Source organism: Mustelus asterias, chromosome 4 (assembly GCF_964213995.1).
Source record: "Mustelus asterias chromosome 4, sMusAst1.hap1.1, whole genome shotgun sequence".
Taxonomy (NCBI): domain Eukaryota; kingdom Metazoa; phylum Chordata; class Chondrichthyes; order Carcharhiniformes; family Triakidae; genus Mustelus; species Mustelus asterias.
In genome coordinates, this window is record NC_135804.1 from 40842570 (window position 1) to 40914658 (window position 72089).

Consider the following 72089-nt stretch of genomic DNA (forward strand, 5'->3'; position numbering starts at 1 on the left):
TTAGTCCATCACACAAACCAGCCTCTCATCCATTGACTCTGTCCACACTTCCTGCTGCCTCAAAAGCAGTAAGAAGTTTAACAACACCAGGTTAAAGTCCAACAGGTTTATTTGGTAGCAAAAGCCACACAAGCTTTCGGAGCTCTTAGCCCCTTCTTCAGACGAGTGGGAATTCTGTTCACAAACAGAGCTTATAAAGACACAGACTCAAATTACATGAATAATGGTTGGAATGCGAATACTTACAACTAATCAAGTCTTTAAGAAACGAAACAATGTGAGTGGAGAGAGCATCAAGACAGGCTAAAAAGATGTGTATTGTCTCCAGACAAGACAGCCAGTGAAACTCTGCAGGTCCACGCAGTCCACGTGGACCTGCAGAGTTTCACTGGCTGTCTTGTCTGGAGACAATACACATCTTTTTAGCCTGTCTTGATGCTCTCTCCACTCACATTGTTTCGTTTCTTAAAGACTTGATTAGTTGTAAGTATTCGCATTCCAACCATTATTCATGTAATTTGAGTCTGTGTCTTTATAAGCTCTGTTTGTGAACAGAATTCCCACTCGCCTGAAGAAGGGGCTAAGAGCTCCGAAAGCTTGTGTGGCTTGTGCTACCAAATAAACCCGTTGGACTTTAACCTGGTGTTGTTAAACTTCTTACTGTGTTTACCCCAGTCCAATGCCGGCATCTCCGCCTCAAAAGCAGACAGCATAATCAAGGACCCCAGACACTCTCCACCTTCTTTTGTCAGGAAAAAGATACAAAAATCTGAGATCACATACCAACTGACGAAAGAACAGCTTCTTCCCTGTTGCCAGACTTTTGAATAGGCCTACTTCATATTGGGCTGATCTTTCTCTATACCCTAGCTACGACTGTGACACTACATTCTGCACTCTCTCCTTTCCTTCTCCCCTATGTACTCTATGAATGGTACACTCTGTCTGTACAGTGCACAAGAAACAATATTTTTCACCATATCCCAATACATGTGACAACAATAAATCAAGATTATTCTCAGACCAGCTCAACATACTACCCCCTGCAACTCTTCCAGCTGTGTCCATTTACACTCTTTTAAAGGTTGAGTCAATGATAATCACCTGTCTTTAGCAATGCAATTGACTTAACAATGTAATTGTCAAAGGAGATAATTGCTGATAGATTGACAAACAGAAACAAAGTTGTGCGCTTTAGCATTATATATCCTACATTTCCTTTATCCCATTTATAAAAGCACATCATTAGAAAGCAAAAAATGTAGTTTTCCATTATAACAAAAAATGTCCCCCTTCCAACATGTTTAGCAATTTCTTGGAGCAGGTATTTCTTTTCATAAAATACAGTCTGATAATTGATGACTTGTGTCAACCCATTGTAGGATCTCCATTCTTGCCAACATTTCTTTTAGTCTAGCCACGCCTAATATTAGTCTTTTTTCAGCAACCCTTTTTGTTGAGTAGACATTGTCTCATAGGGAGTTATCAACACACCATCTATGGGCTGGCTTTTCTCACTTTGCCCCTTACATGATATTTCTGTCAGTATAGTGGATAAGTAGACCCCCAACTATTGCTTCTACTAATGCCAGTGTTTCAGCAGCTAAGGCGCTTTTCTTTTCCTTGGCTTCCCAAGCCAATGAGCTATGTTAAACATTCTTTCCCACCAAGAATATAATCAATGCTGCTGTGCTAGGATATTCACCTGGAAGAGTGGCATACAAAGCATTGCTAAAAATGACCAACCTCATCTCATCTGGTTCACCCAAGGCTGGAAACTTGAGTTTGTATTTCTCTGTACTTATATTTATATTATATTTCTTTGTTTTGTCTGCTCTCAGAACTTCCTCCAATGAAGCCCATTCCTTCCAAATAACGGAGCTGCTTCTCCATGTGATCTGTGGTAATTTTCCAACTCTATTTGGGAGATCATGGTTAGAGAAGATAAAGTTTAATTGAGTACTGTCAATAAATTGGTCAGTGTCAAACCTAGAGCACCTTCTGGATAAATACAAGAGTTAATTCAATGAGACACTGGGCTCAATGAAGGCAGTTGAACTGAAACTCAAGATAAAGCTTAATAGTCAACCAAAGGGCGGCATGGTAGCACAGTGGTTAGCACTGCTGCTTCACAGCTCCAGGGACCTGGGTTCGATTCCCGGCTTGGGTCACTGTCTGTGTGGAGTTTGCACATTCTCCTTGTGTCTGCGTGGGTTTCCTCCGGGTGCTCCAGTTTCCTCCCACAGTCCAAAGATGTGCGGGTTAGGTTGATTGGCCATGCTAAAATTGCCCCTTAGTGTCCTGGGATGCGTAGATTAGAGGGATTAGCGGGTAAAACATGTAGGGATATGGGGGTAGGGCCTGGGTGGGATTGTGGTCGGTGCAGACTCGATGGGCCGAATGGCCTCTTTCTGTACTGTAGGGTTTCTATGATTTCTATGAAACCAAAGCAAGAGCGGTGCCATATGCCATTCATCCCAAGGTTCAAGAAGAATTAGTATGACTTGTTAACACTGGTATGTTAGAGCCGGTTACAATGAATGACTGTCATGAAATCAGATAGTTCAGATCCAGGCGGGGATCCTGGATTCAGGATTCAATCCTGGACCGGGGAGCGGCGCGGGCTTGGAGGGCCGAAGGGCCTGTTCCTGTGCTGTATTGTTCTTTGTTCTTTGTTCAGGGATTTTAAAACAACCATAAATCCAGTGGTGTGCACTGATCAATATCCATTTCCTTTAATTGAAGATTTGTTTGCTGAGTTATCAGGTGGTAAGAAATTCAGCAAGATTGATCTTTTACAAGTATATTTTCAGATGAATGTAGCAGCTGCATCATAACCATTTCTTACCGTTGTTACTCAAAGATCTTTTTCTTCATAAAAAAGATTGCCTTTTGGAATAACATCCATACCAGCCCTATTTCAAAGATCAGTGGATCAGATTTAAGTGGTCTCACTGGTGTACAATGTTACCTGGACAATATTCCAATTACAGGGTCTAGTGAAGAAGAGCACTTGAATAATTTAAAAGCAACATTCGAACATCTACAAGCACATGGTCAGCATATCGAGGAAAAAAATGTGACTTTTTCCAGACATCAGTCCAGTATTTGGATCACGTTATTGATAGTAAAGGTCTACACAAAGCACCTAAAGAAGGTGGACGCTATTTTAGAAGCATCATGTCAAATGAATGTGACACACTTGAGATCCTTTCTAGGCATTTAGTATGGCACATTTGTTCCTAACTTAGTAAATTACACAATGGTTTCAATAATATTGCTCTGTGTGAGTAAGGACAACTGGACAACAAGCTGTGAGAAAGCATACAAGGACGTCAAAGATGCTTTGCAAAAGTCTGAAGTATTGGTTCATTTTAATTCAAAGCTATGATTACCTCTTGCTTGTGATGCTTCACCTTATGGAATAGGGGCAGTAGTTTCACATATTATGCCTTTGAGAGAACAACCAAGAATTTTTGCTTTGCATACTCTGATTAATGCTAAATCTAACTATGCTCAGCTAGAAAAAGAAGCATTGAGCATAACTTTTGGCATACAAAGGTTTCATCGTTATTCATATGGTTGTCATTTCACATTATTTACTGATCATAGCCCCTTTACTAGTTTTTGGCTGTATCCAGGCACACCGTTGTTAGCTGTTCATCAATTATGAAGATGGTCACTGATCCTATCTGCACACTCATATGGTATAAATTATTGTCAGAATGTCATGCATTACCTATCAGCAAAAACGTAAGGTGAAAAGGATTGAGAGCCATTCAGATTACAATGCTCTCATTCACTTCTGTATGTTTACATTTGTTAAGCATTTCCGCCATATCATCAGTGATTACTGGTAAGAAAATGGTTCTGTGTAAATGCTTGGTATCATGTACATTGTAGCTGTGATTCCAAGGTAGAATGCTGTACTCCATGACCACTGGTTTCCTTTCTCTGAGTCACACTGTTATGCTGTGACAGCTTACAACTGTAAAGGACCTGGTTATGGGTCAGTGTGGGCACATCCTGATAGGTGGGTGGCATGAGGGCAAGTGGATGGGATAATGAGCATGGCATCTTTCATCCATCCACTGAAATTGGCATCTAACTACATGGCTGCATAACATCTGCCCAAGGCAGTGGTGGAAAGACAATGTCATCTCCCTGACGGTGCTGTGAAAATCCACTCCATGCTTTCCATGGCTCTTGTAGATCAGGGCACTGGAGAAGAGACCATAGGGTCATGTAGGTACAATCCCTGTCAGGGGAGAGCATTTTCCAATGCCTAAACAGGGTTCCCTTCAGTAGTTGGGCCAGATTCCACGTGGGAGGGAATGCATAGTCCTCAAGCGGGAGCTTGAGGACCATGAAACACGGCCACTGTTAAGCCTGGAAAGGAAGTTTCTAATCTCATTAACATATTTAAAGTATCCACTCAGCTCCTGGCAGCAGGTCAGCTGTCATCACTTATCCTGACTGAATAAAAGCCTAAATTGGCAGGTTGGATCTGGGTTCCTGATAGATTTGCATTTTTTGCCATTTAAACTCACATTCACACCCATTTGAATCTCCATCACCCAATCAATCATGTTAAAATTGCCCCAGCATACCACATCCTCCTGTTATTTCAATGGTCTTGCAGAGGATTCAGTCTCGAGATTGTTCTGGAAACTTGGCCTTAAGGCTAATAACCCCATACCCATGTTTCAGCCAAATTTCCAGCTATTCCAACAAAGTTACACCAAATGTACCATCAAATTCTGCTGGAACCAGTGTTCGCTACAGTCCAAATCAAATCAAATGTCTAATAAAGACCCAACTTAGCTCGCGTATAAAAATTTGAGTGTTCAGAACTCAACATCTGGAAAGATTCAATTCATTTCTCCAGCCCTAGTCACTCGAGTTGTGTAAAACAGACAAAAGCAAGCAATAATCAGTTTTGCTTTAATTAGACAGGTCCTGGGAAACCTGACTGTTCACATCCAGAAAGTTTATTCCTGCTTTAGTCAGATATGACGAATAACAGGCAGACCATGGATCGAGAACCTGAAGCAATAAAAAATACTTTCTAACAGGTGTGAACAGCCTCTTCTATTTTTCACTTTATTATCCTTTCATCTTTGCGAGATCTTACATTTATATTTAAAGCCCACCGCTGGGGCCTCAGTGGGCAGGAGGGCAAAAGGTCAAATCCAGCACAGCCTACGCAATGCTGGTTGTAAATCAATGCCATTATTTAAGAGTGCTGACATGACATCTACACATGACAACTTGCTAGGAAACTGGTACTTGCCTCTGAATTTCATACTAATCTTATAGAGCAGTACTGTAGTAGCTTGAGAAGTAAACAAAATAGAGAATCAAAAATCATATTTCTGTCACAGCTACCTGATCTAACCCATCCAGCACTACCACAAACATACAAACACCAACTACTGGATTGATTCACATTTGTAATATTGGAGCGCGATAACAAATCATCTTTTTAAATATTCCCATTATCAAATATATTTAATCCATAGAAACGATACAGTGCAGAAAAAGGCCATTCAGGCCATCGAGTCTGTACCAACTCACTGATAGAGCATCTTACCCAGGCCCACCCTACCCTATCCCCATAACCCCACATATTTAGTCCCGAACCTACACTTGGGACACTAAGGGGAAACTTAGCATGGCCAATCCACCTAACCTGCACATCTCGGGAGTGTGGGAGGAAACTCACACAGACACGGGGAGAACATGCAAACTCCACACAAACTAACAGTCACCGAAGGCTGGGTTTAACCCTGGGTCCCTGGCGCTGTGAGGCAGCAGTGCTAACCACTATGTCACTGTGCCGCCCTTAAACCAAACGATTTTCAAGAAAAAGCATGTTCCATGTTTTTGATACAAATGGCATAATGTATGATATGTATAGATACATCTGCTTTGAAAATCTTCGACAAAAGGTTTATATAAATTGGTATTTTACATAAATCAGTTTATTTTTAAATGCTGGAGGTAAAGGCCCATCAAGTTTCCCTTTTTTAAAAAGCAAATTTGAGTAATTTTTACATCTAAAATCTTTACCAGAAACAATATGAATGGCTGCATCACTTACTTAATTTAAATAGTTCCCTATGCTGCTCTAAGTGCATTACCCACAGTAGTTTTATGTTGCATGCAAATTAGAAATGAGCATCAGTAATCACTGCCAGCAAATTCATGTAACTAAAAATTGGATCATTTGTCTGTTTGAAGGTTTATGTTATTTTATTTAAAGTTTTAGGCTGTAAGCATTTAATTAGTGTCGAGGAAAAAGAGGAAAAAAGCTGGTAATTAATGCATGAAAAACATTTTATCATCCATGTACGGGAAGCATTGCAAATCTTTGCAATGAAAGATTATCATGAATAATCATGAAATGTCTTCATATCGTCTCATTAATAATTGACGTTTTCTGGACAGCTCAGTAGAACTGTTAAAACGTACAATTTTTTTTTCAGTAAGCTCTGTACGGTCAAGTTGCTTGTTCTGTGTAACACGTCAATCAAATTCATGGTTCGAGTCCAATGCCAGGACTTGCTGGCCACAGAAGGAGCGTCCAACACAGTTCAACAGGCTGATAATCAGCTTGGAAGACCTTCCCTCACTATTCTCCAAAGGGTAAAAAAAAAATTATGGATGTGAAGGCATGTTGACAACAACAACATTTGAATTATAACATATAGAATATACAAGGTAATATTTCAACTAAATTGCCCTGTAATACCGGCCCTGTGTTACACTCTACTTCATTAGTTTTTGGTACATTTCTGTTCAAGCAGAAATCACTTGTGTATTTACCAGCACTTCTACAAGCTTGTCACATTCCTGGTAACCCCTGAACACTGGAGAGAATTGCAGATTTTAAAAAATGGGGTTCTGTGGCCGTGAAAAATAATAGTCTAGCAAAAGGCGTTTTAGCATGGAAGGGACTCCATGATGCTCCCTTACCTGTTTATGTTACAGAACAGTCATGACGAAGAGGTTTCATTGGTCAAGCACTTCTCCACAATGAAAGGAGGGGGCGGCGGGGAAATCAGTGAGTGAAGCATGTTAGGCCTCTGTTGCAGAGCTGCTGAAAGTTGGTTCAGCACTGGCATAAGATTTAACCCATGAAGCAAAGCATGGCCGGGATTTTACTGCCCCTCCCACCCAATGGAACATTACAATCCTGCCAGGTAAACAGCAACTTAAATGGCCCGCCACATTCACTGGGGAGGGGGGGCGGGGGGTAGGCTTGGGCTGTAAAATCCTGGCTATGTGTCTTTTGCCAAGGAATGGGCATAGTTCTGGGAGAGGATGTGTGATAACTTCAAATGTTGTTTTGAGATAAAGGGTTAAAAAAGGTCATAAATATATATACTGGAGAACAGTCTCTAGTTTGGGCTCAATCGGCAAACTGGCCACAAACCGTGCTGCTTTTCCGAAGTGAAGTTAGAGTTTATGTTTCCATGGGGCCATTCAAGTTGGTCAGTGGGGTGGGGCGGGAGGGGGGGGGGGGGGGGGGGGGGGGGGGGGGTGGGTGGGGGTGGGTGGGAGGGTGCAGGTCGGAGGGTGGGGGGGTGGCAAGGAAAGGTGTGGAGGAAGAAGGAATGTAGTTGGACTAGGGGATAGTATAGTTAGGGAGATAGATGCTGTTCTCTGCAGTTAAGACCACGAGTCCCAGAGACTATGGTGTCTGCCTGCTACTAGGGGTCACTTCCTCAGGGCTGAGAGCATAGAAATATAACAGTATACAAACAAATAAAGTTAAAAATGGTAAAAAGACAAAATTAAATGCTATTTGTTAAGAATGCTGGGGGATTCAGATAATGTGAATAATCTAATAGCAGAATACATGGAGTATGATATTGGAGCCATTACGGAGCTGTTATTGCAGGGATTTGAATATTCAAGGGTGTTTGTTATTTCAGAAGGAAAGTTTTTAAAGTTTATTTATTAGTGTCACAAGTAGGCTTACATTAACACTGCAATAAAGTTAGTGTGAAAATCCCCTAGTCGCAACACTCCGGCGCCTGTTCGGGTAATTGAGGAAGAATTTAGCATGGCTAAGACATCTAACCAGCACATCCATCAGACTGTGGGAGGAAACCGGAGCACCCGGAGGAAACCCACGCCAACACGAGGAGAACATGCAGATTCTGCACAGACAGTGACCCAAGCCAGGAATCAAACCCTGTCCCTGGCGCTGTGAGGCAGCAGTGCCAACCTCTGTGCCACCGCGCTGCATAGGAAGAGGCAGTGAGGTAGGTCTGTATATAAAAAGATGAGATTAGTACAGTCGTGAGAAATGATCGTGGTCTGGAAGATCAAGGTGTGAAACCAGTTTGAGTGGAGGCCTGAAACAGCAAATGAAAGAAATCACTGATGGGAGTAGTTTCCAGACTCCCTGTAAATAGCTGCACTGAAGGACAGAGCATAAAGCAAGAAATAGTGGCAACTTATAAGAAAGGTAGAAGAACCATGACCAATTTTAATCTTCATATAGATTGGACAAACTAAATTGGCAAAAGATGGCCTGGATTTAGGATACTTTCTTAAAAACGTATGCTCTTGAATCAACTAGGCTATTTTAGATTTTGTTAGGTGTAATGAGACAGGAAAAAATAATGGATGCATAGTAAATGGTCATCCAGGCAAGAGTGAGCATAACACAATAGTATTGTGGTGAGAGTTACAGGTCCACTCTTAAAAGACAATTACAATGATGTGGAAACAGTTGAGTAAAATGTGTTAATATATTTTCCATGTGTAGGCACAGAAGCAATGGCAGACATTTATGGAGAGATTTCATAACTCCCAATAAAGATATAGTTCATGTAGAAAGAAAGACTCTGCGAGAGGGATGTACTATCCATGGCAAACTTAAATTTAAAATCAAATTTAAAGTATATAAACAATTCTGCAAAGTCCAGAAGGTTGGGAAATCTTTAGAAACCAGCTAAGACAACTAAAAAATAAATAGGCAGAAATTAGAATATTTGATAAAACTAGCAAGAAATATAAAAAGTCAGTAAAAACTTCTACAAGAAAAAAAAGTAGCTAATGTAAGTGTTGATTCCTCATGAAACTGGGGAATTAATAATGAGACACACAGAAATGACATAGACTTTAAACAAGTATTTTGTATCTGTTTTCAATTTGAAGGCAGAAGAAGCATCCCAAGAATAGTAGAAAATTAAGTGGAGAAAGGAAGGGAGGAACTTAAAACAATGATGATCTCCAGAGAAAAAGTACTGGGAAAACTAATGGACCAAAAGTTCACCAGTTCCTTGGACATCATGGCTTGCACCTAGGGTCTTGAAGGAATTGATCTCAAGAGATAAAGGTTAAGCATTGGTGTTAATTCCAATAATTGTGTGTTGAGGAGGAATGAGGCTGAAACTAGCTTGTCAGTGGGCACAGCATGGTGCACTGAGTATGGATACAATGCTGCAGAACGTTCAACGGTCTTCTGCATTTGACATGGGTGAGTATAAAGATGGTATGGAACTGCATGGAGTTATGTACTTGAGTGGCCATTCTTCATTACCCTCAGGCATGTAAGAGTGAAGCCTGCATCAACCAAGACCGGGAGGTCTGACTGCTTGGCCTGAGTGTGTTGAAGGGCGCGGTGTGCCACTCTGCCATACCCAGCAACCTGGTTCTTGGTGGTCCAGGCTGGAATGGTGTTGCAGGGATGAAATCTCTTCTTCCTTTTCAGAGGAGAAGCCATAATATGGCAGGGCGCTGAAAAATGGGCATTGGGGAGCTCAATCTCCTGATAATCAGTTACTACGAGTTGGATGGCCTAGTCCTTGAATGCCACCCTGGAGCTCATCCAGCAGATATGATGAGGATGGGGTCTCTGAGGAAGGGAGGAGTGCACAGATGCAAGAATGGCAGGGAGAGCAAAAATCAGAGTCTGCTCAACTCAAATGGAAAGGTCAAAGCACCAGTGCCTCTTGACCCTCCAATCAAGAAAGCATCATGCTGCAGTGCTCCATTATCTCATCAGCATGCACATTGAGTATGTGATGATTGAATGTACAGATATATTCTCTTCCTCCCACAGATGCTCCAACTGCAACAGGCTCCTAAGGATGCCCCCTTAACCTCAGGAGGGCAACGCACTTACACATGTATCCATGTCACATCCTCTCTCTGAACCAGACATCAGTGCAGAAATTAACACATTGGTGGGCTCAATTCAATGGTTCCCATGGTAGTGCACAGTGTGGAAGGCATTGCGCACTTGCATGAGGAACTGGCAGAGGCAGAGTACACCCCTGGCACCAACAGTGGACTGCTGGAGACCAGGAACATGCCGGGCCTGATGGAGATGATAAGTCTCTGGAGTTGTCAATCAGGCGGGGCAGATGCTGGTTGTCCACTGGGATATGTGGAGAGGTGCAGCAGAGATCCATGAGAGTCTGCATGCCATGGCCTCTGTTGAAGATCCATACGGAACATGAGTGCTGCATTGATCCCGAACACCGAGTACACAGCCTGCTCCAGAGAGAATGGAGACTCTCGCAGAGAAGCAGCTCCAAGACAATCAGTCTCCTGGGGTTGCACTTGGACCCGCAAACCCTCACACGGACAATGACCTCAGGAGCTCACTGTCAATATCACGCTGGTAGATAAGCTGAATACTGTCTCGGAGGGTCCCTCTCGGTGCACTCCAGAGAGAAGCAGCTTCTCTGCCCCTCTCTGTCAGTGACTGTTGCATCTGATGATACCACGATGACTGAATAATATCCAGTTATGGTGCACACTCCCAAGTAGAGCCCACACCGGCTCCACAACAACCACTTACGTCATCAGGGCTGAGACTTCAGTAGAGTTGGCAGGCTGCCTCCAATGTCACTGCCAGCGAGGGAAGGGGTGGGTGGCGAGGCACATTACTGTAAGTTTAATACACGTGGGGAAGAACCGGGGCTTTTCACAGGTGACTTTATGTGCAGTCATATTCCAAAACTCTCTTGATGGTGTGATCATTAGCACCAGAAAAATGTTACTTTTTAGCTTGTGTTTTTGAATATAACATAAACAATGATTTTTGTAATGGTCTGAGGAGAAGTGATGGTTTTTATAGGTATGGGGAAAGGTAGGGGTGTCTTGGGTTTGTGCATCACAAGTGCCTTAGATAGAGGCAGCTCCCTTGGCATGAACTGGAATCAATGCCATGACAGCCGAGCTGAAGGTGCACATTATCAGGGCCTTCCTGGTGTGCTGAAGTTTCCTGATATCTGCCTCTGTGTCCTCACCCTGTGCCTCCCCGGGATCCTCATCAGATGCCTCAGTAATTTCTTCCTCTGTGACATCTGGAGCTGCCTTGCCATCCTCAGTCTCCAGTGGGTCGGGCCTTGCCAGAGCCAGACTGCCTGCTGGCAATGATTTTAAGCAACATGCTCTCTGAAGGATATTGTAATGCTTAAACCACATCTTCAGAGCCCAATTGTCCTCGCTCCCACTGCCCTTGTGGAGTCAGAACTCCTGTTGTACCTCTCCTCTGTCTCTGTTCTTAGGTAGTAAGAAGTTTAACTTCTTCACGTGAGTGACTCACCTGAAGAAGGGGCTTGGAGCTCTGAAAGCTTGTGTGGCTTTTGCTACCAAATAAACCTGTTGGACTTTAACCTGGTGTTGTTAAAATTCTTACTGTGTTTACCCCAGTCCAACGCTGGCATCTCCACATCTGTTCTTAGGTGCCAGAATAGGGTAAGGAGCCACCTTTTCAGAGGATATCCCTCATCACCAGGAGCTGTCCTTCCAAATGAGTAAGGCCAATGAACAACCTTGGCACCTGTGTCGCAGAGTCAGAGAATCCCTACAGGGCAGAAGGAGGCCATTTGGCCCATCGAGTCTGCACTGACAACAGTCCCACTCAGGCCCTATCCCAGTAACCCCAAGTATTTACCCTGATGCTAAGGGGCAATATTAGACTGACCAATCCACCTGACCTGCACATCTTTGGAGTGTGGGAGGAAACCGGAGCACCCAGAGGAAATCCAGCAATCACGGGGAGAACGTGCAAACTCTACACAGATAGTTACCCAAGGCCTGAATTGAACCCTGGTCCCTGGTGCTGTGAGGCAGCATTGCTAACCACTGTGCCACTGTGCCACCCAGCATCGTGTGAGTTGCCAGGGTAATGGGGATCTTGTGGTCACAGCCAAATCTGAATGTTCATTGAGTGGAACACCTTCCTGTTCACAAAGGTCCCCGGCTCACATGCAGGTGCCTAGATGGCCGTGAGTGCAGTCGATGGCACCCTGGATGCGGAGGAAGGCTGCGATTATTGCAAAGTGTCTGGCTCGTCTAACCTGGCTGGTTTCATCCATCCTATAATAGATTAATGTCATCACCCATCTGAAGAGAGCACCAGTAATGAGCTTGACACAAATGTGGGAGCAGATTGGGATGCACAACACAGATCCCTCACTCACCCCTGCAAAGAAGCAGTCAAGTAGAAGTTGAGGGGCACTGTGACATTCACTGGCATAGTGTGGCCACCAGTGGAGTTGCGGGCAATTGCTGGCCCAATCAGCGGGCATATGGTAGTGACGTGATCCTAGAGAGGACATGTTGAGGTAGTTGGAGCGTTGCCTGTACATTCTGACTGCAGAGTAGTGGTGTCTCCTTTGAACTCTTCCATCTTGCACTCCTTGCTGGCCCTGCCCCCCTTGTGCCTAAGCCTCTCCTTCCACACTTCAGCCTTCAACACCATTATTCCTACAAAACTCATCTCCAAACTCCATGGCCTGGGCCTTGGCTCCTCCCTCTGTGACTGGATCCTGAACTTCCTAACCCACAGACCACAATCAGTAAGGATAGGCAACAACACCTCCTCCACGATCATCCTCAACATCGGTGCCCCATAAAGCTGTGTTCTCAGCCCCCTACTATACTCCTTATACACCTATGACTGTGTGGCCAAATTCCCCTCCAATTCGATTTTCAGGTTTGCTGATGACACCACCGTAGTGGGTCGGATCTCAAACAATGACGAGACAGAGTTCAGGAATGAGAGAGAAAATCTGGTGAACTGGTGCGGCAACAATAATCTCTCCCTCAATGTCAACAAAACGAAGGAAACTGTCATCGACTTCAGGAAGCGTAGAGAAGAACATGCCCCTGTCTACATCAACAGAGACGAAGTAGAAAGGGTCGGGAGCTTCAAGTTTTTAGGTGTCCAGATCACCAACAACCTGTCCTGGTCCCCCCATGCCGACACTATAGTTAGGAAAGCCCACCAATGGGCCCGATTTTGCCAAAACCTCGCGCCCGAATCGGGCGGCCCGACGATTTAAATGCATTTGCATGTATTTAAATAGACTTAATGAACCGCACACCCAACTCTACCGCCAAATCCCACTTTACCGTCTTCTGGTCCGATGCGGATCCGCGCTCTAATCGACCTGCCGAATAAAAATCCGAAGTCACCGCTGCAGCCTCCGAAGAGCGGGGTCAGAGACTGCAACGGCTCTCTGACCCAGCTCCTCCTCTGCGGGGGGGGGGGAGGAGGAGAGGGGGTGTAACGTATCATCTTCTGGGGGGGGGGGGGGAGGGAGGGGGCGCTGCCACTCTGCGGCCGATCGGTGGGGAGGGAGGGGGCAGGGGGTTCCGCTGAGGTGAATAATGACAGTCGTGGTGTTTGAAGTATGCAGCCACTCCGGAGAGGAGGGTTTCGTTCCTCCGGTGGGGAGGATGGATCAGCCGCAGAGTGGCAGCGGAACCCCCTGCCCTCTCCCTCCCCACCGATCGGCTGCAGAGTGGCAGCGGCCCCCCCCAGAGGATGATACGTCACACCCCCTCTCTTCCCACCCCTCCACCCTCCCCCCCATTCCAGGGGATGATCGGTCACACCCCCCCCCCCCCACCCCGGGGATGATCAGTCACACCCCCTCCCCTCCCACCTCCCCTCCCCCCAAGGGATGATCGGTCACACCCCCTCCCCTTCCACCCCAGGGGTTGATACGTCACACCCCCGCCCGCCCCCTCCCCGCCCCCGCTCCCCTTCCCCCAGATGGTCTGTGTCAGAGAGCCGCTCTCTCTGCTTTTTTCTTTCGCGCCCAGGAGCGCTGCTGCAGATTTTTTTTCGAACTGCGCATGCGCAGTTCAGAGCTCCGATCATTCCGGCAGTGCTAAGCCCCGCCCACCGCGCGAATCGGACTGGAGCCGGCAAAATGTGTATGGGCGCGCTGGAAAGAGGATTCCGGGCTCGGATCTGTATTACGCCCGGATTACGCCCTTAGGCTCCGATTGGTAAAATCGGGCCCAACACCTCTACTTTCTCAGAAGACTAAGGATATTTGGCATGTCAGCTACGACTCTCACCAACTTTTACAGATGCACCATAGAAAGCATTCTTTCTGGTTGTATCACAGCTTGGTATGGCTCCTGCTCTGCCCAAGACCTCAAGGAACTCCAAAAGGTCATGAATGTAACCAAATCTATCACACAAACCAGCCTCCCATCCATTGACTCTGTCTATACTTCCCGCTGCCTTGGCAAAGCAGCCAGCATAATTAAGGACCCCACACACCCCGGACATTCTCTCTTCCACCTTCTTCCATCAGGAAAAAGATACAAAAGTCTGAGGTCACGTACCAACCGACTCAAGAACAGCTTCTTCCCTGCTGCCGTCAGACTTTTGAATGGACCTACCTTGCATTAAGTTGATCTTTCTTTACACCCTAGATATGATTGTAACACTACATTCTGCACTCTCTTCTTTCCTTCTCTATGAACGGTATGCTTTGTCTGTATAGTGCGCAAGAAACAATGCATTTCACTGTATGCTATTACATGTGACAATAATAAATCAAATCAAATCAAATCCCTGCAGTTATCAGGCCTCCACTCCCTCCAGGTCCGCTCTTCCTCCTCAGAGGAGGCCTCACCAGCTGAGTGTACAATCCCTGTGAGCAGAAATGCACAAGGAACTCTCTCATGTGCTTATGACTGCATTCTGCTGACATCCTCAGACAAAGATGGCAGGAAAAAGTATCTATGCATGGAATGCACCGGAAAGGACGGACAAAGCTCTCAAGGCACATAAATTTCACAGCAAAAAGAGACAAGAGCCTTTGCTTTGGGAGCCTTTTATCCCACCATTGAATGTTAACTGCTCATGTAACAACCACAAAATTGCACAGACAACATAAAATTCCTTTTAGTTCGTAAATTGATGTCCTTAATTGGTCTTTTACGGGAGTCAGAAGTGTGCCCGCCAACCGCAATACCACTTGCACGTGCGATGATGTTGGGAGGCTCGCACAATTTCCTTTAGTTCGGATGGGGCACGTGCTCATTTTCTTCATGTAACAATCTAGCCAGAGAGTCTAATTTGTAAACTCTGCTGGATAAAATAGAACACAAGTGAAACAGACTGATGGTTGTCACTGACAGAAGTGTTCAAAATGCCACTTGTGCCATCTGGAGAAAACGAGTGTGTGCTAGACATGCCAAGCAAACCAATATTCAATCAAAGATGGGGACTCTCCAAAATTTACTGTTATTTTGCTTCTGTTATGAGGAAAGTAATCAAGAAAATAATGCACTAATGAGTGGCAGAAGAGCAGAGAGTTTCCATCCCAGTAGTTTGAAGCAAGTATAGAGGAGAACATTGTCCTAACTATAAATCGTTCTCTAAGTTCAGGAAAGATCTCGTTTCGATTCGAAAATTCATGTCACTTGCTTTTTCGGAAAGATGAGAGCGTGAATTCACGGCAATCATAGGCCAGTTAGCTAACATCTGCTGTCAGGAAATTGCTAGAATAACGTGGCCGAACACCTCAGAGTATTTCAGCTGATCAGAGAGAGCCAGCGTCTCAGTATCTTCACTCTCCTAAAATAGCATCCATTTCAAGTACATTCACTGCCTTCTCTACTCACTTGCCAGACAGATTATTCCAAATGCTTATCACCCTTTGGCTAAGGAAGCTTTTTTTAAAAAAACACAGCTGCCAATTTGTGCACAGCAAGCTCACACAGGCAGTGTGATAACAATCAGATAGTCAGTTTTTGTGATTATGGAATGAGAGATAAATATTGGCCTGGACAGCAGTGATAACTCCCCCGCTCTTCTTCAAAATAGTGTAACCCAAGAGGGCATGAACAGCTCATCAGAATGACAGCACCTCAGCACTGGAGCGTCAGCGGTGATTTTTATGTTCTGTCCTGGAATAGGATTGAAATCCAAAACCTTCAGTCACGGAGGTGGGAAAGTGAAGTAAAGTTTATTTATTAGTCACAGGTAGGCTTACATTAACACTGCAATGAAGTTACTGTGAAAATCCCCCAGTCACTCCGGCACCTGTTCAGATACACTGAGGGAGAATTTAGCATGGCCAATTCATCTAACCAGCATGTCTTTGGACTGTGGGAGGAAACCTGAGCACCCGGAGGAAACCCACGGAGACACGGGGAGAATGTGCAAACTCTACACAGACAGTGACCCAAGCCAGGAATTGAAACTGGGTCCCGGGTGCTGTGAGGCAGCAGTGTTAACCACTGTGCCACCGTGCCACCATTTGAGCCAGGCCGGATGTCCCGGTGAAGCCTCACACAGCTACAAGCTTCCAACTACTTCTCTATCTTTTTAATTCCGAGGGGATAAGTTCACTCATTCTTATTGTATCCTCCTTTTTCAGGAGGAGATCTAAACCAGCAAGGGCAAGAACAGGAGAAAAAGTGTAAAAGCTGATAAGGGCTGATAAGGGCGGTACAGTGGCACAGTGATTAGCACTGCTGCCTCATAGCGCCAGGGACCCGGGTTCGATTCCTGGCTTGCGTCACTATCTATGTGGAGATTGTATGTTCTCCCAATGTCTGCGTGGGCTTCCTCTGGGTGCTCCAGTTTCCTCCCATAGTCGAAAGATGTGTGGGTCAGATTGATTTGCCATGCTAAATTAGCACTTAGTGTCAGGGGGACTAACAGGGTAAATACGTGGGGCTACGGGGATACAGACTGGGTGGGATTGTGCTCGCTGCAGGCTCGAGGGGCTGAATAGCCTCCTTCTGCGCTGTAAGGATTCTATGATTGTGATGATATCAGGAAGAACAGATCATCACCACTTCTTTATTATCCTTCATTATTATCATCCATTTGGAAGGTAACTGAGACTTAAGCCTAATCTGAGTTTCTGCTTTTGCTACAAACTCCTCCCCAACCCCAAAACACATCCATCTCACTTGATCGTCCTATGGGCGCCAGCTTCGATACTTTCACCTCAAGGAGATGGTCTTAATAACAAAGTGATAACAATGTCACAACAAAAGGGATTTGAGGAAGTGATATGATATTGGTGTCAAAACGAAGTTCATAAATGGAAGGCCTCTGTGCTCTATGGCCTTTGACAAGAGTCACTGAGGATCTCCTGGGTCGAAGACATTGGGTGGGATTTTACAGCTGCACTCGCCCCAAAACCGAACAATCCCATATGAGGTCAACGGACCTTTCCATGGTCCGGCCCTCACCCACTACGATTCCTGTGGTGGGTGGGACGGGAAAAATCCCCCCATTGTGATCCTTCGTATTCGTCTGCCTCCAAAGCAGCCTCTGCAATAATGTCCAAATCCAGAACTCGTCACATGATGAAGTTGTGTCCAGTGCTGCTTAATGCAACCACGTAGGAGGTTATTGCAGAACCCATCCTGATCTGCTCAGGCATCAAGAGTGTAATAGCCCTCGCGATGATCAGTCTTTTCCTTGCTGTGGGCATAAGCCAATGGAAACAGGGCAGGCAGTTAAAATTGCCCAGAAAACCTACCCACTGACAGCCTGCTCCATTCTCATTGTCTTCTATTTTAATTTGCTCTTTGAGTAGGCACCAAAGCTGCCCACCTAAAACCAATGGGTCCTTCCTTCGAGTAGTGGATAAGTTGAATAATGGGCAAGTTGATTGGGCCTTTCTCACCAATTAAAAATAAAAGACCCAAGCAGTGACTTTTCTACTTTATTTCCTCCCAGTTTTCCTTGTGGGACTGGGAGAGTGGTCTGCAGCAATTTTAATCCCTTTTCTTAAAAAGCAAATTGTGCGCATATATTAGGTGGGTGACACGGTGGCACAGTGGTTAGCACTGCTGCCTCACAGCACCAAGGACCCGGATTCGATTCTGGCTTGAGTCACTGTCTGTGTGGAGTCTACACATTCTCCCGTGCCTGTGTGGGTTTCCTCTGGGTGCTCCGGTTTCCTCCCACAGTCTGAAAGACGTGCTGGTTAGGTGCATTGGCCATGCTAAATTCTCCCTCAGTGTACCTGAACCAGTGCTGGAGCGCGGTGACTGTGGTGGACCTCAGTTGTGCCTTTGTCCTATATGGACAACCGTTGTGTGTTTGTCATGCCTGGACACATCCCCTCCCAGTTCGGTTCCTCCCCTCGGCACCTAGTATAAAGGTGGCTGTCTCCTCCCCCTTGTTCAGTCCAGGTTGGTTATTTGTTGGGATGTGCTCCTGATTCTGTTGTGAATAAAAGCCTACAGTTGTATTGGCACACAGGTAGCCTTTCGCCTTATTGATAGCGCATCAATTTTATTCACAGCAGTTGACCAACATGGAGCAGTTTCTAAAACCCGACAAGTTAACATTAGACCCTCAAGAGGTCGGAGTCTCTGATAAATTTGACCATTGGCTGGACTGCTTTGAAGCATTCATCGAAGCCGCTGCGGCCGTCGACTCCAACGGAGCTAAGCTCCACGTGCTCCGCGCCCGGGTAAGCGATGCAGTCTCCAGTATCTTCCGGGACGCCTACGTTGCGGGTGTTGAGTCTATTTACATCCAGCAGCGCATGCTTGAACAGGATGGCCTGGATCTCCGGAAAACGGCCACGATGGCTGAATCGCTAGAAGCGGCCTCTCGCAATCTCGGGGCCTACCCCGCATCCCGTTCCATTGACGGTTCCACCGCGACGGCTGTTCCAGTGGGGCCCAAATGCTACTTTTGCGGCCTATCCAAGCCTACTCAGCGTCGCTGCCCAGCGAAGGATGCGATCTGCTCCGGATGGGGTAAGCTAGGCCACTTCGTTAAAGCCTGCTGGGCGAAGCCGATCCCGAAGTCTCGTGGCGCCACGTGTGTTCTGCGGGCGCAGCCATCTTTGATGCAGTCGGCGGCTGCGCGTGAATCGCCATCTTTAATGCGGTCACCGGAAGTGCGGGAGTCGCCATCTTTGATGCGGTCACCGGAAGTGCGGGAGTCGCCATCTTTGATGCGGTCACCAGAAGTGCGGGAGTCGCTATCTTTGAGGCAGTCACCGGATGTGCGGGAGTCGCCATCTTTGATGCAGTCATCAAGATGCACCGAGCAGGAAGCTTTATCCGTGACGTCATCAGACGCGGACGAAGATGGATTCCTCCTGGATTCAACGGTGGCATCGATTTGCCTGGACCAGTCGCAGCCTCACCAACTCTCCAAGTCAATAATTGAGATCAAGGTAAATGACTATGCAGAAAACTGCCTGTTCGACTGTGGGAGCACAGAGAGTTTTATACACCCTCGCACAGTGCGTCAATATGCCCTTCCCGTGCGGCCCTGGAGCCAGACTATCTCCATGGCTTCGAATTCCCACTCAGTGGAGGTCCTCGGGTGCTGTTTGGTGACGCTGACGGTACAGGGCACAGTCTATGAGCGTTTTTGGCTCCTCGTGCTGCCGCGACTCTGCGCAGCTGTACTGCTGGGGTTAGATTTCCTCACCCATCATAGGAGCGTCACCCTGCAGTATGATGGCCCTTATCCCCCGCTCTCTGTCTGCAAGGCGCCGTCACTTCAGCGCCCCCCGCGCACCAGCTGCAGTCTCTCGACCCTCAAGATTACCCCCCCTTTATTCGATAATGTCACCCCGGATTGCAGGCCTATAGCCACCAAAGGTAGGCGCTATAGTGCGGAAGACCGGGCCTTCATTCGGTCCGAAGTACAACGTTTGCTCAAGGAAGGGATTATCCAGGCCAGCACCAGCCCCTGGAGGGCGCAAGTGGTCATAGTTAAATCGGGGGAAAAACACCGCATGGTGATTGACTACAGCCAGACCATAAACAGGTATACGCAACTAGGTGCGTACCCTCTTCCCCGCATCGCGGACATAGTCAACCACATCGCGCACTATAGGGTTTTCTCTACGATTGATTTAAAATCGGCTTACCACCAGCTCCCTATCCGCTCGGAGGATCGCCCATTTACAGCCTTTGAGGCGGACGGTCACTTCTACCAGTTCATCCGAGTCCCCTTTGGTGTCACCAATGGAGTCTCAGTCTTCCAGCGGGCCATGAATCAAATGGTGGACCAGCACGGGCTACGGGCCACTTTCCTGTAGCTGGATAATGTCACCATCTGCGGCCATGACCTGCAGGACCATGATGCCAACCTACAAAATTCCTCCGTACGGCCACTCTCCTGAACCTGACATATAATGAGGCAAAGTGTGTTTTTCGGACACGCCGCCTCGCTATCCTTGATAGAAAATGGTGTCCTTGGCCCAGACCCAGCCCGTATGCGTCCCCTTATGCAGCTCCCCCTCCCTACTACCCTCAAAGCACTGAGGAGATGCCTGGGCTTCTTCTCGTACTATGCCCAGTGGGTTCCCCTTTACGTGGATAAAGCCCGTCCGCTTCTAAAATCGACCTCTTTTCCCCTGGCGGAGGAGGCCCGTCGGGCCTTCGACGACATCAAAGCGGACATCACGAAGATCGCGATGCATGCTGTGGACGAATCCATCCCATTCCAAGTGGAAAGTGATGCGTCTGACTTTGCCCTAGCCGCCACTCTTAACCAGAGGGGCCGTCCGGTGGCCTTCTTTTCCCGGACCCTACAAGGCCCTGAGATTCGACACTCCTCGGTCGAGAAGGAGGCCCAGGCCATCGTGGAAGCCGCCTGGCACTGGCGCCATTATCTTGCGGGCCAACGGTTCACCTTAATTACGGACCAGCGGTCAGTTGCCTTCCTGTTTAACACCAGGCAAAAGGGCAAGATTAAGAATGACAAGATCTTGCGGTGGAGGATTGAGCTCTCCACCTACAGATATGAGATCATGTACCAGCCTGGGAAGCTCAATGAGCCCCCAGATGCCCTGTCCCGTGGATCATGTGCCAGCACCCAACTGGACCAGCTACAGTCCCTCCATAACGATCTCTGTCACCCGGGTGTCACCAGATTTTTCCACTTTGTCAAAGCCCGTAACCTGCCCTACTCCCTTGAGGAAGTCCGGACGATTACCAGGCAATGCAGGGTCTGCGCTGAGTGCAAACCGCAGTTCTACCGGCCAGGTAGGGCGCACGTTGTAAAGGCCACTCGTGCGTTTGAGCGCCTTAGCATTGATTTTAAAGACCCCCTCCCCTCCTCTAACCGCAATGTTTCTTTCCTGAATATCATTGATGAATACTCGCGTTTCCCTTTTGCCTTCCCCTGCCCGGACATGACCACGGCTACAGCGATTTGGACCCTGAACACGCTCTTCACCCTGTTCGGCTTCCCATCCTATGTTCATAGCGACCGTGGGTCCTCTTTCATGAGTGACGAGCTGAGGCAGTACCTGCTCGCCAAAGGCATTGCCTCCAGCCGCACCACTAGCTATAACCCCAGGGGTAATGGTCAAGTAGAGCGGGAGAACGCAACCGTCTGGAAGGCTGTTCTATTAGCGCTACAGTCTAGGGGCCTTCCAGTCAGCCATTGGCAAGACGTCCTCCCGGACGCATTACATTCAATTAGGTCACTCTTGTGCACAGCGACCAATACGACCCCTCACGAGCGGATGTTCTCGTTTCCCAGAAAGTCCTCTTCGGGTACTTCGCTCCCGGATTGGCTGATGTCCCTGGGGCCCGTTCTGCTTCGGAAGCATGTCCGGACCCATAAGGCAGATCCCTTGGTCGAAGAGGTCCAATTGCTCCACGCTAATCCTCAATACGCTTATGTAGCGTACCCTGATGGGCGGGAGGACACGGTCTCTGTCCGTGATTTGGCACCCGCGGGTGCCCCTGAGGCCACCACATCCTTCCGCCCCACTGTTCCCGGTGTTGTCCACTTGGAGACAGCTACGCCCCTCTCCCCTTCAGTCCCTGTCCCCAATGTAGTGCGCCCAGAACCTGTTGCGGCCCCCCACCCCCCAGTTCCGGTTTCCACTGTTCTCCATACGCCACCAGGGCCACAGCTCACTCCTCTCACCCCTATGTACAGCTCGCTTGAGTCGCTGGAGCCGTCGCCACGCAGTACCCGACGACTGGACGGGACGACGGATCGGTCCGCTTCACACCACCTGGCGCCTTCTCTTGATGCTCACTGTACGGAGCCTGGGCCGACATCGCTCCCTGCTTGGACAACTCTGCGCCCGGAACTACGATGATCGCGATGGCGGATCAAGCCACCGGTTCGTCTGGACTTGTGATATTGTTTCCGCTTCACCCCCGTGTTGTTTTTTTAAAGGAAGGGGTGAATGTGGTGGACCTCAGTTGTGCCTTTGTCCTATATGGACCACCGTTGTGTGTTTGTCATGCCTGGACACATCCCCTCCCGGTTCGGTTCCTCCCCTCGGCACCTAGTATAAAGGTGGCTGTCTCCTCCCCCTTGTTCAGTCCAGGTTGGTTATTTGTTGGGATGTGCTCCTGATTCTGTTGTGAATAAAAGCCTACAGTTGTATTGGCACACAGGTAGTCTTTCGCCTTATTGATAGCGCATCAGTGACTAGGGGATTTTCACAGTAACTTTATTGCAGTGTTAATATAAGCCTACTTGTGACACTATAAATAAACTTTAAATTTTGTGCATCATTTAGATTTGAGCGCCATGCACATGGTAATCTAGCTAATTGGATGGCCACCAAAAGGAGTTTGATTAAAGTAACGGGAAATTCTCCATCAGGAAAGTGTGAAGAATGGAAAGCAAAAAAAAAGACTTCATTTTACACAGTTGTAATGTGTCATACCCCACCAGAAACAGTGGTGGAAATCGAATCCACAGAAACCTTTAATGCTTTTTATATGCATTTCATTTTAAAGAGACATGGGGAAAGATCAGCATAGTAAGAGGGGGTTGCACTGGGAATAAGTTCAATCTTTCTAGCATGGGCTTGATGGGTTGAACAGCCTCCCTCCCTGTGACAGAAAATTCTGTTCTACTGACAGTTTAATTTAAGAAAGCTGAATATAATTAATTAAGCATCAAGGAGGCGGCAGGTCCTGGAGGATTGGGGCTTTTCCACTTCTGATCTCTTCACAGTCAGCAGGTGCTTTGGTTTCATGTGAAGCTCAAATTGCTTTGAAATACAGGATAAGCAGAAAGATGGTCGGAAAATATGCCTCAAATCATTCTATTTTTTCATGCATTTCCTTTTGTGCTTAGATCTGATAAAGCATTGCTGAAAAACTTCTATGATTCATCTTCAAATCATTTATGAAGACAAATCAATACGGCTTATGATTTCACCAAATAAACAATCGCGTTTACCACAATTTCTTTACATTTAAACATTAAAACAAAGAAAGCACAAGCATGTAATCAATACTGTCAGACTCGCTCTCTCTCTCTCTCGGACAGCCATTTCATTTGATGTGGAGAATTCCACTTTGAAGAAGGATTTTCAGAAACGGAGTTTGAAATTCCATGCTTCAGCTGTTATTCAATCATTTAAGATACATATAAGTATTGTTCTATGCCACGGGGTGCTTTATCAACAAAATGACAACTAGTCATTTTTAAGATTGACCACAATTATCACAAAATAAGTTGCTGTCCACATTGGAAGGTCAACCATCGACCCCAATGAGAAGTTGAGAGAGAGAAAAAAAAAATCTTTCGAAAATTGAATTTTAATTTCAATGGCTTAAAATGTATAGATTTTGCAAATAGGATGCAAGACGTAAACGATGATAAACTCCATCTTCATTGGGTCGGAGTGGTAAGGGAGAAGACAGCAAGTGTTCAATCGCGACCCAAAATATTAGCCTATCTTTAGCCCTTTAAATGTTGAGGAAACGCCAGAATTTTCTATTCTTATTTCAGCAGCAGAAGGATCTTGGTCCCCGCTAAGAACAGAAAAATAGAGAATCTTTAAATATAACAAGACTGGGAAACAAAAGACAGCTGGGGATGTTATATAGTCAAGTAACAATCACAAAGAAGTACATCTGACAGGAGGAATTAGCAGCTGCTCTATATGTCAAAAGAAGGTGGCTTCAAACAGCCTGTAGCAAAGATGATTTTCTACAAGGCTGGTATTGATTCACATTGGTTGAACGAGGCCTCAGCGAGTGCTGACTTCAGTTATCCAGCCTGAAAGATCAATCAACCTGCCATCTTAGAGGCCCCAAATTCAATTTCTTGCTGTGTGTTATTTTTGTTTACTGGGAATATTATCACTTGAATGGAATAAAAACACAACCAGAGATATGAAAAAGGTAATTCAGAAAAATATTAAAGGGTGGATTTGCTGCACGCGTGGGTGGTGAATGGAATCACAAAATATAAGACTTGCTTTAAACCTGGATCCTAAAACTCGGTTTGAAGACATGCTTTCTGACATGTCAAGCATTTGATGGGCAACCTCGTTTCCTCAAATCTGTCCTTTCCTTCACCTTCTGGTTTTCAGGGTTCTATAAGGAATCCTCGTGGAATTGATGGGATGAGACAGCAGCTGGCAACTCGCTGATGTTCAGGGACTAAACTTGGCTCCATTACGAGTTCCCAGCTGTTAAGTGCAGGATGATCATAAAGTCCTGATGATGACTTACAAAACAAAGGTGTTGTTTTGGCTAATTCCTTGCTTATAATACAATCGCAGTACAAGTTTAGGAGCAGGACAAAGCTGTTTTAGATTTGTAACAATATTAAAGCCAGAGGGCAATGTTTTTGGTATCTTTTCAGTCCATTCGTGGCAATGGTTGGAACATCCATTTGGTGCACCTGAAGCTACCTGCTTCTTCTGAAGTGCCACTGGTACTAAAAAGCCTTGAACTTTTCCCCAGGAAGTGTTAATGAAATGGGGAAAGAAACATTTCCTTGGGGTGTTCACATCAGCCCCTCATTCCAGATTCAGTTCTCGTGATGACTGTTCTGCTGTGTCTGCAGTCTGCATGCACCATGTCTGATGAAAAGAAAATATAAGCTTCCAGGAAGGGTGCCACGGAAGCCCAGAGGAAGCAGCCAATGAAAAGCAGCAAGGAGGGGAGGAGGTCCAGGAAGGAGAGTTACTCCACCTACAAGGTGCTGAAGCAGATTTACTGTGACATCTGCATCTCCTCCAAGGCCATGGGCGTTATGAACTCTTTCATCAACAAAATCTTCGCGCCCATCACGGGTGAGGCTTCCCGACTGGCCCATTATAACAGGGTAAGAGTTTTAACAACACCAGGTTAAAGTCCAACAGGTTTATTTGGTAGCAAATTTGCTACCAAATAAACCTGTTGGACTTTAACCTGGTGTTGTTAAAACTCTTACTGTGTTTACCCCAGTCCAACGCCGGCATCTCCACACCATTATAACAGGCACAGCGCCCGGGAGATCCAGACCGCCGTATGCCTGCTGCTGCCCGGAGAACCGGCCAAGCCACGCTCTGTCAGAGGGAACAAAAGCGGTGACCAAGTACACCAGCTCCAAGTAAAATTGTACAAGGCACTGAAAAATACACAGTATGCTGCATTTGCAAAAAAAGCCGGCTGCATATTAATGCTATCAATCAGATATGAATACATCCAATATAACTTGCTTTCCTTTCCATCTCTGTTGTTTCTCAATTCTCATGATGAGAAAGTTCCGTGCTCATTTATTTATATAACCTGTTCTCAATTATGTTAAACATTATATAACTTGAGGGTCAGAATTCCCTTGTGAAGCCTGTTCCCATCCATTGCCATCCTATAACTCATGAGAATGGAGTTGTTAAGATGTAGGCTTTATTATAAAGAGCCCATGGCTTGATAATTTGTTTATAACATCACTCTAATCATAGAAACCAAGATAGTCTAAACATTCATTTGCTCCATAGTGAGCAAACTGTACAAACATTTGATATTGTTTTGTCTCCAATTAAAAAAACCACTTGTTCATAAACTCACATCAATTTTATAGCATTGTTCCCATGCAACTTCCAGTATTTCTACATGACAAGAGAATGTTTGCTTCCCTTTTTAAATTTCTGAAACTGTTTATTGCATAAAAGTTGACATGCTGCTTGAAAAACATTGAATGACTTCAAGAATATTTGAGCTTTACATTTGGAACGGTTGGAAGGGATGCTTTTGTCAGCCATCTAATCACCGCGCAGACGGTAAAGAACAGTTTAAAGATTTAGACAATTAACCTTTCTTCCAGCCAGTTGCAATGAATCAGAAAAATTATAGCGTACATCTCTTGAGATTAATCAGTGTAATTTCAGATATGTTCTACTTAAGCAAAGTTGGAAATGGTGCAGGGCTAGAAGGAGAGTGACAGAATGTCAATAAAGTTCTAATGTTTCCACTCTTGTAGGGTTATTCACTGAAGTAATCTCTTTGTTGCACTATATACAATCAATGTATTCTACACATGACATCAAAACTGAGAGTGGAACACGCAATTTGTGACAGGCAATGCCTATTTATACCCAGTGACAGACAGTTGCAGCTTAACCTTGCAGTTTTCTTTGTACAAGGCAGTCTGACAGACTCTATTGGACTAAAATTTTCAAAGATTATAACAATTATATTCACACTGGACTGGTTAAATCCAAAGAAATGAAGTGACAAGCCAGTCAAACTGCCAATATCCTATACTTCATTCGCATCAATATTTTTAATCTTATCATCATTATATTTTCCTTTAGAAGTCAATCATCATGTACTCAAGCAAATGCACCAGGATTCTCTGATTTAACATTTGATATTCCACAAAAGCTGGTCTCCTGTTGAAGAGTGCACAAGGAAAATAGGACATAAAATCCTGATAGTGCAGAAGGAGGCCATTCAGCCCATCGAGCCTGCACTGACAACAATCCCACCCAGGCCCTATCCCCGTAACCCCACGTATTTACCCAGTTCATCCCCCTGACACTAAGGGGCAATTTGGCATGGCCAATCGACCTAATCTGCATATCTTTGGACTGGGGGAGAAAATTGGAGCATTCGTCGAAAATCCACGCAGGCATGGGGAGAACGTGCAAACCCTATACAGACTGTCACCCGAGGCCGGAATGGAACCCGGCCCGTGGCGCTGTGAGGCAGCAATGCTAACCAAAAAAATGCCACCATGCCACCCATGGGTGCTTTCTTAACAAATTAATACTGAAAAGAAACAGAGATCTGTTCTAGACCAGCATAACTTGGGAGTGGAGAGGCACCTTAGCTCCAACCTACCAGCATTATCCGTATGTCGGCTCATCGATTTGCCAGGGCCTCAATTCGATGCCAAATTCTTTATCCTCACCACATAGTTAACCTACCATAATTATTATAACTAAATCGGGGTATTATTTCTGAATATCCTGGCTCAAATAGTGTTCATCGGGGGTGTGCAAATGTATATTCGAGGAATAAAAACTTAACCTACTCCAGTACAGTAAACCATCTTTACAAGAAAAATACATTTCCGATGCAAGTGTGGATGAAATTACAATACGAGTGCTGAACCATAAACAATTACTTACTGAATGGTGCAAGATTGTAAAGCATCATGTGTGGTCCTGCTTTAATGGCCCAAGTTCAGTTCTTTCTCAGTTTGTTGCTGGAAGCCACAGAGTGAGCCTCTGCCTTTATACAGGATTTATCCCTGGATGAAATCTGCATTTTGTTTCTAATGCTCCAAGTTTCCATTCGGTTGCACTGTATTTTCCTGGCACAATTTGCTCAAAATGGGAGAAACAAATGTAAAAAAAAAAATTCAAACAAATTATGCTCAGCGTAAATCAAATTTTCATGATCTTCTGTCCTTGAAAATCACCTTTGAAGGCAATGAGTCCCATAAAACTGGGCAAGCCCCAAGATCAAAATTAATCCACGTTAGCTGGAACTCTACCACCTCGCTGGCCATAGAATCGGAGAGGCCAGGGTCCGATAACGGAAATCTCCATTGGCCGAGGGCGAGAATTTCTGGTCTTGCCATAAAATCCCGCCCATTTATAAAATTGTGTCTATTTGAGGGCCTTCAAGGCTCCTAAAAATTAAAATCTTTTGTTTCTGGTGCCAGGACACTAAGGGCCCGATTTTACCATTGCATTGCACCTGTTTTTAGGCACAGAAACTTGATAAAGACAGGTGTAAGGCGAGTAGCGTGATCCGCGCCCGCCTCCACGCCGGTTCCCCCTTTACCAAGGCCCGAAAATGGCCACGATTGAGACCGTGCCCTAAATGAGTGCGAGGGCCATTTAAATACATTTCCATGCATTTAAATTGACTTAATGGGCTACACAACCAATTTTACCGGCACTTCCCCCTTTACCACCGCATTCGTCCGTCCAGAATCGGTGTGAAACAGACATGCTCCATGTAAGTCTGATTCGGGCGCTCCAGTTAGTGAGGAGTGCCGAGCATCCGACAGCTCTCTGTTTGAGATTGATGGCGGGGGAGGGGGGTGGCGGGGAGGAAGATGGGTCCAACGGCTCTCTGCCCGAGATCAGTGAGGGGGGGTGGGGGGGGGGGGGGTGGAGGTGGGTCCGCTGCCACTCTGCCTGAGATCAGTGGAGGGGAAGGGGGGTCCGCTGCCACTTTGCTTGAGATCAGTGGGGGGGGGGGGGGGGATGGGGGTCCGCTGCCACACTGCCTGAGATCACTGGAGGGAAGGGGAGGAGAGGGGCCCGCAATCAGTTTGGGTGGCTGGGAGGTGTGGGGATAAGGGGGCCAGTAATGTGGGGGTGGGGCAATGTCTGTTGGGGCCAGGGGGAGTGATGTAGCAGGGGAGCAGCATTCTACCATTTTTTTTTCTGTACATTCGCAGTTGGAGGCGCCGATCGGAACTGCAGGGTTTCGGGCGCGTTGAGCCCCATCCACAGGCTTCTGCTGTGCGATTCGGAATTGCTGCTACTTTTTCAGGCAGAGTGCGTATGGGGGCACCTGAGAACTGGTCTAAAAGTCGGATCTGAAACACTCCCAGTTTCAGGTCCGCCCGACACTTAGAATCAAAATGGTAAAATAGGGCCCTAATAGACATGTTTTAAAAACACAATTTGCTAAAGACAATAATTGCACACCAATATAACCAGCAAATGCTTCTGTGCAAGTTATTACCTCACAAGGAGTGAACTTGACACTGCCTGAAAATATTTACGTGGAAAACCCATTTTCAACTGTATGAATCAGACTGCAAAAAATCCCCACTCTTGAAAGTGACAAAGGAATAATTTTTAGAGGAAAATTTAGTTCTCTAAAGAAAACATTCTAAAGCGTTGGCTAAAACAAAATACTGCGGATGCTGGAATCTGAAACAAAAACAGAAAATGCTGGAAAATCTCAGCAGGTCTGACAGCATCTGTGGAGAGAGAGTACAGTCAACGTTTCGAGTCCGGATGACCCTTGATCATAGCTCTGATGAAGGGTCACCCTGACTCGAAATGCGCCCGAAACCCTGCATTTCTTGTTTTCATTCTAAGTCTATTTATTAGTGTCACAAGTAGGTTTACATTAACACTGCAATGAAGTTACTGTGAAAATCCCCGAGTCGCCACACTCCGGCACCTGTTCAGGTACATGGTGAGACAATTTAGCATGGCCAATGCACCTAACCAGCACACCTTTTGGACTGTGGGAGGAAACCGGAGCACCCGGAGGAAACCCACGCGGACACAGGGAGAACATGCAGACTGTGCACAGACAATGACCCAAGCTGGGAATCAAACCTGGGTCCCTGGCGCTGTGAGGCAGCAGCGTTAACCACTGCCAAAATGGTTTAAAATCTAAAGAGAGTTACCTGGTTACCAAGGCAGATATTGGGCCGGATTTCCCGGTCCCACTGCAGTAAATGAAGATTTGGCTGAGTGCCAAATTCTCTGTTGTCACTGGCAGCGCAATGAGGTGTGAATGGCCAGAGAATTCCAGCCATTACATCCAGTGAGTTCAAACTGCAACCTAGCAAAACACTCTTCAAATCTAATGCAATTTCCATCCAATTCATGGACACAACACAGATGGGAGGTAGAATTTCAATTTTGGGTAAAATATCAAAGATTAGTAGGACTTTAGTTTTGTCAATGTTAAAGTGCGCTCAAGGTTTTAGGTGTCATTTACTCTGCCTTACGTTTTGTGTCAAGGCGAATTTGTGATAGAATTGTACTTCATTCTTAATCTATATCTCAATTTGGGTTACACATATACTGAGTGTGGATTGCTAATACTCTTGTGGGAGAAATCATAGAAGAATCATAGAATCTTACAGTGCAGAAAGAGGCCATTCAGCCCATCGAGTCTGCATCAACCACAATCCCACCCAGGCCCAATCCACATATCTACCCACTAACCCCTCTAACCTATGCATCCCGGGACACTAAGGGGCAATTTAGAATGGCCAATCAACTTAGCCCACACATCTTTGGACTGTGGGAGAAAACCGGAGCACCCGGTGGAAACCCACGCAGACACAGGTAGAATGTGCAAACTCCACACAGACAGCGAGCCGAGCTGGGATTCGAACCCAGGTCCCTGGAGCTGTGAAGCAGCAGTGCTAACCACTGTGCTACCGTGCCAATGTTGAGTGATGACCAGTTGGAACAACAGTGAATGATGTGCGGTAGAGGGAATGAAGTGCAGGACAGCTGCTTTTAAACGTGTGCAACAGGGCTTCTTTTTCAAGTTAAAAGCGCTGATAGTTTGTGTTGATGCTCCACTCTGTGTGTAACCAGAGACAATATAAAAAGACCTTCCAAAAGTAAATATCATTGCTTTTTATTGGGATTTAAATGCAGGAGACTGCAGTTTAACGAGAAGTCTCCAAGCTTCATACGTCTCTGAGGATTTGTTATAGCTATAACTTGCTTCCAGGCAATGTTTTAATTATTTATGTACAAATGTGTTCAGGCAAATGTGTTTCTCAGCAAAAAGTTTTAAGCGAAACTATATTTTTGATTTGATTTATCATTGTCACATATATTAGCATACAATGAAAAGTATTGTTTCTTGCACGCTATACAGACAAAGCATACTGTTCATAGAGAAAGAAAGGAGAGAGTGCAGAATGTAGTGTTACAGTCATAGCTAGGGTGTAGAGAAAAATCAGCTTAATGCAAAGTAGGTCCATTCCAAAGTCCATTCCAGGGAAGAAGCTGTTCTTGAGTCGGTTGGTACGCGACCTCAGACTTTTGTATCTTTTTCCCGATGGAAGAAGGTGGAAGAGAGAATGTCCGGGGTGCGTGGGTCCTTAATAATGCTGGCTGCTTTGCCGAGGCAGTGGGAAGTGTAGACAGAGTCAATGGATGGGAGGCTGGTTTGCATGATGGATTGGGCTACATTCATGATCTTTTGTTCTTTTTCACCTTTTTATAGTTTGATGGCTGGAGATGGTGGTCAAGTCAGTGGACTAGATTTTCCAGCCTTTTCCGCTGGCAGGATCTTCTGGATCAGAAGGCAACCTCCGGCAGCAGATTCGTTGGCGGTGGGATGGGCAAGCATAAAATACGCCATAGACATCAGCGGGACCAGAAAAGCCCACCAGCGGCCAATGACAAGGTGCCTCTGCTGCCGGGGTGGGCCAGAAAACCCAACCCTATGTAAAATATGGAAGATTCCTATACTGCTGAAATAGTTTATCGTACATATTGTAATGCAGCTATGACTCAACAGAAAGAAGTGACTTCTGGATTTGGTTATTTGCGATTTATAAATTATCTGTTTCGTAAATTAGTGCTCCGCAATGGTCAGATATGTTTACACTCTTCTGGCCAGAATTTTATGTGTCGCAGATTGACACGTGCCTGAAGCTCACGAAATCGCGCGAGAAGATGTGTGCGCGTCCTGACATCATTGTGCAGTCATGTGATATTTCACTCAGCGGGCGCGAGGAGTCACCTGCATGCCTCTAGTGTAGGTTAAAAACTCTAGATAAGCACATTCAAGGGGCAATAGAGTGAAATTTTACATTGCCCATGTGATTTGTAGGTTGGCACATCAATCCATTTTTGGCAAATAGTCATCCAAGGGAGGGATAAAAGGGAGACAGGAGTATACGCAGGGTGAATAGGTAGAAATTAGTGAGACCAATGTACGGATTTCTGACCATTTTCACTGCTTTCCTGTAAGTTTTTTGTTCTGAATTTAACTTGTTCTTAGTACTCTTAAGTTTTGTAATATCTCTGAGTATTTCAATCCATCGGCACCTACTATGCACGGGAAAGACCCATCTACATTTTAGCAAGAGGGGGAGGAGGCCAGGTGTCCGCAGGCAATAGCTCAGGGAGAGCTCATTAAGAGAAGAGGTGCAGGCTATATAGGGCCAATAGGGAGGGCAAAGAGGCCATGCTCTCAAACAACCTCATTATCCAGTTGCTAGGGTGTACAGGCAGTGATCCAGCAACCTCAACATGACAGAAGGTCTAGTGCAGCAGGAGGGTCTGCCTCTCCAGGGAAACCACCACTTCCTTATGCCACATAATTAGGTCCGGGATCACTGTGTCTGCGTGGATTTCCTCCGGGTGCTTCGGTTTCCTCACACAGTCAAAGATATGCAGGTTAGGTAGATTAGCCATGGTAAATATACGGGATTACAGGAATAGGGCCTGGGTAAGATGCTCTCTCAGAGAGTCGCTGCACACTTGATGGGCCAAATAGCCTCCTTCTGCATTGTAGCGATTCTATGATTCTATGAACACTGGTCCTAGCATAGTTCAGATGCAAACCATCCCAACAGTATAGCTCCCACTTTCCCTTGTACAAATGCCAGTGCCCCACAAACCAAAACCCATTTCTCCTACACCAGTCTTTGAGCCACGTATTCATCACTGTTTTATGTTCCCTATGCCAATTTGCATGTGGTTCAGGTATAAGAGATTATAATCTTGGGAGGTTCTATTCTTTAACCTAGTGCCTAGCTCCTCAAACTCATGGCTGATTTAATTGCAACCTCCCCCCCGACCCCTGATAACCTTTCACCTCTTCGTTTATCAAGAATCTATCTAACTCTCCCTGAAAAATATCCAAAGATTCTGCTTCCACCACCTTTTGAGGAAGAACATTCCAGAGACTCTACCTTAAAAAAAAAATTATCCTAATCTCTGTCTTTAATGGGCAATTTTTAAACTGTGACCCTTGGTTCCAGACATCCACCCTGTCAAAGGTTCTCATATATTTCAATAAAAGTTGCCTAATACTCTACTAAACTCTATCCGATACAAGCTCAGCCTTTACAAGCTTTCTGAGCTCAAAGGGTAGCTGGTGTCACTGAGGAGCATCATGGATGTTACGGACAGGAGGAAGCTTTACCACCTTTCAACAACGCTGCCTCACCGACTCCCGAGGACATTGCTCCTCATTTGCCCTCAAGGTCCAGGATGTCCATCTTGAATTGTGAAAGTATCAGTATGTTGGTCACACCGCCACCCAGGTGTATACGCTCCTGTGCCTTATGACTCCTCTCCCTTGAGGAAATGTTGTAATTATTGAAGCCTTTTCCAGCGATACAATTCCAGCCTCATGAGCCTCTCACCTGAATGCCCAGCCTAAGTGTCCGGCAGACTAGGTCTCCTCACCCTTCCATACACTGAAGGTGCGCAGCCCCATCTTTCATCCATGGCATTCACAGGACCATGTGTCATTTGGCACTATGCATCTTTCATTCGGGTGCCTCTACTGAAACCCAGCCTCCAAGCCTTCCATACCAAGTGCCACGTTAGATTAGTACTCATCCTTAATTTTTTCCGGCACTGTATCTAGGTGTGGTGCACCATATCATACCCACTCATCAGTGGAATCTGGAAGTGAGGCACTGAAAGAAAGTGCTGACATAGGCCCATATATTCAAGATAGATTTCTCCTGCTTGTATTCTTGCTCATTCCATATAGATCCTACTATTTCAACTCTACAACAGGCACAACCTATCTCTGCTTTTGAGGGGTGTTTTGCACATTTATCCATTATACTGAGTGCAAAGGCACAAAAATGATAAAATGACTTAGAAACATAGAGGACTGGATTGAAGGAGTGGAATGTTTCTTGCTCACTTCTTGGAGTTCTTTTGAATTTGCACCAGGGATGTGAATTAATGATTCAAATATAAATCACTTGAACTGGTTTAAATTCAGTTACTACTGATGCATACGATGATATAACATGAATAACTACTGCACAAAGTAAAGCTTCACTGGGTGAAAATTCTTCTGATATTCAATGTGAAACATATTGTTGGAAGAAGCTAGACAGAATCAGGTATTTTCCTTCTAAATGATATTATTTATTGCATTGCCAAACAAAATTACTCTAAAGGGATATGATTAAGTTCACAAGAAGAGAAAATTCAGTAAAACTGCTGCTTAGGATATCTATCCAGCATTAAAATCATTATTGTTTGACATTGACAAGTTTTATTTGATAGATTAGTGCCAAAGGAATTGGAGGCCACAACACTCTCCGCCTTTAGTTTGTTTCTTTTATAACATATTTATTTGGCTACAGTTCAGGTCGATTCATAGGACGGAATGCGGTCATTGTACATGTGTCAGGGAAGTTCCACTTCCCCCTTCTTTCTTCATGCTTCCCTTTTTCAAGTATATATCCAATTCCCTTTTGAATGTTACTATTTAGTCTTCTTCCTTCATTCCTTCATGCAGTGCATTCCAAAGCACAACTGGCGAAGAAAACTTTCTTCTTCATCTCACTCCTGATTCTATTGCCAATTATCTTAAATCCGCACCCAATGCTTCCAGATTAATGACACTCACCTCCAAATCATAAGGTTGTAGATTCATGTCTCACTCCAGAACTTGAGCACCTAATCTTCATGGCTGTACTGTTCGATTCAATTCTTTGGATGCAACATTAATTTGAGGTCGCGTTTGCTTCTTTCAGTGATAATTGTATGTGGCAAAATATCATCCCACAGCACACAAAAATCCTATGCCCATCAAGCTTCAACCTGCATCGCCAAAAATAGGTTGTTCATCTCATTTTTCTGCTGGTGGAAACATGCAATGCAGAACATTTCTTCCGTGCTTGCTTCAGAAAAGAACAACCAAATTTCAAAATATTTAATTGAGTATGATGGTTGTGCTGATGACCATAGTGGGTCGGATTTCAAACAATGACGAGTCAGAGTACAGGACAACAACAATAATCTCTCCCTCGATGTCAAAAAAATGAAGGAGATGGTCATCGACTTCAGGAAGCATAGTGGAGAACATGCCCCTGTCTACATCAATGGGGACTAAGTAGAAGCAGTCGAGAGCTTCTCTCGAGTTTTTAGATGTCCAGATCAGCAACAACCTGTCCTGGCCCCCCAAGCCAACACTACAGTTAAGAAAACATGCCAAAGCCTCTACATACTCAGAAGAATAAGGGAATTTGGCATGTCTGCAGATGACCTTAAACATGTTAAAGAAGCCATCCCCTACGGACAAGCCGTATACACAGGATCTGCTCAGATGAGGAGGATCGCAACAGACACCTCCAGATGCTGAAAGATGCCCTCATAAGAACAGGATATGGCGCTCGACTCATCGATCAACAGTTCCAATGCGCCACAGTGAAAAACTGCAATGACCTCCTCAGAAGACAAACACGGGACACAGCGGACAGAGTGCCCTTCGTCGTCCAGTACTTCCCCGGAGTGGAGAAGCTACGACATCTTCTCCGGAGCCTTCAACATGTTATTGATGAAGACGAACATCTCGTCAAGGCCATCCCCACACACCCACTTCTTGCCTTCAAACAACCGCACAACCTCAAACAGACCATTGTCCCAGCCTTCAGGAGAACAGTGACCACGACACCACACAACCCTGCCACAGCAACCTCTGCAAGACGTGCTGGATCATTGACACGGATGCCATCATCTCACATGAGAACACCATCTACTAGGTACACAGTACATACTCTTGCGACTTGGCCAACGTTGTCTACCTGATACGCTGCAGGAAAGGATGTCCCGAGGCATGGTACATTGGGTAGACCATGCAGACGCTACGACAACAGATGAATGAACACCGCTCGACAATCACCAGGCAAGACTGTTCTCTTCCTGTCGGGGAACACTTCAGCAGTCACGGTCATTCAACCTCTGATCTTCGGGTAAGCGTTCTCCAAGGCGGCCTTCACGACACACGACAACGCAGAATCGCTGAGCAGAAACTGATAGCCAAATTCTGCACACATGAGAACGGCCTCAACCGGGATCTTGGGTTCATGTCACACTATCTGTAACCCCCACGACTTGCCAGGGCTTGCAAAATCTCACTAACTGTCCTGGCTGGAGACTATACACACCTCTTTAAACTGTGCTTAACCCTCTCTCCACTCACATTGTCTGTACCTTTAGGACTTGATTACCTGTAAAGACTTGTATTCCAACCATTATTTTGTGAATTGAGTTTGTGAACACAGCTCCTCACTCACCTGATGAAGGAGCAGCGCTCCGAAGGCTTGTGCTACCAAATAAACCTGTTGGACTTTAACCTGGTGTTGTGAGACTTCTTACTGTACTTTCAAACTTACCCCTCCATTCCCAATCTGTCTTCTCCTACTTAGAAAACGTGTCAGGCTGCGACCCTCCACACAGATCCAGTGGTGTTGGGGTTGCCGTTACAAAGTCTGAGGGGAAATTTGAATGCCATTCCCAATGTTGTGACAGGAACGATTTGGAAACTGTGAGAACACCGCCAGGTAAAATTAGTTCATGAACCTGGTGAGGGGAAGTGGGCAAGCCTGCTGATAAAATTCAGGAACCTTCTGTATAGTCAAGCTCAGTTTATTTCCAATGCCCTTTCATAGCTCCCATATCCCTTCCAGATGTACAGAACCAATGAATCATTGAAAATTGTCTTAAAACAGACTTTGAAAAAAAAACTGCTCAACTTAACCAATAGTAAGTCATTCATAATATCAATGCCAATAGCTGTAGTCCTCTGAATACCCCTTAATCTTGCCTAAATAAACACAGGCATTAAAAATCATAACAAAAGAATCATTTGTTAGAGCTTCATAAAGCTGTCAATCAAATAGCACTCCTTTCAAGTTCTGTCAACATAGTTCAGCAGGCTTCTGACTAGTTTTCCTCAACTTCCATCACTGCCTTGGGCCTGCCGAGGAAGGAAGCAGACCCAAATCTTATCTATTCATGTCTCAGAGACAAAAGTACTGTGGGAATGGGAAGTAGTGATGGGTTTTGGAACACTGTCAGGAAATGGTCTGATGTCAATGCAAAGGGATCCAATGTATCCAAAATTACACAATAATATATGTGTATGGTCTTATCAAAAACCTACAAATTATTAAAGTAATTTGTGATGTGTAATTTAGTATGACAGAGGTTATTCCTCACTCCTGATTAACCTTGCATCAGCAGAATACGTCTACGAATGGTCAATAAGAATGCCGAAATTCTTTTCCAACTTTGCCAATGAGCACGCATCTATTTTGAGCTTTCCATGATTGTTAAGACACTGCATGGAATCTTTTTTCTAATTTCCCTCAACTTCAGCATTAAATTTAATTTGTTCATAAAAGTGGGCTTGGATGGGTCAACTAAACACATAAATAGTGATGTCATTCAACGTGATTGTGTCTTCATTGGGCAAGGCTTATATAGCCGGAGAGTAAATACAGGATTCATTAATGATGTGCCTTCCTTGACTCGTAAACATGGCATGCATCTTTTGTTTTGATATCCTCCAAACTTTGCTTTGTCTGTTATTTTTATTTTACCCCAACAAATTAGAGTGGTATGACCCTTCTGACAGAAGCCATTATTGTGTTCCTGTTGGCGACCCTGTCCTCTTCTATATTTAAATCAGCCTGCCATAAATTGCACATTCCATGTTTCAATGTGTAGTACATTAATCTAAATTAAAACTCATTCACCTTCATTTAGCACATCTGCTTAATTTATCCAATTAAGTGGTTCACAGAGTTTGGCTTTATTTGCAAATTTGACAATACTGTATTACATGAACCACTCATCATTTATGAATGATGTGAGAAGCAGAAGTCTTAGGCCAAGCTGTTATATAGCAACTCCCACAGAATGTCTTATCCATTCATAATCCTTCATCTTTTATTGTGGCCAAAGTTAACATCAGATGATTAATTTGCTATAAATTCCATGCACTTCTATCTTAATTACAAGCCTCAGTAATGGAAGCCAATCCAGCATCTTCAGAAACCCACAATTATTTAAATCCATGCACATCTTTGCCTACAACTCCTGGAGTTTTTGAGAAGCTGTGTGTCATATTAGTATTTCCTAGAATCTCTACAGTGCAGAAGGAAGCCGTTCAGCCCATCGAATCTGCACTGACTCTCTTGACAGAGTGTCCCACTGAGGCCCTATTCCCATAATCCCACATATTTACCACATTAATTCTCTTAACCAACTCATCTCGAGACACGAAGGGGCAATTTAGCATGGCCAATCAATTTACCTGCCCATCTTTGGACTATGGGAGGAAACCAGAACACGCGAAGGAAACCCATGCAGACACTGGGAGAATGTGCAAACTTCACACAGTCACCCAAGGCCAGAATTGAACCAGGGTCCCTCACCTGATAATTGCTATTTGATGGACTTTGTCTCCTTTCTTTATTCTTTCACATTTAGCGGTCACCTGCATTACAATCTTTGACCCTTCCTCGGTCACAAAAAAAAATTATTGTAAAACTCCTCAAATATAACATGATGGACATTCTTCTAAACAAGGTTTCTGACCTTCAAACAAAGGAAAATCAGTGTGGATTGTTTTGATCCTTGGCCAACAACCCCACCCCCCAAAGATATTGGGGGGAGTCCAGTTAGGGGCAAATAATATTTTGTTTCCTGTAGACAAAGTTTGAGATTTAACACACTTGCTCAATGAATAAAGCCACAAGAACGTTACCAAACAGAAAGATGAAACAAGTTACAATATCTAACCTGAGAGGTTAGGTATGGGGCACATGTGAATTAACAAGCTAACTGTGATCAAACACACCACACGCCAGTACACAATTAATAGCAGATGAGACGAAGACTGATTTTTCAACGACCAACTTCAGTCAACACCAAGTCAACCAATCTCTCCCTCATGAGGGATTCCAATCTTCACTTCAAAGTTCTTCCCTCAAAATTCTTTCCAACTTGCATGGCTCACCTCGCAGTGTTTCAATCTCATCCCCCGGGAGGTTCCATTCCAGTGGATTCCGGAATACAGTCAAACACCAATTCACAAGCAGAATATAAGCTCTTCAGCCATGGCCAGCAGGACACTGCTGCTCCAAAGGGTTCCTTTGCCCCAACAGCCCACAGTATGGAGACACCACCCTTCAGCTGCCTTCTTGGCAGGGCTTCTCCCGAGCCCTCTTCAATTCACAGTTTCAGTTGGCATCAACAACGGCATACATCTAGGGTTACAATCTCACCTCCTGAGGTCACTGAGATCATAGAATCCTACAGTTCAGGAGGCAGTCATTCAGCTCATCAAGTCTGCACTGACCACAATCCTACCCAGGCCCTATCTCCACAACCCCATGCGTTTAACCTAGTTAGTCCCCCTGACACCGAGGGGCAATTTAGCATGGCCAATCCACCTAACTCGCACATTTTTGGACTGTGAGAGGAAACTGGAGCACCCAGAGGAAACCCATGCACACTTGGGAAGAATGTGCAAACTCCACACAGAGAGTGACCCAAGTCAGGAATCGAACCAGTGTTCCTGGCGCTGTGAGGCAGTGCTAATCGTTGTGCCACCATGCCACCCTATACATCCAAACACCAAATTACAGGCACTAATTTAGACCTTTGTCTGCAGTGAGCAGGATACCACTGCTCCAAAGATGTACCATTGCCCCAGTGGCCATCTTCAAATTAAAGTCTGCTCTTCGCAGCCCTTTTTCTATGTTGGAGACAGTTTCTCTGCTCCTTTCTTAATTTAACTGGGATCTGTTTCTGTCCCATCTTTGTCCCTTACCCGAAGCTTTCTTTCGGGACTCCCCCTTGTTTGGGGTGCCTCTCCGTCTGAGACACTTACTTGCTTATGGTGCTCCACACCTAGTCACCTGACTTGGGATTTCAAGCTGTTTCATCTTTTGCACAAGGACACTGGGCTGGTCCTCAGCCCAAAGAAAGTAAAAGATAATTGTGCTCCTGGCCAGCGTATGCACAGCAAGTCCAAAGACTGCCAGGACATGAGAGTTGCTTGCGAGCAAGGTAAGTGAGATTTCATAAAAAGATTTATTGGAAAAGAGACAGAATTTGCCGCTGATTTCAAAGAAAACTAGCCACAAAGATTTAGTGGACTCTCGAGTGTCTATCCCATTATTTCAACATGATTTTTAATCTGAAACCATCGATAGTGAGATCTCTAACATCTAGCAACATGACTGAACAGGCTTTTAAAAAAGTTTATTTATTATTGTCACAAGTAAGCTTACAGTCGGGGAGGTGATGGCCTCGTGGTATTACCGCTGGACTATTAGTCCAGAACCTCGTCTTAATGTTCTGAGGACCTGAGTTTGAACCCTGCCATGGCAGATGATGGAAGTTGAATTCAATAAAAAATCTGGAATTAATGACCATTAAACCATTGTCGATTGTCGGAAAAATCCATCTGGTTCACTAATGTCCTTTAGGGAAGGAAATCTGCCATCCTTACCCAGTCTGTGAGTCCAGAGCCACAGCAATGTGGTTGACTCTCAACTGCCCTCGGGCAACTAGAGATGGGCAATAAATGCTGGCCAGCCAGCGACATCCATGTCCCATGAATGAATTTTTAAAAAATTATCACTGCAATGAAGTTACTGTGAAAATCCCCTAGTCACCACACTTCGGCGCCTGTTTGGGCACATTGAAGGGCAATTTAGCATGGCCAATGCGCCTAACTAGCTCGTCTTTCAGACTACGGGAGGAAACTGGAGCACCCGGAGGAAACCCACACAGACACGGGGAGAATGTCTGGACAGTGACCCAAGCCAGGAATTGAATCCGTGTCCCCGGTGCTGGGAGACAGCAGTGCTAACCATTATGCCACCATGCCACAGGTTGATCAGATTGAAACGATAATTCAGTTTACAGAAAGCAAAATAATTCCCTGTTGGAGCCACAATCTTGAAAATAGAAGTTGAAATGTCACAAGCTTTAAAACATAGGTTTTACGTTCTGCAAGGCAACTGCACTCAAATTAGTCGTTTAAAAAATACAGAGCTGGAGAGCGCTCAGCAGTAAATATGACTTTGTCCAGAGTTCAAAACTCAGTCACACCTCGTTCAAATAGTTTTAATATTTCCAACTTTTTTTTAACAGCAGGAATGGATTACACCTTCAAGGACCACACCAACTGTGGAAGAACACTGACAGCAGCTTTAGGGTTTCTGCATTTACCTGCACATATACAGCCACCACAGATTGCTGTCAGTTTTCACGCTATGATAAATTGACTATTTCTGGTCATTAAAACTATAAATTCTGGGCCATTGTTCATTTTTAAAAAAATTGTAAGTTATGTTCTATGATGCTAACTATATCAACGTGCAAGAACATGGTCACATTATGCACAGCTAAAACCCATGTAGTATGTTTGGAGAAACCAGATGCAATCTTTATTAGGCTAGGATGTATTGAGGCTGCAAAGCAAAGGAAACTATACCTGAACCAGTTAGCTTACAAAGAAACGAGCACTCATCGATTATATTCACCTTTAAACTGAAGATCACCAACTCAGTTTAAGTATATACAGACCTAGAAACTCAAACCACAAACCATTTATCAGTTACATCCTTTATTCATGGCAAGCCACCAACAAAAGCATTTGGAACTGAGGAAATTAATCACAGCTGCATTAAAAAAAACTTTACAGCACTGTTCCAGTCAGCTCTACATATTAAATATTATTCAGCTTTTAAGAGGGTGCCGCTGAATGTGTTTACTTATACTGATCCCTGTAAGTAAGCAAAAACATGTAACACCATCATAGTAAAGGCGTTTCTTCATAACTATAATGAAACCATGATTCATAGAATCCCTACAGTGCAGAAAGAGGTATTCAACCAATTGAATCTGCACTGACTCTCCAACAGAGCATCTTACCCAGGACCACTCCACCTCTGTAACCCCATACATTTACCCCACTAATCCCCTTAACCTACACACCTTGGGACACTTAAGGGGCAAGTTAGCATGGCCAATCCGCTGAACCAGCACATCTTTGGGTTGTGGGAGGAGACCAGAGCACCCGGAAGAAACCCACGCAGACACGGGGAGAACATGCAAACTCCCACACAAGGCTGGAATCAAACCCGGGTCCCGAGGCAGCAGTGTTAACCACTGCGCCACCATGATGTCTCAATCCAACTGGCTTCATAAAGCAATTACACAGGGAATGGATAAGCAGCAGGTATCTGACGTGCCTCACCAGTTCACGAACAGCTATAGCTGAGACAGCCAGACTGAATATAGCTGACCATTCATTCCCTTGCATGCCTATTAGAGAAGAGATACAACTCAGTTCATAAAACACCACATGAAAAATAGTTTAAAAAAAATATCTCCTGCAAATTAATTTGGAACACATCAGAATTTCACGATGAGAGTGTGTTTCCCAACTGGAAACCATGGATGACCAGGAATATCCAATGCTTGCTGAAGTCCAGGTCTGAGGCATTCAAGTCAGGCGACCCTGACCTATACAAGAAATCCAGATATGACCTACGGAGATCCATAAAAGATGCCAAAAGACAGTACCGGACCAAGCTAGAGTCCCAGGCTAGCCACACGGACCCTGGCCGACTATGGCAATGTCTGCAAGACATAACAGGCTACAAGATGAAGGCATGTAAAATCGCCGGCACCAATGCACCTCTTCCTGATGAACTCAATGCATTCTATGCCCATTTTGAGCAAGAGGTCAGCGAGGGCATGCCCTCCATCCCGGAAGCCTTGGACGAACCTATATCCGAGTTCTTTAACCTCTCTTATCACCAATCTGAGGTCTCTATCTGCAACAAGAAGACGACCATCATCCCGGTACCAAAGAAAAGCCAGGCAGCGTGCCTTAATGGCTTTTGCCTGGTGGCTCTGACATCCATCATCATGAAGTGCTTTGAAAGGTTAATCATGGCACGAATCAATTCTGGCCTCTCAGATTGCCTGGATCCACTACAATTCGTCCTTCACCACAAAAGGTCCACAACTGGTGCCAATTCCCTGGCCCTACACTCAACCCTGGAACACTTGGATAACAAAGACCCTATGTCAGACTCCTATTTATTGACTACAGCTCAGCCTTCAACACCATTATTCCTACAAAACTCATCGCCAAACTCTGTGGCCTGGGGCATGGCTCTTTCCTCTGTCATTGGATCCTAGACTTCTTAACCCATAGACCGCAATCATTAAGGATAGGAAACAACACCTCCTCCACAATCATTCTGCATACTGGTGCCCCACAAGGCTGTGTCCTCAGACCCCTACTATACTCCTTATACATCTATGACTCTGTGGCCAAATTCCCCTCCAACTCAAGTTTGCTGATGACATCACCGTAGTGGGTCGGATCTCAAATGATGATGAGAGGAAAGTGATAGAGAATCTAGTGAACTGGTGTGGCGACAATATGTACGATACACTTTATATAGTACGCAAGAAACAATACTTTTCATAGAGTCATAGAGGTTTACAGCATGGAAACAGGCCCTTCAGCCTAACTTGTCCATGCCACCCCTTTTTTTTAAACCCCTAAACTCGTCCCAATTGCCCGCGTTCGGCCCATCTCCCTCTATACTCATCTTACCCATGTAACTGTCTAAATGCTTTTCAAAAGTCAAAATTGTATCCACCTCTACTACTACCTCTGGCAGCTTGTTCCAGACACTCACCACCCTCTGTGTGAAAAAATTGCCCCTGTGGACCCTTTTGTATCTCTCCCCTCTCACCTTAAACCTATGCCCTCTAGTTTTAGACTCCCCTACCATTGGGAAAAGATATTGACTATCCAGCTGATCTATGCTCCTCATTATTTTATAGACCTCTACAAGATCACCCCTCAGCCTTCTACGCTCCAGAGAAAAAAGTCCCAGTCTATCCAGCCTCTCCTTATAACTCAAACCATCAAGTCCCAGTAGCATCCTAGTAAATCTCTTCTGCACTCTTTCTAGTTTAATAATGTCCTTTCTGTAATAGGGTGACCAGAACTGTACACAGTATTCCAAGTGTGGCCTTACCAATGTCTTGTACAACTTCAACAAGATGTCCCAACTCCTGTATTCAATGTTCTGACCAATGAAACCAAGCATGCCAAATGCCTTCTTCACCACTCTGTCCACTTGTGACTCTACTTTGAACGAGCTATGAACCTGTACCCCTAGATCTCTTTGTTCTATAACTCTCCCCAATGCCCTACCATTAACTGAGTAAGTCCTGCCCTGGTTCGATTGACTAAAATGCATCACTTTGCTTTTATCTAAATTAATCTCCATCTGCCATTCGTCGCCCATTGGCTCAATTGATCAAGATCCTGTTGCAATCCTAGATAACCTTCTTCACTGTCCACTGTGCCACCAATCTTGGTGTCATCTGCAAACTCACAAACCATGCCTACTAAATTCTCATCCAGATCATGAATATAAATGACAAATAACAGTGGACCCAGCACTGATCCCTGAGGCACACTACTGGTCACAGGCCTCCAGTTTGAAAAACAACCCTCTACAACCACCCTCTGTCTTCTGTCATCAAGCCAATTTTGTATCCATTTGGCTACCTCATCCTGGATCCCATGAGATTTAACCTTATGCAACAACCCCTACCATGTAGTATCTTGTCAAAGGCCTTGCTAAAGTCCATGTAGATAACATCAACTGCACTGCCCTCATCTACCTTCTTGGTTACCCCTTCAAAAAACTCAGTCAAATTTGTGAGACATGATTTTCCACTCACAAAGCCATGCTAACTGTCCCTAATCAGTCCTTGTGTCTCTAAATGCCTGTAGATCCTGTCTCTTAAAATACCTTCCAACAACTTACCCACTACAGATGTGACATTCACCGGATTGGAGTTCCCAGGCTTTTCCTTGCAGCCCTTCCTAAACAAACATTTGCCACCCTCCAATCTTCAGGCACCTCACCTGTGACTATCGATGATTCAAATATTTCTGCTAGGGGACCCACAATTTCCTCCCTAGCCTCCTACAGTTTTCACTGTATGCTAATACATGTGACAATAATAAATCAAATCAAGTACCAACTAAAATACACAGGAGCTTCTTGCTTGAAGACTGGTCAAGTTTAAGTTTATTTATTAGTGTCACAAGTAGGCTTATATTAACACTGCAATGAAGTTACTGTGAAAATCCCCGAGTTGCCACACTCCATTGCCTATTCGGTTACAAAGAGGGTGAATTTAGCATGGCCAATGCACCTAACCAGCATGTGTTTTGGTCTGCGGGACGAAACTGGAGGGCCCAGAGGAAACCCACAAAGACACGGGGTGGACATGCAGACTCCATACAACAGTCACTCAAAGCTGGAATTGAACCCGGGTCCCTGGCAATGTGAGGCAGCAAGGGATGCCACACACCAAAGTCACAATTGAATGGTATGAAAAGACCAACATCTCAAGCCAATAGTTAGCTTCCATTCGTAAAGAGTCTGCAGAGTCACATCAGCAATCAAAGGCAAAGCATGTTCTACCAAAGGCTTCATGTATCAAATACCTGAACTGATTCTTTCTGCAGGCTGGAGACACATTTAAAGTTGCTGAACAGGACACAACAATGTTCTATCACCTCTGGCACCTGTAATCCTTGTAATAGGCAGTGTGTAATGATTAAGTTAATTGATTAGATAATGAAAGCTGAGTTCTTGACTGAACTAGCTACATCTGCCAAGAATCACTTCCGATGTGTATATAAAAAGCCCATTGAATCAGTGCCTATAAATTCAAGGAAATGCTACCTGAGCAATGAGGTGTTGAGGTGTTCTGGAAACGTGGAGAACCTTCTGATACATTTACAATGGGAATATTGAGCCCAGTTTAAAATTTCAGGAAGAGTGGCAGCAGAGGCGACACATCTCATCCCTCCTCAAGATAAACCCATGGGGCTATAAGTTGGACTCAGTGACCCAGTGCGTGATTGAGGCAATGTGGGCAACACACTGACTTCATGCTGCAGGATTATCCATGATTGCAGTGTGCTGTCAAATATTAAACATGCTGTTCCTCACACATGGCCACAGAAAGATGGAAAGGGGTATAAAAAGAGGATCGGAAAATGAGTCAAGAGAATAAATGAAATTGAATTGATAGAAATTTTAAAAATGGGGTGAAAGTGGAGGAGAGAGTTCATGCTCTGCAGTTGTTGAACTCAGTGTTTGGTCTGGAAGGCAGTAATGTGACTAATTGGAAGATGGGGTGCTGTTCCTTGAGTTTGCATTGGGCTTCACAGGAGCATTGCAACTGGCCAAGGACGGACATGAGAACAGGATGGTGTGTTGAAATGGCAAGCGACAGGGGGTCTGGGTTCTGGCTTATGGTAGGACCGGAGGTGTTAAGAACAAAGAACAAAGAAAACTACAGCACAGGAACAGGCTCTTCGGCCCTCCAAGCCTGCACTGACCAGGCTGCCCGACTGAACTAAAGCCGCCTACCCAATCCGGGGACCATATCCCTCTATTCCCATCCTATTCATGTATTTGTCAAGACGCCCCTTAAAAGTCACAATTGTATCTGCTTCCACTACTCCCCCCGTGAGTTCCAGGCACCCACCACCCTTTGTGTAAAAAACTTGCCTTGTACATCTCCTTTAAACCTTGCCCCTCGCACCTTAAACCTATGCCCCCTAGTAATTGATTCTTCCATCCTGGGAAACAGCTTCTGACTATCCACTCTGTCCATGCCCCTCATGATCTTGTAGACGTATACAGGTCGCCCCTCAACCTCTGTCGTTCCAGTGAGAACAAACCAAGTTTCTCCAACCTCTCCTCATAGCTAATGCCCCCCATACAAGGCAACATCTGGTAAATCTTTTCTGTACCCTCTCCAAAGCCTCCACATCCTTCTGGTAGTGTGGCGACCAGAATTGAACACTATATTCCATGTGTGGCCCAACTAAGGTTCTATAAAGTTACAACATGATTTGCCAATTTTTAAACTCAATGCCCCGACTGATGAAGGTAAGCATGTCATGTGCCTTCTTGACTACCTTCTCCATCTGTGTTGCCACTTTCAGTGACCTGTGTACCTGTACACTCAGATCCCTCTGCCTATCAATACTCTTAAGAGTTCTTCACTATATACTGTAAGGCCATTTTCTGTATATTTCCTTCTGTATTAGACCTTCCAAAATGCATTACCTCACATTTTTCCAGATTAAACTCCATCTGCCATCTCTCCCCTCAAGTCTCCAACCATCTACATCCTGCTGTATGTTCTGATGGTCCTCATCGCTATCTGCAAATCCACCAACCTTTGTGTCATCTGCAAACTTACTAGTCAAACCAGTTAAATTTTCCTCCAAAGTATTTTATATATTACAAATAGCAAAGGTCCCAGCACTGATCCCTGAGGAACACCACTTGTCACAGCTCTCCATTCAGAAATGCACCCTTCCACTGCTACCCTCTGTCTTCTATGACCGAGCCAGTTTTGTATCCACCTTGCCAGCTCACCTCTGATCCCATGCAACTTCACCTTCTGCACCAGTCTGCCATGAGTCCTTGTCAAAGGCCTTACTGAAGTCCATGTAAACAACATCCACTGCCCTACCCTCATCAATCATCCTCGAAAAACTCGATCAAGTTTTTGAGACACGACCTCCCCTTTACAATGTTGCCTCTCGCTAATACGTCCATTTAGTTCCAAGTGGGAGTAAATCTTTTCTCGAAGAATCCTCTCCAATAATTTCCCTACCACTGACGTAAGGCTCACCGGCCTGTAATTACCTGGATTATTCTTGCTACCCTTCGTAAACAAAGCAACAAAACATTGGCTATTCTCCAAGTCTCTGGGACCTCCCCTGTAGTCAGTAAGGATACAAAGATTTCTCTCAAGGCCCCAGCAATTTCCTCCTTTGTCTCTCTCAGTATTTGGGGGTATATCCCATCAGATCCCTGGGGACTTGTCTACCTTAATGTTTCTCAAGAACCCCAATACTTCCTCCTTTTTGATCTCAACATGACTCAAACTATCTACACATCCCTTCCCAGGCTCATCATCCACCAAGTCCTTCTCTGTGTTCTGCAAAGCAGTCACCAGTCTGCGTTTAATCTCTCTAATGTAGAGTAGATTGCATTGGGAGCAGCAAATACAATAGGCCAGATTGAAGGAGTTGCTCGTGAAGCACTGCTTCACATGAAAAGAGTAGTAAGGCCCTTGGACAGTGAGCTGGAAGGAGGTGAAGGGGCAAGCATTGCACCATCTGCGATTGCATGGGAAGATACCATGGGAAAGGGTGTGAGATGCTGGCTGTGATAGAGGAGTGGACCAGGGTATCCCAGAGGGAATAGCCCCTGCAAAATGCTGATAGGGGAAGTGAGGGGAAGATGTGTTTGGTGGTAGTATCATGCTGGAATTGGTGAAGGATGATCCTAACTAAACATGAATTAGTAGACAACTAATACACTAAATATAGAAAAGATATTCTCCCTTTAAACTTTAACATGACCAAAAACCCTATGCCCCAGTTACAACAAAGTCCTTTCAGATCTTACAGGACGCAGTCCAACATCACCCTTGGTTTCCAAAATGTTCACTTCTCCCTGCTTGAGTGATCATCAAAAGGTGCTTCTCTCAGTTTCTGGAAAAATCCTAAACTGCCTACCAGCAATAAGGTCTGTTCCAGCAATTCCCAAAAAGTCCCAAGTCCCTCTCTCACACCAGGGTGAACATTCCAGATTCTTTACATTACCACGGGATGCATCTCTTTAACCAGAGACCATATTCTCTCCAGCATTCTGCCTGGTAGCCCACACACCACGCATAAACTGCAGTTTTTTGTCACACTGTGAGACTTCTCTCTCACTTTTCTGCAGCATACTTTGTTCTCCATAAAGTTTGCATTCTCATCTACCTTTATATCATCAACAAACATTACTCTCCATCTCTTCATCTAAGTCATTAATGTGGATTGTAAATAGCTGAGGGCCCTGGTCATTCCCTGGTCACACCTTGCCAACTTGTAAATGCCCCACTTTTTTCTCTACACTTTGCTTTGCGTCCAATAAACAATCCTCGATTCGTATTACCCCCACTCCATGAGCCTTTATTTTGCAGATTGTGTGACACCTTGTCAAATACCTTTTGGAAATCCAAGTATACATTTACTGGTTCCTCTTTATCTACTTAATAGTTTCATCCCCCAAAAAAATGCTAAAATATTTGTCAAACATGATATCCCATTTGTAAAACTATGTTGACTTTGGCCAAAATCTGACCAAAAAAACGGCAAAGTGCTGAGTCCAGCGAGAAAAACAGTGTGTTTCTCTCCAGAGACCCAAGCTGGTTTTCTCTCCAGATCTTAGCACATTCTGTCACAGAAGAGGGTCGGAGGGTGGAGGGGTGAGGGAGTAATTGGAGATTGGGGTTGGGAGATTGGAGTTCAGGGGGCAATTCTCCCAAAATAATTCTAAGTGTCAAATTCGCGTGAAAATTAAAGTAAATTACACTGGTTTTTTCAGTGGGATTTTCAAAATGAATCGCCCAAACTCTGTGCACTGCAGAATGCACGAGCGTAAATCCCTTAAAAGTCAGTGGATGGGGCCTATTCCCACTGAAGAGGCTGGCAGCATAGTACTGAATGGGCCACTGTGCATGCACCGATCTGTCAGCGCTGAGATCGATGCATGCAAAGTAACCCGTGATGCACTATCAATACCCAGAGACGGAATCTGGAATAATAGGCTTTTATTAACTATAAAAGGGGACTAACTCTACAGTGACTCTAACCAAGGGACTGGACCAGAATGAGGCGAAGGGGCAGAGCAGCCACCTTTATACCCCAGTGAACAGGGAAGGAGCCTCAGGCAGCACCGGTAGGGGTGTGTCCAGTCATCAGGACATAACAGTGGTTTACCATATTCACCCCCTGTTTAAAAAAAAGAGTCCAGCGGGGGTGAGATGGGTGGAACTATATATACAGAGTCACAGATTAAGTTGGTTCAGTGGCTTGATCCGCCGCTGCGACCGCCGTAGTGTAGGTTGCGATGTCGGTCCCGATGGCCGCGAAGTCAGTTACGGAGATTGCGGTGTCGGTTCAGGTGCCAAAACCCAATTATCGGACCCATCCACAGCCTCGTCCAACTGCCGGGTGCGCGGTGACGGTTCCCGGGGCTCAGGCAAGCTGTACACAGGGGTGAGAGGAGTGAGCAGTGACCCTGGCGCTGTTTGGAGACCAAAAGAGTTTGGGGTTGTGGGGTTGAGGGGCGTAGTGGACTCCGGGGCACCCTCGGGTGCCAGGTCTCGAATTGAGACTGTGTCCTCTCGCCCATTGGGATACGCCACGTAGGCATATTGGGGGTTGGCGTGGAGGAGCTGGACCCTATCGACCAGGAGATCCGACTTCCAGGTCCGAACATGCCTCCGGAGCAGAACAGGGCCGGGGTACACCAGCCACGATGGTAGGGATGTCCCCGAGGACGACTTCCTGGGGAACGCGAACATTCGTTCGTGGGGAGTGGCATTGGTTGCTGTACACAGGAGGGACCTAATCGAGTGTAGTGCATCAGGGAGGACCTCTTGCCAGCGGGTGACTGGAAGACCCTTAGACCGCAGAGCTAGTAGAATGGTCTTCCAGACTGTTGCGTTCTCTCTTTCCACCTGTCCATTTCCCCGGGGGTTGTAGCTGGGAGTCCTACTCGAGGCTATGCCTTTAGAGAGTAGGTACTGACGCAGCTCATCACTCATGAAGGAGGATCCCCGGTCGCTGTGGATGTAGCTGGGGTAACCGAACAGAGTGAAGAGACCATGCAGGGCCCTGACGACCGTGGCCGAGGTCATATCCGGGCAGGGAATGGCAAAGGGGAAACATGAATATTCATCTATCACATTCAGAAAATAGATATTGTGGTCAGAAGAGGGGAGGGGCCCTTTGAAGTCGACACTTAGGCGTTCAAAAGGGCGGGTGGCTTTTATGAGGTGCGCTCTATCTGGCTGATAGATGTGCGGCTTGCACTCTGCGCAGACCTGGCAGTGTCTAGTTACAGACCTGACTTCCTCAACAGAGTAGGGAAGGTTGCGGGCTTTAATAAAATGGAAAAGCCTGGTGACCCCTGGGTGGCAGAGGTCATTGTGGAGAGCCTGCAACCGGTCCACCTGCGCGCTGGCACATGTTCCACGGGACAGGGCATCCGGGGGCTCATTGAGCTTCCCGGGCCGGTACAAGATATCGTAATTGTAGGTGGAGGGTTCGATTCTCCACCTCAATATCTTATCATTTTTGATCTTGCCCCACTGTGTATTGTTGAATATGAAGGCGACAGATCGTTGGTCCGTGAGCAGGGTGAACCGTTTACCGGCTAAGTAATGGCGCCAGTGCCGTACAGCTTCCACTATGGCTTGGGCCTCTTTTTCGACAGAGGAGTGTCGAATTTCAGGGCCTTGGAGGGTTCGGGAAAAGAAGGCCACGGGTCTGCCCGCCTGGTTAAGAGTGGCGGCTAAGGCAAAGTCAGATGCATCGCTCTCCACCTGGAATGGGATGGATTTGTCTATAGCATGCATCGTGGCCTTCGCGATATCAGCTTTGATGCGGTCAAAGGCCAGACGGGCCTCTGTCGTCAGGGGAAAAGAGGCGGATTTGATCAGCGGACGAGCTTTGTCTGCATAATTGGGGACCGACTGGGCATAGTACGAGAAGAAGCCCAGGCATCTTCTCAGTGCTTTGATGCTAGTGGGGAGGGGGAGTTCCAGGAGGGGACGCATACGTTCGGGATCGGGGCTGATGACCCCGTTTTCCACCACGTACCCGAGGATGGCAAGGCGGTATGTGCGGAATACACACTTCTCCTTATTATAGGCCAGGTTAAGGAGATTTGCTGTGCAGGAATTTGTGGAGATTGGAGTCGTGGTCCTGCTGATTGTGGCCGCAGATGGTGACGTTATCCAGGTACGGGAAGGTAGCCTGTAGCCCGTTCTGGTCCACCATTCTGTCCATCTCACGCTGGAAGACCGAGACCCCATTGGTGACGCCGAAAGGGACCCTAAGGAAATGGTATAGGCGACCATCCGCCTCAAAGGCCGTATATGGCCTGTCCTCCGGGCGGATGGGGAGCTGGTGGTATGCCGACTTCAAGTCAATGGCGGAGAACGCCCGATAGTGCGCAATCTGATTGACCATGTCAGATATGCGAGGAAGAGGGTATGCGTCCAGCTGCGTGTATCGATTAATGGTCTGACTGTAGTCAATGACCATTCTGTGTTTCTCACCAGATTTTACGAATGCCAATCGAGCTCTCCAGGGGCTGGTACTGGCCTGAATGATCCCCTCCTTGAGGAGCCGTTGGACCTCGGACCTGATAAAGGCCCTGTCTTTAGCACTATACACCGCCTGCTCTTGGTGGCGATAGGCTTGCAACCAGGGGCAAGATTAGCAAACAGAGAGGGAGGGGTGATTTTAAGAATCGAGAGACTGCAGGTTGTGCGCGGTGGGCAATTTCGAAACTGCTGGTTGCAGACGGAGAGCGGGGGAAGAGGCCCATTATAAATCATAGTCACACTCCTCAGGTGGGTCAGGAAATCCAGCCCCAAGAGTATAGCCGCGCAGAGATGAGGCAGCACGAGGAGCCTGAAATTCTCATATACTGTGCCCCTCACCGTCAGGGTCACCACGCAGTATCCGAGGACATTTACGGAGCGGGATCGCGATGCCATGGAGATCGTTTGTTTGACGGGCCGTACAGAAAGGGCGTATCGACTCACCGTATCAGGGTGAATAAAGCTCTCTGTGCTCCCACTGTCAAACAAACAATGCTCCATGTGGCCATTTACCTGGATGTCCATTATGGACCTGGTGAGTCGGTGAGGCTGGGACTGGTCCAGGGTAATCGACGCCACTGTCGAGGCATGTGAGAAGTCACAGGCTGCTGGCGACGTCGGAGATGGCGGCCCCCGCTGGTCGCACGCGGCTGATGGCGTTGAAGATGGCGGCCACCGCGGGTTGCACGCGGCTGATGGCGTCGAAGATGGTGGCCCCCGCGGGTCGCACGCGGCCGATGTCGTCCAAGATGGTGGCCCCCGCAGGTCGCACGCGGCCGATGTCGTCCAAAATGGCGGCTCTTGTGGGTCGCACACGGTGCTACTGGACCTTGAGGTGGACTTCGCCTGGCAGACCCTCGCATAGTGGCCCTTCTTCCCACACGCGGAGCAGAACGAATCCTTCGCCGGGCAGCTTCGCCAGGCGTGCTTTCATCGGCCGCAGAAGTAGCATTTCGGACCACTGGGGACTGCCGCGGCGGTAGAGTCGTGGACTGCACGTGGTGTGGTGTGGGTCAGGGGCCCGCTCGAGTACTGGGGAGGTAGTGGCAGCGGTGCCCACGATGCACTCGCGTGGTCGGGGGTGTAAGCTTCAAGATTACGGGAGGCCAGCTCCAGCGATTTGGCTAGCTCCACGGTTTTCTGCAGGTCCAGCCCACCCTGCTCCCGCAGCCGCTGTCGGATATAACTCGACCCGATGCCCGTGACGTAGGCGTCCCGGATTAAGTCCTCCGTGTTTTGGGCGGCTGATACTGCCGTACAGTTGCAGGCCCGGGTGAATACCCGCAATGCGCGCAGAAATTGGTCGCACGACTCACCCGGCTGTTGTCGGCGTGTAGCTAGTAGATGTCATGCGTAGACCTCATTAGGCCGCTTGTGGTATTGGCCTTTTAGCAGTTCGATTGCGGCCGTATACGTGTCGGCGTCCCGGATGGTAGCAGACACGACGGCGTTTACTCGTGCGTGGAGCACGTGGAGTTTGTCAGCCTCGGACTGGACGACAGCGGAGGCATCAAGGAAAGCCTGGAAACATTTTAGCCAGTGATCAAAACTATCAGAGGCTCCCACGGCTTGAGGGTCCAGTTCGAGTTTGTCTGGCTTCAAGAGTTGCTCCATCACAAGAAAATTTCAATATAGTTAATAAAATTGATGCACTATCAACACCCAGAGACGGAATCTGGAACAATAGGCTTTTATTAACTATAAAAGGGAACTAACTCTACAGTAACTCTAACCAAGGGACCGGACCAGAATGAGGCGAAGGGGAGGAGCAGCCATCTTTATACCCCAGTGAACAGGGGAGGAGCCTCAGACAGCACCGGTAGGGGTGTGTCCAGTCATCAGGACATAACAGTGGTTATCATAACATAACAGTGGTTATCAGGACATAACAGTGGTTTACCACAACCCGCACTGCCTGTTTCCCAATTGTTAGCCAGCCCCTTGACCCCCGCATTGCTGGCCATGCAACCGCCCCCCCCCCCCCCCCCCGCATGACCCAATCGCTGACTTCCCAAATGTGTCTGGGCCAGCCTCACCCCCCTTCAACCGGCCCGCCCTGATTTCCCACCCCCCCAACCCCGATCTCCCGAGCCCCCTCATACCAGCAGCCCCAACCATCCACTCTGCAGTCCTGATCCTTCCCCCACCTGCATCCTTTGCACCCCCACCATGCTGACCCCCCCACCCTGATGGCCAGCCCTGATCACTCGTCTCCCTCCCTCTGTCACTCAGCCCCAGTTCAGAGTAGCCCCTAAATTACCTTCTATTTCCAGCATGTAACTTGTGTCTTCTACTTTGAAGACAGACACAAAACAATTGTTCAGTGGGTTCAAATCCCGCCATGGCAGCTGGTGAAAATTAAAGATTCCTCTCGTGGTATAGGTCACGGAACTGGTAAACCACAAACCTCGAGCAATGCTTTCGAGTTCCAGGTTTGAATCCCACCATGGTTAAATTTGAATTCTAAAATAAGCCTTGTGTGTCATGCCAGGCAGAAGCGGGAAGTCAAATTTATTTTAACATATCTGTTTAAAGGGTAGAAACATAGAAACATAGAAAAACTACAGCACAAACAGGCCCTTCGGCCCACAAGTTGTGCCGAACACATCCCTACCTTCTAGACCTACCTATAACCCTCCATCCTATTACGCTCCATATACTCATCCAGGAGTCTCTTAAAAGACCCTATTGAGTTTGCCTGACGGCAGCCGATTCCACTCGCCCACCACCCTCTGTGTGAAAAACTTACCCCTAACATCTCCCCTGTACCTACCCCCCCAGCACCCTAAACCTGTGTCCTCTCGTAGCAGACATTTCCACCCTGGGAAAAAGCCTCTGAGAGTTCACTCGATCTATGCCTCTCAACATCTTATACACCTCTATTAGGTCTCCTCTCATCCTTCGTCTCTCCAAGGAGAAAAGACCGAGCTCCCTCAGCCTATCCTCATAAGGCATGCCGCTCAATCCAGGCAACTTCCTTGTAAATCTCCTCTGCACCCTTTCAATCTTTTCCACATCCTTCCTATAGTGAGGCGACCAGAACTGAGCACAGTACTCCAAGTGGGGTCTGACGAGGGTCTTATATAGCTGCCTCATTATCCCCGGATTCCTAAACTCAATCCCTCAATTGATAAAGGCCAGCACACCATACACCTTCTTAACCACCTCCTCCACCTGTGGGGCCGATTTCAGAGTCCTATGGATCCGGACCCCAAGGTCCTTCTGATCCTCTACAGTACTAAGAGTCTTTCCCTTTATATTGTACTCCTTCATCCCATTTGACCTACCAAAATGGACCACGACGCATTTATCTGGGTTGAAGTCCATCTGCCACTTGTCCGCCCAGTCTTGCATCCTATCTATGTCCCTCTGTAACTTCTGACATCCCTCCAGACTATCCACAACCCCACCAACCTTCGTGTCATCGGCAAACTTACCAACCTATCCCTCCGCTTCCTCATCCAGGTCATTTATGAAAATGACAAACAGCAAGGGTCCCAGAACAGATCCCTGGGGCACACCACTGGTGACTGACCTCCATTTAGAAAAAGACCCATCTATACCCACTCTCTGCCTCCTTTGGGCAAGCCAGTTCTGGATCCACCGGGCAGCAGCCCCTTGGATCCCATGCCCTCTCACTTTTTCTAGAAGCCTTGCATGGGGGACCTTATCGAACGGTAGGAAGGAAGATAGAGGTTGTTCTTTGCAGGCTGCTCTTTGCTGATCACAAAAACGCACACTAGGCTGCTGATGATACCTGAGTGAGAATATGGAAATGCTCTCAACAACCAGGCATGACTGCCTTTAAGAACGACTTCATTCATACTTCAAATGCCCTCTGGGGAACTGGGAGGTGAGGGATGAAGCTAACATGTTGGGCTGAATTTTACACAGAGGTGGTAGCCTCACCCTCTGGTATAAATGTCGAGGATCAACTCATCTCAACACTGAATTGGATTTTACAGTCATCCGGACGTTAATTGTCTGAGGTCATGGCTTCCATCCTGTCTGCCCGGGAATGGTGGCCACTGCTAAGGCTGCAGTCATTATCCAATTAGGAGCCATGAAGGAGATGGACTGGAAGGTAAGCAAGTCCTGGCGAGGGTAGAGTGACAATTCGGTGACCAGGGGGGAGTTTCAAGTGGGGGCAGCGCTTTCCACTGTGGTGCGGGGGAGGGGAGAGGTCATTCAGCTGGACACGGGATGGTCGAACAGGTGGGATATCCCAACCCTGATGAGACGGCAGCATTGGCAGGTTCACCATATGCCCTGGGCACAAGTGCTCCCACCTTGTAAAATACCACTGACAGTGGGAAGAGGCCTTTAAGCGGTGAGTAGTGCAATTGTTGGCCACTTGTGGGTCTCAATTGGCCCAAGAGTGGGTGGGTAGCCTTCCATCTACGCTGCTGCTGGTAAAATGCCTGCGAAGATGTGTAAACCATTAAGCTCAGCATTTCCCATCTCTGCCATCCCGCATCATGTTACATGTCCCAGCCTACTCCCATGGGCGAGCTTAACATTCTCGTCATTTTGTAGAGGGCAGGCAAGAAATTTTCAAAGCAATTCAGGAGTTAAGTGCAACGATGTTTAACAAAGAAGCCAACAATAATGCAAGTTAAGACATATGCTGGGATCCTCCAGACCTGTGGAAGTGGGAACTGCTGCAGGAGATTCAGACAAAAGTCCATTGATTTTCAACGGGACCGGAAAATCCCAATGGTGGGTGAGGCTGGAAAATCTCAGCCTTACTGTAAAACGTGGTATGTACATTAACTGCTGGTATATAAAACTTTGCCAAACAGCAACTTTTGCAGTTGCTTTTACAATGGCTAATAATAGGAAATATTCTCTCACAAAATTAATTAATTGATGCACACAATTTGCATTCATGGCGTTCATCAAAATCATGGAGAAAGTATTTTCCGTTCAGTAGCGTATGTAAACTGAATTCTTAAATCAAAATATACCTCAATTTCAGTATATGTAAAGAACTTAATATAAAACAGGCAAGAATTCCACAACAATGATATCAAGTACATCTAATTCCCTATATACAGTGCAACCATTTAAATTTACTTATTAGTGTCACAGGTAGGCTTACATTAACACTGCAATTAAGTTATTGTGAAAATCCCTTAGTTGGCACACTCTATCACCTGTTCGGGTACACTGAGGGAGAAGACAGTGAGAGGAAACCAGAACACCTGGAGGGAACCAACACAGACACAGGGAGAACGTGCAGACTCTGCACTGACAGTGACCCAAGCCGGGAATCGAACCCTGGTCCTTGGCGCTGCGAGGCAGCAGTGCTAACCACTGTGCCACCATGCTGCCCCATAGACTAGTGACAGGAATGCAATTATAGTTTTGGTTGTTGTTGAACTACTTGCATTAATGGAATCATTATGAATTTAAAATGTTTTCAAAATTCCTTCCTCAATTTAAAATCACGTCAATGTAATCTCTTTTCTAATGGACTGAAAATCTAAAATGCAATAAACGTTACCTCAGTAGTCAACATGAACTAGATATACAACATTGTTTTTCCACAAACTACTCCTGTAACATCTGGTGCATGACTCATATCTTCATGTTTCTACACAGTGACTCATGTACCAATTCAACTTCCAGAGACTTTTAATCATAGAAATTGGTGTGTCATTTACACACACGGGCGATGTATAACCTGGATTATACAGCAATTTTGAAGTTTCTTTATTTGCAACTGTTGTTCCTACACAAAGCGGCATTAGGAAAATTGGCATTTCAACAACAAGTTGTTTTCAATCAATTGTTTGTAATTGACTTAATTAGCATAGGCACAATAATATTCCTAACTTTTTACATGTAATAAAATGACATTAAAAGGATATTTTTCCCACTATACAATAATTGAGTGTTCACTGAGTGTCCCTCAAGCTACTCATTTGCTATAATGGGACAATACATGTGTTCAATGCAGTCCCCCCCAGCTTTTCCATTAAAGACATTTGTTTCCGAATCCAGCACTGACAAATGAAATGTCGCATGTTAATGTAGGAATAATCAATTTAAAATGCTTATGACAATTAACAAGACTTTGGTGAGGTTTTGAAATGCTGTGCTTCCTCAGCTCTGATTTGGATTAAATCCACTCTAATGGGATCATTTTTCTTTCAAAGGTGTTTTTGAAACAGTTCAATCGATTAATATGAATTATGCATGCATGGAATGAAAGTCTAATATCACTATCTTTTCCTAATTAATTTTCATGATTAGCTGAATAAAGCAACATAAGAATTCCTGAGACGTCATTTCCTATGCTCACAAGTATTTGAAAGACTGTATCCTAACCCTATAATTTCAAAGTCACTGCTTTAAACAATGTGAGAAAGACTGTACAAACTCCGACAATAATGACGTCCAATAGTGCAATACATTGTATTCTTTTATCCATTGGTGAGATTTGCCTTTCTACAAGAAGAGGTCTCTTCTTTTTCAGATTTGATATGTAGACTTTTCCCATAACTTTACAATGTTGCACTTTAAACATACTTTCCTGAGTTCATCATTAAAAGGTTCACTCAAATGGAACAACACTGTTTGGCGTAATGATGCAAGCAGCTGGAAAATAGTGAATATTTAAAAATCTGCAGCTTAATATAATTAGGTATTTTCATTCCTTTTGCGTGCATCCTCAGCCTGCACCCTTTTAATATTTGCTGTACCCTATTTCTGCAACTAAGACTAAATAAAACAATTACTGGAACATTTTATGAGTATCTGTCAAAGAGTTAGCACATCAAAGGAAGATTAGATTAAACTAATAGTTCATTGCTCCGGCAAAAGTCTTGTATTATAGAAGAGCTCCACCGATAACAGGAGTTTCTCGAGGAAGATTGCTTCCCCACGTTAAAATTGCCAGTTATCCTGCCTTTGGTCATTTTTCTTCCTAATGTAAAAGTTAATGAAAACCCTGCAGCTATATTAATCATTTATGAACCACGCTAGTGATCTTCAATCTATGTAAAGTCACTGTTTTTTTTCCCTTCATTCCTCACGAGGATCTCTCACCTCTGCACTGCCTCCTTCAGCCTGGTCCAGGCTCTGCTGCCACCTCCAAGATCATGACCAACGTTGCTCCATAATCAGTGTTTTTTTTCCCCCAAGCAAGATGTGGTCGCCATTTCAAGTTTCCTTCCTGAGGTTGGATGCATATTAAAAGGTGCTCCTCTTAAGGCTTCACTGAGAATTGACCAAACTGAAAAGCAAGCTAAAATCCACCTGTCAGGCAACCGTATATCTCAAACCAGCAACCTTCAATCAGACTGCGAACTCAGCTGTTGCCACAATGCTGCCAGACTGCTGGAATCACTATTTTTAACATTCTGTCTTAAATGTGCAAATAGGGCAGTCAAGAAAAAGAATCTCCAACAAGGCTACATTTAATTAGTGTTTGTGCGAAGGCATCTATCAGTATTCCATAAGTGAATGCCAACTTGTGGTTAGAAGGATGTTGCAAGATCCTGATCAGTCAGGTTTCTTTTCACAAGTCAGGTCACTAGCCCATGTGGCAATGTATCTAAGCACAGCAAATTCACCATCTCCTCTTCAATTAACAGTGAACGAAAAATGAATCTGACTTGAAGTAATGCAAATTGGCACTATTTTAGAAGCGAGTTGCCAAGTGGTTCATCAAGGTGCTTTGGCACAGGTCCATAATAGGAAGTGAGATACCTAGGTATTTCTGACTGTGTGACAATAAAGAGCAATCAGAGAGAGAGAGAGCGACAGAGAGGAAAGAACATGAAGTACATTCAAAAGCCTTAATATCATAGTTTTACTGTAACCAATAAACCTCTACCAGTACTTATTTCTATCAAATACCATTTCTCATATTCAGATTTTTGCTTAGGAATATAATCAGCAAAAGACCACTCTGCAACTAAAGACCATGCAATCGAAATGAACAGATGGCAAATAGAGCCACAAAAGATATACACATGAATGCAGCCACCAACATTTTGCAGACATAATTGCTTAAAGCATTTTCTTCACCTCTGCGGTTATTTATAGATATTCAGTGTTACTGCCTTGTGGCTGTAACATTTATAACAAGTAACTACACACCATGTGATGAGCTGACAACCAAAACTATGATAAAATGTTTCACAAGTTTTGGCACATTAAGCTGTTGCACAATTTTCACGATACTAAAGTTTGACCTGTACACAGAATTAGGATGACGGTTCAAATTGGCCTCGTGCATATATGGTACTTGGCCCCACTGCCAATGCTACACAGTGATTCACCAAATGCAGGGAGGTAAAGGGCATGTATGGTTTAATGATTAATCAGGCACGTCTATTTACTAATGTAACAGAATTCATTACAAACATTAGTTAATGGCGACAGATCATCAATTCCAAAGTAAATGAATTGAATTTACATTTTATATGTATTGAATCATGTAACAGAACAAATTACCAAATGTAAGCCACATGTAAAGCATTACCATAAATGAAAGCATTCATGTCTTTAGAATACTCCTTTTACTTTTAAAAACATCTGTATTGATTGTAAGTCCATATAATCAACATTGAAAAATGGCAATAAAAAGCTACTGCCTCAAACAATTTGGTCTAATGATTTCACCTGAAAAATTACATTGTACAGCAATGGGCTAATGTCCATCACTAACAAATAAGTTATTTTGTTGAATTTTGTGCCAATAAATACATGTTGATAAATTAATTACAAACCATTTACTTAAAGTAATGTAGGCAATTTCAAAGTTACTAAATGTAAATATTCCACACCAGTAAAATATATTTATATCTTCTATATTTGAGAATATAACTATCTTCTCAAAGTTCATATTTGCTTCTGTTGGGAGTGATTTTCAATGGCAGTTCAACACATGTGGAAGAAATACAACATTAAATGTGTAACATACTCTCAATTTGAAATCTTTTTATAGATCACCATCACTGAGTTTCAACATTTTCAGAATAGCGCAGCATCAACAGTCAGTTTTTCATCTGATCTTACATGTTTCCTTTATTGCTACTTCAGTCGTTATCGACCTCAGTGACAAGTTTGTCTTACCCCTTATCCCTTCCTAAAACAATGATAAATAATAATGTTGCATTTATAAAACTGTCTTCTAAAGACAAAATATCCCAAAGTGTTTCACACTTGGAATTACAGACACCGTTACTGTGCACACTAACATTCCGTTGGTATATCTGATGGAGGAATGTTATGGAGTAACTGGGACCATTCAGTCCCTCTGTAAAGGCTGTGCCAACTTATGAAAAGCAGGCAGTAGGAGTTCACATGCAGTTAATGGTAGGTCAACTGAGTTGGTCATTGGTATCCTTAACAAAAGCAAAATAAAATTTTCCCACCTATAATGGGCTGGTTAAAATATTGGTTTAACTCAGATTGTTTGATTGGTAAATTTATTTCTGTGTTCTATGATTTTTATACAACAATTTCAAAAGGTTCAATCTCACATGCTGTCTATTAATTATTAGATACAAAATGTATTTCTCTCGTTTAGCCAAATTAGTAATAGTATGGATACAAAGCCATTGTGGCAAGGTGGAGAAGACATGAATAATTCCATCTAGAATGAACAACTAGGAATGGATGTAGAGCAACAGGTAAAGAAAGAAGGAGCTTGAATTATATATTGTTTTTCATCATCTCAAGATGTACCTAAAGGCTTCATAACAAAAGAAGTTCCTTTGCTCTGGAGTCAGTAGAGGTAGAATACATCCAACCCAGCTACCTGAAAAGGGGCAGTGTCTGAAAACCGGTCATGTTTTATAATGTTCCACGAACCAATTTTAATTGAGTTAAATTTGAAAATAATAACTTACCTGAACAACTCAGCTAGGTGCTGCATTGGTCTGGTGTGGCTCCAGACCAGTTACCAGCTTCAGCACATCACATGGTACTCTAATCCATGCTTCAAGTGACCCTTGAACTAACCCGACCCGGCATGATCTAAACTGTCAATGGCCACTGACCTGAAATCCAGCAATGTCTGAAATCTGGCACAGCGTCGGTCCCGAAGACCTTGTGATGTGGGAAACTCTGTAGCCTTTTTATGCACATAAGTTCCCTTTAACAGCAATGAGATAAATAATCAGGCACCAAAAGATAAAATGATGGAAGATCTCGGCAGGTCTGGCAGCATCTGTAAGGAGAGAAAGGGTCATCTGGACTCGAAACGTCAGCTCTTTTCTCTCCTTACAGCTGCTGCCAGACCTGCTGAGATTTTCCAGCATTATCTCTTTTGGTTTCAGATTCCAGCATCCGCAGTAATTTGCTTTTATTTAAATAATCAGGCAATCTATTTCGTGGTGCATCTACTAAAACGAGCAAATTTAAAACCAATCAAATATAAAACAATAAAGTCACGAACATTGTATGAGGAAATGCTGATTCTGATTATATGCTATCGGGCACCTCAATCCCCTCTTAGAATTTTAATGTCAGAAAAGAGAACGTAGCACCAAGCATTACTGCTAGTACATTACTAAGGCAGGCAAAACCCTTCTGGTTCACTAATGTCCTTTAGGGAAGGAAATCTGCTGCTTTTACACGGTCTGGCCTACATGCAACTCCAGAGCCACAGCAATGTAGTTGACTCTCAACTGCCCTCAGGCAACTAGGGATGGGCAATAAATGCTGGCCAGCCAGCAATGCCCATGTGGAATCATAGAATCATAGAATCCTACAGTGCAGAAGGAGGCCATTCGGCTCATTGAGTCTGCATCGACCACAATCCCACCCAGGCCATATCCCCGTAACCCCATGTATTTACTCTAGCTAGTGCCCCTGACACTAAGGGGCCATTTAGCATGGCCAATCCACCTAATGTCCCACAAATGAATTAAAAAAAAGATAATAGGGAGTCACTTCTGATGAAAGTCACATTCATGAAACATTGGCATAAAGTTTCACTCATGGATCTGAAAATTCCTGGCTCCACAAACCTGACTGGGAAATATGTGTCCAAGATGTTCTTATTTTGGTACCTGGGGACAGGATGTAATGGGAGTTGGCCCCAGAAACACTGAGGTGGAAATAGGTCCAGTGTGGGTTGGGCGACTCAGTCAGGTTTAAAAGGTGTACCAGTCAGATGGTTCATTTATAAGCCAGGAAGTCTATGCTGTTATTACTGCACCTTAGGGAGATGTCACTGAGCAGTCAGGTGAGTACAAACTCTCTAAATGTTGTCCAATTGGTTGCTGACCCTGGAACAGATGGCCCATCATGGGCTTTTCATCGGAAAAGTGAATTATTGTTGCTGCCTTTTTTCCATTATACTGAAGGAGTACACTGAAATATTTAAAACATAGAGAGGCATCGCGTGACACAGCCAAGGAGATGGCAGCATCTTGGCACCACTAGCTACTAAAGATAATCTGCATTAATATAGTTTGCTATTTTCCCTCAGGGGATGTCTGATGCAAGCTACAATTGCCAGTCCGTTGCCCATTCACCTGCCCTTTTGCCACCCATCTATCAGGATGCACCCACTCAATTGACTCTGGACCAGATCCCTCACAGCTACACACTGATAGGACACAACAGTGTGACTCAGTGGAGTAATCCAGTGAAGTATCTGGGAATGACAGCAACAAAATTGATGGCACGATGTATTAATACAAAGCCAATTCCTTCCCCACCCCCTCAACAGTATTTACTGATGAGATTGAGAAAATAGTTTGGGCATGAATGCACACAAATGTGTTGGAAGCGTTGTAAGCTGTATACATTATAACCTTTTTCATTTTTAATTTGTATTGTCTGAGCTGAGAGTGTGGAAGGAATGGGACGTTCATTGCCCTGGTTTAGCGACCAGGACCTCCAGATTCTGCTGGAGAAGGTGCAGAGAAGGAGAGACATCTTCTACTCAGTTGGCTGGCACAATCCTCCCACGACCACAATGGTCAGAGATTTCATCAGTGGTTAGTGATGCTGGCAAATATAGACAGTCATGGATACAATGCTGAAAAAGGCTCCACAATCTGCTGCGTTGCGGCAAAGTGAGGTGCTCGTCACAAACACAGAGAGATGAAGTGAAGTGAAGGTTCACATCTGCACGCTGCAGATAAAGAGTGAGATCCGGCACATATATCTGCTTCAGCAATGAGGTTTGTGTGTCTGAGCTGCTCCTATTGGTGCACACAGTTCAGATGTGAATGAGCATGGTGATGTACAGACACAATGAAGACACCCCTGCCTGGGGTTATGTTAGCCTATAAAACAGACTAACAGAACTTCATGTTTTTGTTTACACTTTATGAGGGCCCAGAACACCATGGAGATGACCGGGACTGGGGGGGTTTGGTCTGCGAGGTCATGGATAATTGGGAATTTCGAGCAGACACTCATGGGGATAACCAAGGTGCCTGCCGACAGGCTATCAGTGGTGAACAATCACCCAGAGCAGGCACTTTGGAACATGGTGGTAATGGTGGAGGTCATTGTTTTGTCTTGGATTCAGGGTCTAGATGGGTTTCTTTAGGGTCTGACTATTTTTCTAAGGAACTGACAACTGTTGTACGTAAAAGCCATTATTAATTCTTTACAGCTCTATGTACATGAGGTAAGACTTGTCCATCCCCCAGAACGCTGTTATTTGGCCACATGACATTGCCTTATAGTTACATCAGTAGTTACATGAGCATCATGTGCTTCTGATGTTAACCCTTTACTCTACACCATCTTCCAACCTTTATCTCAACCAGATACATCCTCCTTCATCTCCCCACCAAAGTCTCAGAGGTCACAGGGTTGGTCTCTGAGGTGGTTTGACCAATTTCCCTGATCTCATTCTGAGGTTTAAGGCTATCTGCACTCTCTTCATTTGACATCAGTTGTCCTTCTCCTGGGTGGTTGTAGAGGTTTGTCTTGTTTCTTGTTCCTAATCTCCACCTGGATCAGAATAGTAAGTCCAAATCTCTATTGACTTCATTTTCAAGGATGTAAAGACAGAAAAGGGGGCAGCAGTGGTGTAGTGGTATTGTCACTGGACTAGTAATCCAGAGACTCACAGTGTAATCCCACCATAGCAAATGATGAAATTTGAATTCAATAAAGAAATTCTAATGAAACGATTGTTGTAAAACCCATCTGGTTCACTGATGTCTTTTTGGGAAGGAAATCTAACACCCTTACCTGGTCTGGCTACAGGTGACTCCAGATACACAACAATGTGATTGTCTCTGAAATGGCCTAGCAAGCCACTTGGTTCATTTATGATTAAGGATGAGCAGTAAGTGCTGGTCCAGTGATGCCCACATTCTAGGAATGAATAATTTAAACAAAACTTCTCCTTACATTTCTCTTGTGCATCTCAATCTTTTCAGATCTTGGTTGTGGAGCTCTTTCTATTATTATGCCTTCTTTTTGTTGGTCTTGTACCTTACTCCCTCCCTGGGGTTGTAGCAGTTTTAAGTCTCCAACTCTGTGCCTGAAGTTGCAGTTACGAGCCTGTGTGTGGCTCTGTTGCTCCTCATGCTTATTCATTCTCTCATGATCATCTGAGGTAATATCCGGTTGTAGTTTCTGTTGCATAGCTGGAAATTGTGTTCTTAGTTGACTTCATGTTAACAACTCTGATAGTGAGAATCCACTTTGTGGTGATGATGTTCTGTAACTAAGAAGAGCGAAGTTAATATCTTCATTCCTTTTCAGCTTCTCTATTTGCTTGAGGAAACTGAGGTGAGCTAGCAACGTGCCTAAGACCATACTCCTTCACAAAGTTGTGGAACAATCCGTTAGCAAACTGTGCACCATTATCTGACACTACAATGTTCAAGATGCCAAAGATTTTCCTCAGTGATTGAATGACTGCCTCCACTGTGATGTTGTCCAGTTCAATCCAACTGGAGCAATTATCAACCATGGAACCATCAACCAATTGCCTTTAAACTCAAACAAATCCATTCCCATGTGCTCCCATGGCCTCGATGGAAATGTAGAGGGTCATAGTGGTTCATTCTGCTGTTGGCTATTCACTGCACATGTAAAACAATTTAAGAATCATTCCTCTAATGCCTGACCACCAGACTGACTGCTGAATTCTTGCTTGACATTTGTCATCCCCAAATGGCCTGAAAGAATTTCTTGGAGAATCTCAAGTTTCAGTGTTTTAGGGGTGACTGGTCTGTCATTAAAAACTAAGAAACCATCAATGATAGTGAGATGCGTTCACTGTTCGAAGTACTGGCATAGTAATGGTTTCACAGTAAGAGTTTTAACAACACCAGGTTAAAGTCCAACAGGTTTATTTGGTAGCAAATACCATAAGCTTTCGGAGCGCTGCTCCTTCATCAGATGGAGTGGAAATGTGCTCTGGAAATGATCTCCACATCATAGTAATGGTTTATCAGGAGTATAACCTGTCTGGGCTTACTGACAGTAGTCCATCATTTGGATACCCTCGTTATCCTGCTATTATTCTTGTTTAAGGTCCGGTAATCTCTCTTTAGTAGTTGGCAGATATTTGGGATGAGTGAAGTATATACTTCCACTCCCTTGATGAAATTCAAATCTTTCATGTTGGTTTCATTCACTGGTATTCTTGATGGTGCATCTACTATTGTCTATGATGTGGAGATGCCGGTGTTGGACTGGGGTGGGCACAGTAAGAAGTCTCACAATACCAGATTAAAGTCCAACAGGCTTATTTGGTATCGCAAACTTTCGGAGTACTGCTCCTTCATCAGGTGAGTGGAGAGTTGGGTTCACAAACACAGCATATATAGACAAAGGCCCAATAGCAAGATAATGGTTGGGATGCGAATCTTAACAGATAATCAAGTCTCTACTGGTACAAACAATGCGAGTGCAGAGAGGGATAATCACAGGTTAAAGAGGTATGAATTGTCTCAAGGACAGTTAGTAGGATTTTGCAAGCCCAGGCCAAATGGTGGGGGTTACAGATAATGTGACATGAACCCAAGATCCCGGTTGGGGCCGTCCTCATGTCTGCGGAACTTGGCTATAAGTTCCTGCTCGGCGATTGTGCATTGTCGTGCGTCTTGAAGGCCACCTTGGAGAACACTTTCCCGAAGAAATGCACCTGTATGTATTCCGACAATTGAGCCCATTCCTGCAGACGATGTATCTGCTGCTGCTAGATCGGCAGATCTGGATTGTCGTGCACAAGGATTTTAGGTGAAATCAGAAGATTGTTAATCATGACAGGAGCATTTGGCTGGTCAACATTCCAGCACCACTGTTGATCCTGTCTCACCAGCTGTCTCAATAGCTCATTGCTTTCTGCCAAGTTTGGGAGGAACTTGCCTACTTGGTTAAATATCCCAAGAAATCTTTGCCACTCAGTAATATTCCTGGGTTGTGGAAACTCTCTAACCTTGTTGGTTTCCGTGGGTTGGCTGTTAGTCCAGAGGATCGCATGATGTGTCTTCAGAATTTAATAATTGGCTTTGCAAACTCATAATTCTTGTTCAGTGCTGAACCTGCTTCCTGCAGAAGTTTGAGAATGATTTTCACTCTATGGTCATGTTCTTCCCTTTGAGGAACTATGTATGGGTTTAACATCCAGATTGCATATTGCTTCCTCTATGCTGTCTAGGATCTGAAACATCATTCTCTGGAATATTTCTGGGCCTGAATTTGCATGATGGTTAGTCCTCAGCGCCCACCATCCTGAGTGTTTGTTGGAGAACGCATCCCTGCTGATTCTGACAGAGCCGCTGCCACTTTACACCCAATTGAGTGTTGATTGGCAGCTGGTGGGACTTCTGTCCCCCTTGGATGGAGGTCCCATCTTGCAGGTTGGCTCTCCAGCCACTCCAGGCTTAGTGTGAGCAAGATGAGAGGTTATATGACATCAAGTTATAATACAACAGGTTTATTTGAAATCACAAGGTTTCGGAGCTTTCCCTCATCAGCTCCTTCATCAGGCACAGTGTTGCAGTGGGCAGAAGAGGTACTGCAGTGCTCGTGCCAGGGCCGAGGTCCCAGGATCGCACTACAAGTAAGTGCTAGGGGGTTGGGAGGGATGGTAGGGGGCACCCTGGGAGCTGCAAGCGTGGTGTTGGGGGTTAGACCTGCAGTGGGGGAACGGGAAGGAGAGATGCAGCTCCCAGGTTCCTGATGGGAGGGCGCCCTAAATCTGAAGGTACCTTCTGATTGAGCTGCCCCTCACCCTTCCTGCCCGAGATTGAGGGTGAAGAATTTTTCTGTTTGACACCCTGCGCCGGCCAATCTAAAAATTGAGGCTGGGTGAGAAAAAGCCTTTAAGAGGCCATTTAAGACCCCTAATAGGGACATAGGTGGGCTTTCTGTCCGAGGCCCTGCCTGCCTCACCATAAAATTGTGTTTGCCTTTGGGTAGGGGTGGGCAGGATCCCAGCGGGAATCCCATCCATGCAATTTTATACTCCCCCACCTCAGAACCCATCTGATGTTGGGGGGTGGGTGGGGGGGAGTGTGAAATTCTGACCCTGATGTAGAAGTGTGGTAATGTATTCAAGCATCATGACCAAATGGCATTTGAAAAGTTGTCAGCCGACTGGATTGTTTGTCCAGAGGCAACTACCAAAAATAGCTTTTTGCATCTGATTTGTAGAATAGGATAATTTTTCCCTTTCAGTTGCAGACTCCTCCACTGTGTAAAGTAATAAAGTTTATTTATTAGTTACAAGTAAGGCTTACATCAACACTGCAATGAAGTGACTGTGAAATTCCCGTAGTCGCCACAGTTTGGCGCCTGTTCGGGTCAATGCACCCACCCAGCACGTCTTTCAGAATGTGGGAGGAAACTGGAGCGCCCGGAGGAAACCCATGCAGACATGGAGAGAATGTGCAAACTCCACACAGACAGTGACCCGAGCTGGGAATCGAACTCGGGTCCCTGGCACTGTGAAGCAGCAGTGCTAACCACTGTGCCATCATGTAATAATGTGCAGCATGCGACACGTCGCTACTATTCAGGGCACCCTTGCAGGGGAATACTGCAAAGCTTTACCTGAATGGTCAAGGTATCTGAAGAGCATTTTGGGAATGCCAATAGCTTCTGGGTCACCACATGACGGTTGTTATACTGTTCCAGTCGGGCTCAGTTTGAGGCCATAGAAAGGGAGTCATTAACCACTTTCTTAAGGAGTATCTCCCAGAAATCATTCACAGACCGATGTCGGTAGCTGAAAAAAGCCGAGGGAGTTGAGAGATCCTCGGTATGAATGATTCATGGCTGCTACCAGGGAACCTTGTACAGACGTGCAAAACAAATCTGGCTGTGAACACAAAACATCTGCACACTGAGGAGGTGGAAGGACTTTTAAGTTGACGGAGGTGTCTGGTTGATGATCTGGAGCCCTTAAGGTGACGTTTGTGCAGTTGATAACCCCCTGCACCTGAGGGATGCCTGCTAATAGTCTGAGTGTCTGAAACACCACATCAACTGGGAAATTGATGTGCTCCCTCACACAAGCAAACAGGACATCAGTAACTGCTGTGTACAGCTGACTGTGACATTCCTATAGGTCTCCTGCTGAACCCTGGAAAGAGTCTGATGCATAAACATTCAGAGCCACGATAACCTTCGCAGTCGGTGGACTGTGTTTCAGGATGTTGTGCCATGTCGCATATGTCAGTGAGCACTTCTCAGCTTAACCTAAGCCGCCTTCTTCATTGGATATCAGTCATATTGAGATATGACTTCTGAGGTCAGTGCACTTTTACCTCAGGGAAACACTTGGTTGTCCTGCTCCTGCCCGGCACCTGCTGTGCTATCTCTAGGCCTGGCCTGGGCACCTTCTGTCTGCCCTCACTTTAGTCATGTTTACTAGCCTCTACGGTGTCAATGTGTGAAGGTGCCATCCCCATGTTGTCTCTTCTCTGGCACAATCCGTAACGCTCTCCTTTCTGGCACATCCTCCTTCCTTTTTTTCATTCATTCATGGGACACAGGCATTGCTGGCTGGCCAGCATTTACTGATGTGGAGATGCCGGTGTTGGACTGGGGTAAACACAGTAAGAAGTTTAACAACACCAGGTTAAAGTCCAACAGGTTTATTTGGTAGCAAAAGCCACACAAGCTTTCGGAGCTCTAAGCCCCTTCTTCAGGTGAACAGAATTCCCACTCACCTGAAGAAGGGGCTTAGAGCTCCGAAAGCTTGTGTGGCTTTTGCTACCAAATAAACCTGTTGGACTTTAACCTGGTGTTGTTAAACTTCTTACAGCATTTACTGCCCATCCTTAGTTGCCCTTGAGAAAGTGGTGGTGAGCCGCCTTCTTGAATTGGTCCATTTGCTGTAGGTTGACCCACAATGCCATTAAGGGAGGGAATTCCAGGATTTTGACCCAGCGATTGTGAAGTAACGGCAATATATTTCCAAGTCAGGACGGTGAGTGGCTTGGAGGGGAATTTGCAGGTGGTGGTGTTCCCATATATCTGTTGCCCTTGTCCTTCTAGATGGAAGTGGTTGTAGTTTTGGAAGGTGCTGTCTAAGGATCTTTGGTGAATTGCTGCAGTGCATCTTGGAGATAGTACACACTGCTGCTACTGAGTGTTGGTGGTGGAGGGAATGGATGTTTGTGGATGTGGTGCCAATCAAACAGGCTGCTTTGTCCTGGATGGTGTCAAGCTTCTTGAGTGTTGTTGGAGCTGCACCCATCCAGGCAAGTGGGGAGTATTCCATCACACTCCTGACTCGTGCCTTGTAGATGGTGAATAGGCTTTGGGGAGTCAGGAGGTGAATTACTCACCGCAGTATTCCTAGCCTCTGACCTGGTCTTGTAGCCACTGTGATCATGTGGCAAGTCCAGTTGAGTTTCTGGTCAAGATAACCCCAAGGATGTTGACTGAGTACCTCAGTCAACAGGGACAAAGCAATTTGCACTTCCAGGTCCAGTAGCCCTATACTCCCACTTGTTTGGTTTGAAACCAGACATGTGCGATTGAATTTATTGCCACTTCTGTGGCAGTTGCCGCAACTTTTTAGTGTTTTCCAAAGAGGGTCCCTGGACCTATCCAAAGAAGGACCTTATCGCTCCAAAGAGCTCCACGATCTTTAGACTTATTCCTGATGGGTCTAAAGTGCGCAAGTCGTGTGTCCAACTCCTTCCTTGTGAAGATCAGATCTGACTGGTGGCAACTGCAGTTTTATATATGCAGCTGCCCCTGTGAAATAAACATGTCCAAAGTGCTATCCCACACCTGCAAAAGTGGCGGAGACCAGGTTCGGAGATGGATCTTCTGGATTCAGGCCTACACTGCCATGTTTGAGAAGCGGGGACCCTCTCCAACATGATGACAAATTCACACCATGTAGCTTGGTTTTTCTCTCCACAGATGCTGCCAGACATGTTTCCAACGTTTGCTGTTTTTACGTCTGTATTGCTAAACTTGTAGAAGGTGGTTGTTACTTGTGGCTGTGTGCTCAGAATGAAACATTACAATCTGCACTGAGCAGCTTTGACTGGTGGATTCCACTGGTAATATTCTCACGCAGAACTGGAACTACCCAGTATTCGGTCATCTGTATCAATACTCAATTTTGCAACTTTCCAATTCTTTCAAACAATGTCG